We start from the raw sequence: 72,089 nt of genomic DNA on the forward strand, positions 1-72,089 counted from the left end.
TCACTGCTAGGCTACTAGGAGAAAAGGTAAGAGAGAGACTCCTGGTTTTAGGCTGATGTCACCCTTGCTTTGGCAGCCACTGCTGATGCCTGAGTTCCCATCAGCCTCCAGCTCACGGCCAGTGCACCGTATCCACCCCCTCGGGCCCCTGGGCCCTCTCTCTGGCACTCCCTACCTCTTGTGGAGTCATGGGAGGCTTTGGGTGCCCTCACCCAGAACTCCAGGGGCTGCTGGAGATTTGAGGAACTGGCCCCATGTGCTGAAAACACCCATGGTTATTTCTAGGACCCTAGTACTCCACCATACTGAAGCATACTGGAGCATACAGAAAAGCAAAGGTTGAGCACCCAGGCTCAACCTTTGCTTTTCTGACTCACCTCCATCTCCACAGCCCAAGGAAATTTTTAGCAAGACAAAGAGAGGAAAAGAGTCCTACAGAAAGTTCATCCAGCGCTCTTCCCAAGTGTTTAGTTTGGCTAATATAAATTTTGGCTCTCATACTCCAATGCCCAAACTCTTGAGCCTAATATTCCTTCCTCAACCAGTAGCCCTGATAAAACTTACAAAACTCTGTTTGAAGGGTTTATACTTTATTGCTCCTTTTCTCAAACCAAGGAAAGGGTCCTAAGGTAAAAGGAAATGTGTCTGGATTGTGTGAAGCTGACTCAGGGACATGTATTTTTAGAACTCATCCAACTCTGTATGTAACATATGTGTATTTTCTTATATGTAAATTATACCTCAATCAAGTTGACTGAAAATATTCAGATAAATGCGTACACACACACACACACACACAAGATGGTATTAAAATAGTACCCCTTTACACTTATTTGACCAGTTTTGTCTTCTTTCTTACTAAGCAAATCCTAACTATACTGTAGTATTAAAATATGACTTTTCCAACTTGATTTTTTTTCCTTATGACATTCTCTTGATTCCTGATTTTTTTCCTTTAGAGCTACATCAAAGTTACTCTCCTTATTCTCCATTTTTTCTTTTCTTAATTTTGATTTTATTGGTTTATGCTAGCTACTTTATTTCTGCTGTGCATATAAAATACATGTTGCTGTAGTTTGCTCCACAGACATTTGTGCTGAGCTAGGTAAATGATGGCATACTCTAGAGACTACTCAGATATTCCAAATGTAATTACTAAGATCCTTGGACTGAAGAAGAAAGGGATTAGACAACTATGTCTTTTCTGCTAACTCCACACAGGTATCAGAAATTTAGTTTTCTATGGCAATGGCTGCTTCTCTGTGTTGATGACTTTTTTCCAATAAAAATTTATTAATAACCCACATTTTTGCAAGAGTCATCAACAAAGTACATTAAAAAATCATTTTTGTCCTCAAACGACTTGACTGCTAGGAACATGGAACATAAAAAGGGTCCATGTTTCTGGTTTGTCATAGGAGAAGTGCTGAATATCTATTTGCATTCACAATTGAAATGATGGATTCTGAGGTCCTACTCTATTTTTTAATTCCAGGACTTTAAGTTAGGGATAAGTGTACCAAAGTATCACAGAAAAAATATTATATTTCCTTTTCACACATAAGTTTTCAAGTTCTCAATGCATCAGTATTTTGTAAATCACAGCATAGATGTTTACTTAAATAACTGAATCACTGCAAGGTCACTACATACCTTCTTTGTTGCTAGTTCTTTTGCAACGACACTGGTCACGAGTGAGTGCCAATCATTCTCCAGGGAGTTTGAGAGGATCCAGGGATCTGGAACTAATTGATAACATCAGAAAGTTGTTAGTAGGCAAATTGCATATGAAAGTGGACTTTTAAAATGATGACACACACATGTAACACCAATATCATTATCACAAAAATAATTTATTAAACAGCCAATTGAGCATGATTTCAGCTTCTGCCCTCCAAGAAAAACCTTTGCCAATAAACAACTTCTCACTTGATCATCCCTGGCAATCACAGTCACCCGGATATCACAGAGGGCTACCTGAATTTGGTGAAGTACATGTGGACTCCTGGCATTATATGTCATTGACACATGCAATACTGATCATTTTCTTTTGCCACTTCAAGTCTAAATTATTTTTAAGAGTCCAGAGATGAAGAATCAAATGATTTCTATTGACTTTGATCTATCACCTGGAAAAAGTTACTCTCAAAATACAAATATATTTGTTGTTTTATGTCATTATGGATAGTGATGAATATTACTGCTACTACCACTATTAACATTATACTGAGGTCTTAAGTCAGTCAGAATTAATTAAATCAATGGCATCACATGATCAGTATTTAGTTTCTTTATTAAATATAATTTTATGAAAATGCATAAGAGCCCAAGTAGCACTGGGACATAGGAGTGGGTGAGTGAGTCATGGGAGTGATAGTCCGTAGAGCTGCAGCCAAATTTCATTTCTCCACATAAAGTAAGCATTTTTCTCTACGATAACCACATTGTGATTTTGAAAACTTCTAAATTATCTCCTACGTAGCTTTAAAATATCATCAATGGGCTTCCCTGGTGGCGCAGTGGTTGAGAGTCTGCCTGCCGATGCAGGGGACACGGGTTCGTGCCCCGGTCCGGGAAGATCCCACATGCCATGGAGCGGCTGGGCCCGTGAGCCATGGCCGCTGAGCCTGCGCATCCGGAGCCTGTGCTCCACAATGGGAGAGGCCACAACAGTGAGAGGCCCACGTACCGCAAAATAAATAAATAAATAAACAAAAATAAAATAAAATATCATCAAGTCAAGGTTGAAACAATAACAGGCTTAATTAGTAAGTTAGCATTCTAACTAATCTAAATATTCCATGTTCCAGAGAATCAAATATTATGATTGATTTTTACTTCATATTTGTAAAGATACAGGTAAAGCAAAAAGAATCATCATATCACAGAACATAATTCTCCCTCTTCTATAATATGCTAGATGTCTATCTCCCTAGAAAAACTTAAATTAAACTTATCTCCTTGGCAGGATGGACCCTAGAGGTTGCTTCCAGTCTTCAATTCTCATTACAGATAGAAAATTACCCAAAAAGATTTTAAAACAACTCAGTTCAGTAAATTTCAAATCATAGACTATAAACAAAATCAGGACTTCACTAGATTCAAATACATGGAGAATTATTAGATGTGGTTTCTATTGTAGAATCCATTATCCTAGTTGAATATTAAAATGTATATCCTCTACATGGGATTTCATATATTCTAATTTCTCTCATTCTTTGGAGTTTGATAGAAGTCTCCTGAGACTTTTTTTCAGGTAAATATTTTTGAAATAAAAAAAGGAAAAGGACTTCAAACATAACTTTGGCTTGAAACAAAAACTTTATGGTTTTCATAGTCAAACAAACTCTGAAAATGTGAGTCCTAAAAGAAAGAAGAAATTAAATTTGGCCAATTGGTTTAACAATGAGACCATAACATTACTTTTAAGGCTCACCGAAACCCTGGATGACTCTGTGGTATTCCCGAAGAAATGAAAAAGAGAAATTGATTGGGTTATGCATGGCCAGTGCACTCCCAAGTAGTTCACTGCAAAGTAATGCATATTGATAAAGACCGTTTAAAGTTGCCACACACTAATGGGTCCGATGGGCTCTGAATTAGCTGGCACTTTTCTTGAAAAAGATCTAGGCGTCATTATGAACAGCTCAATTAAGATGTCTGCTCAATGGGCTACATTGGGCCAAAAAGCAAATAGACTGCTTGGATGAATTAATAAAGGGAGAGAGAACATAAAAATATTATGATTGCCTTGCATAAACCTTGACGAGTAGGGGTAGTTCCAATGCCTCCTGCCTAAGTTTAGACGAGTAAATCAGCTTCTCCCATCATGGATCATTTGACTCATTTCCAGGGGAACTCTCTGGGTACCATTTTCCTGAATTTGGGAGGCAGTAGCCAGGTGCCTTGTAACATCAGAAACATCATTCTTACCATATCTGTTTGGCTGCTGATGCCTTTGGATGGGTTCTGCTCACCGTTTTTCTTCTGACTCAGCTTAGGCAAACTTCCCGCCTGTTTATGGAGTGCCATGAAAGTTGGGAAGAGGGAATGTGATGGCACACAGAAATCTAACACCCCAGGAGCAACATATCTATAAACGTTTCACGCATTTATAATCCTGTCTTGGAGATGAGTTCAAAACGTTTTCAGATGCTTTAGAGTTTCCCCCAACTTTGATAAAATGCTTCCCACTGCAAACTGTAATAAACCCATTTCATCCAAGCCATAGCTCTCCTTTCCAATGGTCCTTGCCTCAGAGTAAGGAGAAAAAATAGAGACCTGTCTAAAGTAAACGTAATCGGGATCTCTCAAGCCATTTCCTGTGTGAGAAAATTCACCTTCCTTTAAAAAAAAACCTACAAGAACTTAAAAGAAGACACACTCTCATGTCTTTTAGATCCATTCAGGTTTCTTGCACAATTGTCTCCAAAAGTCACACATGTCTATGATGGCTGTACTACTTGTGTCTGTGTGTGTGCATGTGTACGGTATGTCTGTATGTGTGTATTTTCAGTTTTGTGTTATTAATGGCTCCTTCCAGCAGCTCAGTCAAGAAATGAATTTCCACAGGAAATGTTGAGAACAGATACACTGAAGTTGCTCCCAGTTATCAAATGAGCTGGTAACAAATTCTCCCATCAGGTTGAAACTTTTTTTTTCTTTTTTTTTTTTTTTTTTTTGCGGTACACGGGCCTCTCACCGCCGTGGCCTCTCCCATTGTGGAGCACAGGCTCCGAACGCGCAGGCCCAGCGGCCATGGCTCACGGGCCCAGCCGCTCCGCGGCATGTGGGATCCCCCCAGACCGGGGCACGAACCCGTGTCCCCTGCACCGGCAGGCGGACTCCCAACCACTGCGCCACCAGGGAAGCCCAGGTTGAAACATTTTTAATCAAAGCTGTTTAGAATCTAACATCTCATGTGATCCTAAAACAACCTGAGAAACTTAAAACCTGAAAAAAACAGTCCTAAAAAAGTTAGATGATCCAACTGAATCCTTTGAACTGTGGGGCATCCAAATAGACATTCGTACCAGTCTCTCAACTTTCAAACTAATGCTCAGTTCACTAAACCAGTCCTCCTCTAACTGTTACTGGTACAGAAATTGAAAGCAAGTGTATAAAATTTTTATAGCAATTTGGCATTGCTATGGCAACCAAGAACATGACTTTGTATTTTACCAAAGTATCAGTCTGTAATAGGTTGGGGATTAAAAAACAGATAAATAAACTCTCCTCCACCACGGATGCTCTGCATGCTGAGTACTAGACTATGTTAAACCACAGCTGCTGAAAAAGTCATTCAGCATTTCAGTAAGGATCTTCTGCACTTTCAGGTTCAGCCTCTGAAGCTCCAGGTAAGAGAGAAAATAAGCAAATCGACATGAAATCAAAATACATCCACATGGGAAATGCTGAGACTCCCCTTTCCACACTTTGACATATTAATATGTTTCAACTTCCTATTTCCCTCTAGTGGCTCTTGGCTCAGAAAACCGAGGAGGGCCTGAGAGACTGAACACAAGCAAAGGCAGGATCGACTAAGTGCCTTTGCCTTCCTCTTAAACTGGGGGATAAAAACCTTGAATTCTTGTCTGATTTGGGGTTAGTTTCCGGTTTTATTTTTTTACTTGCAAGATGTCCTGTCTTCAAATTAGAGTATCATCAGTAAAGACCTGAGATTTTAAAAAGCTATACTGTGGAGATACCTATGTTTACATATTGATTTCTTAAGATTAACAATCATAACCTTCAGGTGCACAAAGAGAGGGCAGGGGACAGAGTACCAAATAAAATTATGAAAACAATTTTTGTTGATAGTTTATAATTCTCTGATTTTGAAGGAGAGATTTGCTGCTGGTTATTTCTATCAGATGACAAAGAGTTAATATCCACTTTTTGGAGAAATGTCTACCAAAACATGAATGCAGGGTTGGGTCTAAGTGTGGTTCTCCAGAGCCTATCGATAAAAGAAATGCAGAACAGTGTTGATCTCACTGCTGCCAAAGTGCCCAGCCTTCGATCTATGACCATATTGACCCCATTCCCAGAAAAAAATGTAACAAAATTTACACAACGGCAGCATCAAATGGCTTCACTCATGCCGTCTGTGATGATCAAAGAGAAGTTGATGTTCAAGTTGTGTCAATACTTTTGGTGAAAACACTACAGTTCCTGTCAAAACAGTACTGGGAGAGAATAGTAAGATACATTTGATAAACAACTTTTTTTCTCTCTCAAGTGACAATGTCATACATATCCCCCCAACACAGTTATAGTAAAAAGATTTTAAGAGTTCCTGGGGGTTGGGGGCAGATATAATGTTGAAACCAATTATAATTCTTAAATTAAAACTATATATTTCAATGTATATGTATAACTGAATTGCTTTGCTGTAAACCTGAAACTAGCACAATGTTGTAAATCAACTATACTCCAATAAAATTAAAATTTTAAAAAAGGAACGATCAAAAAAAGAAAGGAACAATCTATCTTAGATCCAAACCCAATCCTTGTTCATCTGTCCATGTTGTTATAGTCAGTATGCACTTCCTCATTATACAAAAGAAACTGCCTTTTTTCCTTTAAACAAAGTTCAGCAAAGTAAAAAAAAAAAAAGGCTATGTATTTCACATGTTTATATTTAGTCACAGAAGGATGTTTATAATACATTGTTAATATGAGACATGTTAAAAAATTGTACCCATAATGTGATTTGATTTTGCTACTGTATAGGCACTGGGGAAAAATATCTAAGAGATACATATTCCAAAAATTTAACAGTAGTGTCCTCTAAGTGACAGTATTATTACTGATCCTTTTTCTTTTGCTTGCCTATGTTTTCTAATATTCCTCTCATAAGCATGATTTCCCATTTTCCTTCAAAAAATAAAGAGGAAGGAAAGGAAATATTTTCATCCACTTCTGGGATGGTAAAATTATCTACATAATCTTCCCTTAACATTTCTGCAAGTAGGAGCTCATCCAAAATATTCAAAATTGTACTGAGGTGTTACAATGAGGGTCACAGGAAAGACAGGAAGCTTGCTGCCTTTCCTTTCCCAGGCAGAGAATCTTTACAAGTATCAGCACAAGCAGTGTAGGATTCAGTAATCAAATTACTGAAAGAATACAAAATAAATAATAATGTATGTGTAAAAGTATACAAGTGTCTCAAAAGTAAGTCAAAACCTCTATTCTTGAAGAGATAGAAAGTCTGGAGAGCTCGAAGGAGTGTTTCTGATCAGCTGGACAGCAGAGCTACAGGTTTTAGGATCTGAGGGACCTGGGTTTGATTTCTGTCACCACCACTTGTGAGCGGATTATTTAACATCTCTGAGTCTCAGTTTTCTCCTCTGTAAAATGAGGAAAATAATAACCATCTCATAGAGATTTAAAATAACTTTTCAGAATCTGTGCTGAAAGTTTATCACATTGCCTTACACATGTTAAGCCCTCAGTAAACAGTTGCCATAAAATTACTATTAATTGAGAAAAGCTTTCCTCTTATCCCCTCCAAATTCCCACCACGGCCAACGCTCTGCTCACCCCTCTGTCCTCTCCTCGGCCCCCCTCCCATTTTGGGTCATGTGACAGGTTCTATCCCTGCACCACAGCCTTTGGGCTTAGAGGACAAGCCATTTCTCCCCCTCTAACCTACATTTCCTTTGGAGAAAATTGAAGGCAAGTTATTCCACATCCATCATAACCAAAACATCACTGGTCTAGTACACGCAGAGGAAGGAAAGAGAATACAATATCTGAATTTTTAAAAATTAAAATAATAGCAATGTTAATTGGAGGTGGTAGAATGATCTATGTAATCTGCTCCAAACATTCCTGAACAAGTAGGATTTCCTCCAAAAGTCAAAAGAAGTAATAAAAGAAAAAAAAGGCCACAGCACAGAGCAAGCAAGAACGCTGTGAATTTCACTTAAGCCAGTTTGGTCATGCATAGCTTAGGCGCTTTCTGGTAGTCAGCAGTAGCCCCTGAAAAAATTCAAAGTCGGGGAGGATTCCACGGCCGCTCCTGCACACACAGCTTTGTCAAGGAAAACCACTCCAAGCCCAATTCTACCACACATTCAGACATTTATTAAGTAAGCATTCATTAGCAAGTAAGCCTCAACATACTTCATACAATCTGTTCTGGGAACTCAGTGTACCTTTGGGCAATCATGAGATGTGACTGAATTCTAGAAGCAAATTTCTATCATTCTTATCGTTGGTATCGGGCGAGCAGTAGTCCTGAACCAGTGGCTGAGCTCAGGGCCATTTGGGGCTCCATGCCCTGTGCCTAAAGGTCCAGGCTAAAAACATTGCTGGATTCTTAATCCACATTCATGAAAGAGAAAGAAAGTGTGGGAGGGATATCTTGTGAATATTTTAGCCATTTCACATGTTTTGCATACTTAACTTCACAGTAAGAGCCCATTAAACATAGTGAAGAACAAGCCACTAATTTAATCAGCAACAACCTATTTTTGACATTCACTGTCAATTAACATTACCTAAAGTGTCGGTTGGCAAATGGATAGTTTTCTACACACTTTCAGGTAGCCATTTATGGAGTGTGGCTCATCTGATAAAATGTTAGCCTATCATGTGTAGAGAATGAATTCTCGGTGAAAACAACTGGCTGTTCCTAAAATTAAACACTAAACTAGTTGATACATACATAATAATCTACTCCTTCTATACTGAAGTATTAGAACATTATATTAAAGACATGGTAATAAAATGAAATCTAATGCATTTATGTTAATTAGAAATGAGTAGCTCTTGAGTACGTGTATGAACTCTGCTAGGCACCAGGGGAGGATAAAAAGGATAAACAAGACACTTTGGTATCCCCCATTCATTACACCATCTTCAATAACCTTGATTCATTAATCCAGAGATAGATACCATTGAATTTCTTCATCAATTATTTCCAGCCTGTTGTTAAATAGTCTTTGTATCTGGATTTATTTTCTAAGATCTGACTTGTCATTTGGCCAGAATTCTCACTTTCCCAAGATAACAAGGGATCTTGGTATCAAAAACCTATTCGTAAATTTATTGTTAGCCGATATCACTAGATTACCTGTTCACTGTAAAAGAAAATCAACTGTCTTTCATCTCAGTCCGAGAAGCCTACAAGAACTAAGGCCTCTCCTAAAAAAAAAAAAAAAAAAAAAAAATCTGTTACAGTCTGCCCCAACCAAGGTCAATTTTCTGGCTGAAATGGGTTAAAAAATATCTCAGTAAAGTAGCGACTTACATTTTTCCTTCTATGTGAGAATGTAAGTTTGTGTGCATCTATTCTGCATCTTGTTTTTTTCCTTTGTGAACATTTTAAAACTTTAAAGGAATAGTTAATAGAATGTAGCCTCTTCATTTCATACAACATTAACCCATGGGTTAGAGATCAGATTCTCAGTCGGCTACAACTGTATCTACTATTTATTGACCACCTATTGTGAGGTAGACATTTTGCCAAGTACCTTATAGATATGTCATTTAATCCCCACACCCTCTGAGGAGACTTTTAGTATATCTCTATATTATAGATAAAATATGAGCTAGAAGAAGTCATTTGCCAAAGCTAAATAAACAGCTAGAGGACGATGGAAGTGGATTTGAGCTCATCTCTCTGACTCATAACCAGCCCTCCAACTATCTTATGCTACACTGTAACCAGTCCTTTCCCCATACACAGTCCTCTTAAGCACACACACCTACTGTTTACAACTTAAGGCAACCTTAAAGCAGGAGCCCTTTCTTTATTTTCAGCTCCTGGTTTATGGTTTATGATTTGGTAAATTATAAGTGAATAAGGTGACATTCCCTGAAAACATTACTTTTTTCCATTTTACAAAATGGTTCCATTTTGTTGATTTTTTTCCATGATCACTTCAATAATCTACCAAATGAAAATTCCAATTTCTTTGTGTCATCAAATAAATAATAAATTAACCTTTCAAAAATCCAAGAAGTAACTGTGCTTGCAGAGGCGGCATCTCTGTGACTCCATTCCGCAGGGGTCTTGGAGAGGATGTGCACACCCCCTGTAGAGATGCCAAAGCCTGACCTCTGGTATTTGCCCTTAATGGCTTCAATGGAGGAGGCAACTCCAATGAGAGACAAAGGGCATATTTGTAGAGAAACAGGGAAAGTTTTCAACATTTTTTTTGAGAACTTTAATAAGTATGATGTCATGACCTCTTGGAAAAAAAGGCAGAATACACATCTTGCAACTCAGGGCTAGGACCAGGCAAAAACATAATCCAGACAAGGTGCATCCCCAGACTCTCAAGCCCTTCTTCCCATCTGGATTTCCATTCTCACCAGTTCTCCTGCTTCTTTTCTTTTTACGTTACATATATTTATTTTTAACATCTTTATTAGAGTATAACTGCTTTACAGTGTGTGTTAGTTTCTGCTGTATAACAAAGTGAATCAGCTATACATATACATATATCCCCATATCCCCTTCCTCTTGCGTCTCCCTCCCACCCTCCCTGTCCCACCCCTCTAGGTGGTCACAAAGCACCGAGCTGATCTCCCTGTGCTGTGCAGCTGCTTCCCACCAGCTATGGATTTTACATTTGGTAGTGTATATATCTCAATGCTACTCTCTCACTTCATCCCAGCTTACCGTTCCCTGTCCCCATGTCCTTAAGTCCATTCCCTATGTCTGCGTCTTTATTCCTGTCCTACCCCTAGGTTCATCAGAACCTTTTTTTTCTTTAGATTCAACGTATATGGGTTAGCATATGGTATTTGTTTTTCTCTTTCTGACTTAATTCATTTTGCATGACAGACTCTAGGTCCATCCACCTCACTACAAATAACTCAAGTTCATTTCTTTTTATGGCTGAGTAATATTGCATTGTATATATGTGCCACATCTTCTTTATCCATTCATCTGTCAGTGGACACCTACGCTGCTTCCGTGTCCTGGCTATTGTAAATAGTGCTGCAATGAACATGGTGGTACATGACTCTTTTTGAATCATGGTTTTCTCAGGGTATATGCCCAGTAGTGGGATTGCTGGGTCATATGGTAGTTCTATTTTTAGATTTTAAGGAACCTCCATATTGTCCTCAATAGCGGTCATATCAATTTACATGCCCACCAACAGTGCAAGAGGGTTCCCTTTTCTCCACACCCTCTCCAGCATTTATTGTTTGTAGATTTTTTGATGATGGCCATCCTGGCCAGTGTGAGGTGATACCTCATTGTGGTTTTGATTTGCACTTTTCCAATGATTAGTGATGTTGAGCATCTTTTCACATGTTTGTTGGCAATCTGTATGCCTTCTCTGGAGAAATGTCTATTTAGGTCTCCTGCCCATTTTTGGATAAGGCTGTTTGCTTTTTTGATATTGAGCTGCATGAGCTGCTTGTATATTTTGGAGATTAATCCTTTCTCACTTGCTTCGTTTGTAAATATTTTCTCCCATTCCAAGGGTTATCTTTTCATCTGGTTTATGGTTTTCTTTGCTGTGCAAAAGGTTTTAAGTTTCATTAGGTCCCATTTGATTATTTTTGCTTTTATTTCCATTTCTCTAGGAGGTGGTCAAAAAGGATCTTGCTGTGATTTATGTCAAAAAGTGTTCTTCCTATGTTTTCCTCTAAGAGTTTTATACCGTCTGGCCCTACATTTAGGTCTTTAAACCATTTTGAGTTTATTTTTGTGTATGGTGTTAGGAAGTCTTCTAATTTCATTCTTTTTCATGTAGTTGTCCAGTTTTCCCAGCAACACTTTTTGAAGAGGCTGTCCTTTCTCCATTGTATATTCTTGCCTACTTTATCAAAGATAAGGTGACCATATTTGCATGGGTTTATCTCTGGGCTTTCTATCCTGTTCCATGGACCTATATTTCTGTTTTTGTGCCAGTACGATACTGTCTTGATGACTGTAGCTTTGTAGTATAGTCTGAAGTCCAGAGACACCTAATTCCTCCAGCTCTGTTTTTCTATCTCAAGATTGCTTTGGCTATTTGGGGTCTTTTGTGTTTCCAAACAAATTGTGAAATGTTTTGTTCTAGTTCTGTGAAAAATGCCATTGGTAGTTTGATACGGATTGCATTGAATCTGTAGATTGCTTTGGGTAGTATAGTCATTTTCACAATGTTGATTCTTCCAATCCAAGAACATGGTATATCTCTCCATCTGTTGGTATCATCTTTAATTTCTTTCATCAGTGTCTTATAGTTTTCTGCATACAGGTCTTTTCTCCTCTTAGGTAGGTTTATTCCTAGGTATTTTATTTTTTTTGTTGCAATGGTAAATGGGAGTGTTTCCTTAATTTCTGTTTCAGATTTTTCATCATTAGTGTATAGGAATGCAAGAGATTTCTGTGCATTAATTTTGTATCCTGCTACTTTACCAAATTCATTGATTAGCTCTAGTAGTTTTCTGGTAGCATCTTTAGGATTCTCTATGTATAGTATCATGTCACCTGCTAACAGTGACAGCTTTACTTCTTCTTTTCTGATTTGAATTCCCTTTATTTCTTTTTCTTCTCTGATTGCTGTGGCTAAAACTTCCAAAACTATGTTGAATAAGAGTGGTGAGAGTGGGCATCCTTGTCTTGTTCCTGATTTTAGAGGAAATGATTTCAGTTTGTCACCATTGAGAATGATGTTGGCTATGGGTCTGTCATATATGGCCTTTATTATGTTGAGGTAAGTTCCCTCTATGCCTACTTTCTGGAGGGTTTTTATCATAAATGGGTGTTGAATTTTGTTGAAAGCTTTTTCTGCATCTATTGAGATTGTCATAAGGTTTTTATCCTTCAGTTTGTTAATATGGTGTATCACACTGATTGATTTGTGTATACTGAAGAATCCTTGCATTTCTAGGTAAACCCCACTAGATCATAGTGTATGATCCTTTTAATGTGCTGTTGGATTCTGTTTGCTAGTATTTTGTTTAGGATTTTTGCGTCTATGTTCATCAGTGATACTGGCCTGTAGTTTCTTTTTTTTTGTGACATCTTTGTCTGGTTTTGGTATCAGGGTGATGGTGGCCTTGTAAAATGAGTTTGGGAGTGCTCCTCCCTCTGCTCTATTTTGGATGAGTTTGAGAAGGAAAGGTGTTAGCTCTTCTCTAAATGTTTGATAGAATTCACCTGTGAAGCCATCTGGTCCTGGGCTTTTTTTTATTGGAAGATTTTTAATCACAGTTTCAATTTCAGTGCTTGTGATTGATCTGTTTGTATTTTCTATTTTTTCCTGGTTCAGTCTCAGAAGGTTGTACTTTTCTAAGAATGTGTCCATTTCTTCCAAGTTGTCCATTTTATGGGCATATTGTAGTAATCCCTCAGGATACTTTGTATTTCTGCAGGGTCAGTTGTTACTTCTCCTTTTTCATTTCTAATTCTGTTGATTTGAGTCTTCTCCCTTTTTTTCTTGATGAGTCTGGCTAGTGGTTTATCTTCTCAAAGAACCAGCATTTAATTTTATTGACCTTTGCTATTGTTTCTTTCATTTCTTTATTTATTTCTGGTCTGATCTTTATGATTTCTTTCTGCTAACTTTGGGATTTCATTGTTCATTTTCTCTAATTGCTTTTGGTGTAAGGTTAGGTTTCTTATTTGAGATTTTTCTTGTTTCTTGAGGTAGGATTGTATTGCTATAAACTTCCCTCTTAGAACTGCTTTTGCTGCATCCCATAGGTTTTGGGTTGTCGTGCTTTCATTGTCATTTGTTTCTAGGTATTTTTTGATTTCCTCTTTGATTTCTTCAGTGATCTCTTGGTTATTTAGTAGCGTAGTATTTAGCCTCCACGTATTTGTATTTTTTACAGTTTTTTTTTCCTGTAATTGATATATAGTCTCATAGCGTTGTGATCAGAAAAGATACTTGATATGATTTCAATTTTCTTAAATTTACCAAGGCTTGATTTGTGACACAAGATATGATCTATCCTGGAGAATGATCCATGAGCACTTGAGTAGAAAGTGTATTCTGTTGTTTTTGGATGTAATGTCCTATAGATATCAATTAAGTCCATCTTATTTAATGTGTCACTTAAAGCTTGTGTTTCCCTAATTATTTTCTGACTGGATGATCTGCCCATTGGTGAAAGTGGGGTGTTAGAGTCCCCTACTATGATTGTGTTACTGTTGATTTCCCCTTTTATAGCTGTTAGCAGTTGTCTTATGTATTGAGGTGCTCCTATGTTGGGTGCATAGATATTTACAATTGTTATATCTTCTTCTTGGATTATCCCGTGATCATTATGTAGTGTCCTTCTTTGTCTCTTGTAATAGTCTTTATTTTAAAGTCTATTTTGTCTGATATGAAAATTGCTACTCCAGCTTTCTTTTGATTTCCATTTGCATGGAATATCTTCTTCCATCCCCTCACTTTCAGTCTGTATGTGTCCCTAGGTCTGAAGTGGGTCTCTTGTACACAGCATATATACGGGTCTTGTTTTTGTATCCACTCAACCAGTCTATGTCCTTTGGTTGGAGTATTTAATCCATTTACATTAAGGTAATTATCGGAATTCATGTTCCTATTACCATTTTCTTAATTGTTTGGGGTTTGTTATTGTAGGTCTTTTTCTCCTCTTGTGTTTCCTGCCCAGAGAAGTTCCTTTAGCATTTGTTGTAAAGGTGTTTTGGTGGTGCTGAATTCTCTTAGCTTTTGCTTGTCTGTAAAGGTTTTAATTTCTCCGTCGAAACTGAATGCGATCCTTGCTGGGTAGGGTAATCTTGGTTGTAGTTTATTCTCTTTCATCACTTTAAGTATGTCCTGCCACTCCCTTCTGGCTTGCAGAGTTTCTGCCAAAAGGTCAGCTGTTAACCTTATGGGGATTCCCTTGTATGTTATTTATTTCTTTTCCCTTGCTGCTGTTAATATTTTTTCTTTGTATTTAATTTGTGATAGTTTGATCAATATGTGTCTTGGTGTGTTTCTCCTTGGGTTTATCCTGTATGGGACTGTCTGCACTTCCTGGCCTTGATTGACTATTTCCTTTCCCATGTTAAGGAAGTTTTCAACTATAATCTCTTCAAATATTTTCTCAGTCCCTTTCTTTTTCTCTTCTTCTTCTGGGCCCCTATAATTCGAATGTTGGTGTGTTTAATGTTGTTCCAGAGGTCTCTGAGACTGTCCTTAATTCTTTTCATTCTTTTTTCTTTATTCTGCTCTGTGGTAGTTATTTCAACTACTTTATCTTCCAGGCCACTTATCTGTTCTTCTGCCTCAGTTATTCTGCTATTGATTCCTTCTAGAGAATTTTTAATTTCATTTATTGTGTTGTTCATCATTGTTTGCTCTTTAGTTCTTCTAGCTGTTTGTTAAACGTTTCTTGTATTTTCTCCATTCTACTTCCAAGATTTTGGATCCTCTTTACTATCACTACTCTGAATTCTTTTTCAGGTAGACTGCCTACTTCCTCTTCATTTGTTTGGTCTGGTGGGTTTTTACCTTGCTCTTTTATCTGCTGCATATTCCTCTGTCTTCCCATTTTGCTCAACTTTCTGAGTTTGGTGTCTTCTTTTCGCAGGTTGAGGTTTGTAGTTCCCGTTGTTTTTGGTGTCTGCTCCCAGTGGGTAAGGTTGGTTCAGTGGCTTGTGTAGGCTTCCTGGTGGAGGGGACTGGTGCCTGTATTCTGGTGGGTGGGGCTGGATCTTGTCTTTCTGGTGGGCAGGGCTGCGTCTGGTGGTGTGTTTTAGGGTGTCTGTGAACTTAGTATGATTTTAGGCAGCCTCTCTGTTAATGGGTGGGGTTCTGTTCCTCTCTTGCTAGTTGTTTGGCATGCGGCAGCCTGCACTGGAGCTTGCTGGTCGTTGAGTGGAGCTGGGTCTTAGCATTGAGATGGAGATCTCTGGGAGAGCTCTCAACGATTGATATTACGTGGGGCCGGGAGGTCTCTGGTGGACCAATGTCCTGAACTCAGCTCTCCCACCTCAGAGGCTCAGGCTGACACCCAGCCGGAGCACCAAGACCCTGTCAGCCACACAGCTCAGATGCTTGGTTTATTACCAAGGATATTAAAGCACAGGAACCAACAGCCAGATGAAGAGATTCATAGGGTGAGGTCAAGAACAAAGAAACTTCAGTCCTCTTGGAATTTGGCACACAGCATGGTGGAGGCATTCTGCTTCACCAACCTAGAGGCTCTCTGAAACCCCTCCTTTTGGATTTTAATGGTGGCTTCACTACACAGGCATGGTAGATTAAATTCTTAGGCATTGGTGATTAATTCAACCTTCAGAACCTTTCTCCTCCTCCTGGGTAATCAGGAGTTCTCCCTCTTCTAAAGCTCAAGTAGTCCCTCCCTATTGAAGCTTATTCTTAAAAAAAGATATTAAATAGGCAATTAAAAAATTGTAGGGTCTAGTGTTACTAAAAAATATAGAGACATAGACAGTTTCACAGAAGTTTGGTAAAATTTTACATCGGTACCTCCTCTGTAGTCAGCAACTTGTGAAACTTATCTACTGCCATTAAAATGTGTGTACCCTTAAACTGAAATATTCCACTTCTAGAACTTTATCTTAAGAAGTGTTAGCTTATGCAAATAACTCATAATATTACTCAAAATTATAAGAGTATAGCAGAAGTTTAAAACATAAGCTAAATGAACAAGAATATGAAATTGGTTAAAATAAATTACGACACAACCTTACATTTTGTTACTGCAGTCCAAACAGACTAATACTGCTGTTGAATACCAGAGCCAGCATTTAAATCCTGGCTTATTTTTTCGCTATAATACTCTGCTGCCTCTCAATGTGGACTGTTCATGATATGCCTTTATAACTCCAGTATTTATAACTCCAGTGACTGGAATATAGCAAAGCGAAATTTCACAGATGGATGTTGGATGTTGAATGAATGAATGAATAATTAAATGATTACAGGTAAAAAGATAAGCATTTACAGCTGAACTTTCACAATCTAGACACACACCAGTTTACAGATTTTTCGTTTGGGGCAAACCATTTCTGATTGCCATGCAGCAAATATGTACCACTCTCCTGGTTGCAGAGAACTTTCCAGTGTGTTCTGGACACTGTGAAGACTACCACTAGCATTTGTTGAGCTATTTTGCTTAAGGAGGTAAGTTTCTCCTTGGGGATCAGTCAGGAATTCTGGGAAGCTACATTAACCTTTTGAGATTACTATTTTTATTTTATTTTTTTTTCCTGCATATTTCTTTTCTTCCAGGTTTATTGAGATATGATTGGCATACAACACTGTATAAGTTTCAGGTGTACAGCATAACGATCTGACTTACGTACATCATGAAATGATTATGACAGTAAGTTTAGTGAGCATTCATAATCTCATATAAATACAAAGAAATATAAATATTTCTCCTATAAATATTAAAGAAATAGAAAAAAAATTTCTTCCTTGTGATGAGAACTCTTAGGATTTAGATTTACTCTCTACAGCTTTCATATATAACATACAGCAGTTTAATTATATTTATCATGTTGTACATCGTGTCCCTAGTACTTATTTATCCTATAGTAACTGGAAGTTTGTACCTTTGATCACCGTCATCAAATTTCCCCCCCTCCCACCCCCACCTCTGGTAACCACAAATCTCATCTCTTTTTCTATAAGTTTGTTTGCATATTTGTTTATTTTTGAAGTATAATTAATCTACAACACTATGCTACTTCCTGTTTCATAACATAGTGATTTGATATTCTATACATTTCAAAATCATCACCACAATGAGTCTAGTTACAATGTCACCATACAAAGATATTACATAGTTACTGACTATATTCTCCACACTGTACATATCATACCCGTGACTCATTTATTTTGCAACTGATTACTGCTTTTATTAAATAAATCATGCCTTGAGAGTGTAAATGCATGAGGGATAGGTTTTACAGAGAACTGGGCTCAATTAAGCAATTAATTTTATTTTTTTTTCTTTAAATGACATGTAATTTTATTTCCTAATAGTAACCACAGTTATCACAGGTTGTGCCTGGAGTTGGGTAGTTGGTTTAATTGTTCATGTGTCCCACTAGACTGTAAACTTCCAAGGATTAGAGCAATGACTATTAAAAGGTTTACGTAAAGAATCTCATTCAAAGAAGAACTTGAATCTTATTGAGGACACTTTCAGAAAGTAAATGCTCATATATACTAAATTCAGGTATTTTATGTGAGAGTAATGAGAAATACAAATTTCTTTCTATCGTTTTACAATTTTTTATTTGTATATAAAAACACAAATTGGGAATATTTTAAAATTTCTTATCATTTTTTGCATTAGTATTTACAAACTATTGGCCTATCACTTATTATACAAACAGGTCAGGAGAAGCAGTGCTTCCTACCATCCATAATTGGAGAGGTGAGCAGTAGCGATGGATCACTGAAGTCCTTTCCAACCTTGACATCAGTGATTCTACTTCTGTAGGTGTAGTAGTCACAGTGAGAAGAGAGGGCTCTCTCCCTCACCCTTCTCAGTCCGATGCAATTCTACCCCATCTTCAGTCTCAGTTGAAATATTTCCTTTTTCCCTGGCACTACCCCACATCTTCTGTGCCACGTCCCTCAACTCTATTCCCACAGGGAAGTATCAGAATCGTCTCCCCTTTGTACAAGCATCCAAAGTGCTCTGTTGATATCACTAATACAGAATGAATTGCAGTGCATTTTGGGAAGTGGCATGCTAGTTTATTTCTCCTTGCCTCGCCCTTTCGTTGGCTCCCTCGATGCTGGGAAGTTACCGGGAGGCTACTCATCAGTGACCCTGAGGCAGCAAATGAATGGGTCTCAGTCTGCTTTCTTAAATTTCAAAGCACAGAGTAGAATTTATTTCATGCTTTAAAAATAAAAACGGATACAGCTTGTTCTTAAAGAATATAAATTTGAATTTTAGCCCATTCTGATTATAAAATGCATAACTTTCTCTTCTTTCTTTAGAGCGATCATTCATACTGTGGTTTACTCTAATCACATCAAATCTTGTTTCATTTTAATAGTGCCTTTGACTCCGACACAGCATTCCAGTATGTAATCATTACGGAAACCAAATTTCATAATCTCCCTAATGCCATTTGTTCATTGGCCATAATATTTAAAATAACACCCTCAAAGAACAATCCAGAATAAGAATTTCAGAGGGTCCCAGGAGCTTTCCTGTCAGCTCATAACCTACAAGCTGAGCATCAGCAATCTTCAATTCACGCTTGGAGACCAGCGTTGTCAAGGAAGCGTTGGATGGCTGTGATGGTGGCAAGAAAGGAATCCAGATCTCATACATCCCTTGTTCTCTTCATTAAAACTTCACTTCCTTTCATGACTATTCATATAATTCTATCTTGCAAGAGTAATATTTATGCCTCCCTCCTAAAATACCTATGGCTTACATATCTCCATCTTGTTCCTAGCTCCAGAGATGTGCCAATGTGCGTGTGTACTGAAATCCTGATCTATTAGCCAATATTTTTTAAAAGATATAAATGTGAAAAAAGATGAAAAAATAAAGTAGATATGAATCTCATAAGAGAGCCATTAAGGGACATAGTTAAAAGATTAAAGGTAAATATATATTACGAGACATGGTAATAAGGTGGTCAGGCAATCCTGAAATTAAGTTGAAATGTAATATACGGAGATGAAAGGAAATTAAATATGAAACCCTGAGATACTTATTAAGCCGTCAGTGGGAATCTGGACCATGATGTCACAACTAGGAAAGGAAAGACGCCTCGTGCAAAGTTGGACGAGATCCAGTTTGCACTGTAGATTTATGCAGTTAATTTTGTCCCCTGACTGCATTCAGATGAGCATTTGTCCTCGACATACACCAAGAAAATTGCTGCATTATAGCTGTGTTAATGGTAATCAGCTTGCTAATGAGCACCAGAAGGTCGTTACAGCAAAGAGAGGTTCAAAGATGTATAACCTAGAGGAAACAAGAGTGTAATTCTTCAGGGAATGCAAGTGTCTTGTTTGTAGGTCATAGATTATTTGTTTTGGTCATTGCATTGCACAGGGAGTTTAATTTAAGCAGGAAAAAATAATGAAGCCTTTTGATTGTGAGATCAGCCCAGCTTAATTAAGAAAAGTAAGACTAGACAGCTTTGAATTTGTGGTAAAAATAGAATTCTTCAGTAGACCGAAGATAGTCCTAAATAGTGCTGTCCCGTGTGGAATGATAGCTGCGGTTAGGCAAAATGTGAGATTTTATTTGTATTTATTCATATACCAGATGTTGCTTCATGGATCTCTGGCAAGGACAGGGTCAAAATATCAGGGGTGAAAAAGTTAACGTTCAGAAATTAAGTCACAGTCTTGTGCAAACAATTTCAGAGTCTAAGCCTCCTTAGAGAATTAAGAGATATTTCAGGGTTTACTTCAGATGCACATTTTGGCTTCAAAAGGTTAAGTATTTATTGATACAAACAAAGGAGAGTACTCATCAAGACCACTACTGCTACAGCTTATTAGGACACTCAGGGACACGAAGGTGTGGGTGTGCGAATTCCAGGTCTAGCTGGGTGGGGCCTCCCAGGAACCTCCTCCCCACCGAGGAGTTAGGGAGCCACACTAGCTCATCAACTCATATCGTATCAATAGAAACAAAATCATAATATCACTTGCTTAAATCATTATATAGAGGTTCTGTGCTTTTGTTTAATGAGTACTTTTAAATAGACTGTTTTGCTAGTATGCTCTTTGGGCAGGTTTTATAACCAAAGAATGATGCCTTGGAAATGAACAATGGTAATAATTTGCATTTCCCCTGTCTGCTAGCACATGGAATTTGTCACCATATTCAAATGAATGTTTTTCTCATACCAAAACGGACAAATAAAATGGCTTCTGATGATAGATAGATAGATAGATAGATGGATAGATAGATGGATAGAAAGACACATAAATATATATGACTGATTATAGTATAATATAACAAATATAACATCATACTATACTACACTATACTATGGGCATTTTACAGTTTCCAACCTAATACCTCGCTGAATGAGAAGTTCATATTTTTTACATTAACCAGCTTCCTCAAATAAACACTTTCCTTTGTGAAGGAAAATTACTTTGTTCCAAATTCTCAAGGTTAAACACCAGAGGGCCCAGTCCTAAAACTTCCTCACTGCAAAGAAGAGCACACTTTGGATTAAACCAGTGTTTTAATTGTGGGTCCATGCTGTCATCTTTTTTCAGAACATCTGTGACATATATCCTCTCATAAATGTATTATCCCATCTATACAGAATAATTTGGATGGAGAATAGGTTTACATGCCAATTTGGAAAAAAAAGAAAAGATGAAAGACAGCTGAGGAGGGATGAAGGGAGGGAGAAAGGAGGAAGGAAGGAAGGAAGGAGGGCAGTGTGGAAGTATAGGATGAACAGGTAAGATAATTTAACAGTATAACAGTATGGTATCGGGAAAATATATTTAAAAAACAAAATCTTCTTCCAACACAGAAAACCTCTCCAGGAAAAGAGTAGAGAAAGAAAACACTCTTATTATTGAATAAGCATTGAACCAGAAAGTGAAGCAAATCACCGGTAATCCACAAAGAGATGCAAAGACAGAAAAAAAATCTCCCCCCTTTCCTTCTATAGCCAAGCAGACACAACCCAGTACACACATGTCCTCAAGTCAGAGGACCTGACAGCACCATTTGTCACCAGTAGGTCATCCTAATTTCACCTGCTGGTTGGGGTGACCATCCACGTTGGCTACTTGGCTTTTTCCAGAGGAAAAATGCACTACTCACCTCTTCATGAAAGGAAGTAGCTTTGCAATTTGGAGCAAGGCACCCACCAAAGTTAGGTTCCTGCCTGCCCCCAGAGACTGGAAGATGGGCGCTGTCTCCCTTGATGTTTACATTTTAAAGAGATGCCCCCTGGTCCTTGAGAAAGACATTCCCAGGCCAGAAAGCTGACAAAGGGCCTATAACTTTCAAAGAGAAAAGAAAGTATGTGCAATTACAAGTTTTCTAAAGTAAGTGCTCTGAGAAAAAGGAGGAGAGGGAAATCTCTTCCCTTATTTTCAACAGGAGGAATTAACCCTCTTATTTTGAATTTGTATTTGTCCTTACAGTGAGCCCCACTGATTTTAACCCGAAATAACACCCCTGGATTGTCTCTGAGGTTTGGGTTACTTGCCCTGACGGAAGGGTGGAAGGGCCGGCAGGAGTCTGAGCTGAAGCTTCTTTGGTTCTGAGAGCTCTGGGGTCTCCCAGGTCTAAGCGCTACTGTGCTCTGGGAGTTTGGTTCCGGGAGGTCCCCACGTATCCAGCTCAGCGCTTCTCCCACCTTCGTGCGCACGCAGACTTGGCCTCGGGCTTCCCAGGGTGGGCCAGGGTTCTGTGTTTCTAACCTGCTCCCAGGCAGTGCTGCAGCTGCTGGCCCAAGGCCCGCCCCCTGAATAACAAGCAACTGTGTTCACCTATCCTCATAGGTGCAAAAACCCACCACGTACCAAACACACGTTCTGGGGTAAATTGTTTCGCCTCATTAATTTCAGGGAGGAAAGACCCATAAATGAACTAAGAAAGGTAAGAAATCGTTTCCTAGAACAGCAGAGACTTAGAGCCTTAAAGTGGCCTTAGATACAAATCCATCCTGTCCCCGAATACTTTTCAGTTTCCATTTTTACGGTAGCACATTCCTCTGTCAGACAGCTTAAAATTTTACATATGGAGATGCAATCTACTTCCTTATACTTCTGACCCATTGGGTCTACTTCTGTCATCTGGAACTACAGAAAATAAAATAAGATAGAAAAAGCTAACATCTCCAAAACACTTTACAGCCTATAGCAAATTTATGTTGATTACCTGATTTTATCAACATAACCCTTTATATATTAGTAGCCAGTAGTTTTTTTCACCACTGTCTTATCTTCTGTAGGTGAAACTCCCCGGGGTTTCCAGATTCTTCACCACCTTGATTTCCTTCATTTATACTCACTGTAGTTGTTAGTGCCTCCTTTTAATTGGGTACACATTAATGGCAATTAAAGAATTAGACCTATCTCAAAAAATACTTCCTAGTAAGCACTTCCTTAGCACAAACACTACTTTTTGTTAAGTTAAAATGCTGTGTTGTCTTCTTTTCTTACAAATAGGAATAATCAAAATATTCTTATTAGGAAAGTATGATATAGGTTTGTTAAACATTTTTCTCCTCTTTTGCTAAGCAGATTTGTTGTAAACTTTTGCTTTCATCTCACATGTCATACTACATTAGAGGAACCAAGACCTCAGAGAAGAAGAAAGCCTGTTATGAAGCCCCTGACTGCCCCAGGGCTCTCTCCATGCTGCACACAGTGCGGGAGGGTTGCAGTGTCAACTCACACGTCATCTTGGTCAGTTCAGACTCTCAGATATGCTGCCGCTTCCCTTGCTTATCTCCCCAAAACCACCTCCACCGATGAAGAGGAAGGGGTATGTGGCCTCTCAGCAGTGGAGGAGGTCAGAGCCTGGCGCTGGCAGACACAGAGTCCTCGGTGTGCCCTGGCTGGCACTGCACACCCTGCTGGGTCCAGACTCCTGCTGCCGGCCGGGCGTCCTACAGATGGCGAACTTGTGCTTTATTCTTCCGGCCCCTGGGAAACTCTGGGTCTCCACCATGTCCGCTATCCAGTCCCCTGGCTTGTGAAGAGTTGCCTGCAGTGCTGTTCCCAAGACTGGCCGACTGTGCATCAACTCAGCTTCTATAGTGTTGAACTGAGAAAAACCTCAGGAGCACCAGGGAGACCTTGCTCTGTCTGACCACACTGCTCCCCTCTCCTCACGAGGCCCTGCACAGAGCAGGCTCCTCTCAGAATTCCAAATGGCGGGGTGGAGCGCGGGCCTCCCCCTCTCACTGCCCTCCACAGCCTGTGCCCCGACGCCTCCACACCGCATGCCACTGTCGCTTCCCCAACCAGCGCCAAGAAGGGAAAGCAGGATGACATCTCCCGTCTCACCTGCCTTCTCTCTCTCCTTCAACATCTCCTGGGATCAGAAAAGACTGTCTTCCCCTTCATCCTTGTCTGGTCTACACTTCCTTTACCTGAAACTATGACCAGACCCGCTAAACCTTTCTATTGGCACACTAAAAGAACCGATGAAAAAATTCAGATAATTTGTTCAAATAATGTGGAACACAAGGCTTGATTCTTGCTGCACAATCCTATTCTTTCAACGCAAGAAGCTGAACGTTATCTTTCTCTTTGCATTCTCAGCAGGCACTGTTAGTTGTCTCTTCAAATGCTTCCTTCCTTCTTCCTTGCAACAAGAACCCTGATTTTGTAGCATGCGTCCGTGCGTGTGAGGGGAGGCTGAACTCCTCCCTAATCTGTTTGCTGATATCGATTCCTAGGACTGTGGCAGCCATTTTGAGACCATGAGGACACCTAGACATAGGGGAGACTGGTGACACTGAGAAGGCGGAGCAGATAAATGGGAAAAAAATGATTCCTTGCTGTTGTCATTGAGCTGCTGAATTAACCAAACTTAAACGTGCCCTAACTCAAAACTTCCTATATGAAATAATACATTTTCCTCATTCTTTAAACCATTTCCACTTGGATTTTTCTTATTTGGAGCAGAAAGTAACCAAATTGATGTGTTATCTTTCTGTAACACTCTCCTCCAAGGCAGATGAATAACTTGGCCAACTTGGGCAAGATAGTAAAGGAAACTAATGATATTAATAGGATTAGCCCTAGGAATAGCAGGTATGAAAGTCCAGAGTTCTCTCTCTCACTTAAATTCTCACCACCATTGCCCTAGTTTACAAAGTCCCCATCATTTTTCATAACAAGTTGCACAGCTAGTCTGACTGCCATTCATCTCAACTGCCACCTCCAAACTGTCCTCTGAAGCTGTTCTGGAGTCTCTTCCTAAAACACAAATCTCATGTGACTCTCTTACTTAACCACCTTCCATGGTGCCTCATGGTCTCCATGATGAAATCCAACCTGCTGTGCACGGTCTACAAAGCCCAGCACGACCTGGCCCCTGCCTACTTTTTCAGCTTCTGTTTCTGCTTATCACTGCCTGGCATTCTGTACCACAGTCCCTCAAAATTGCAGAAACTCTGAATGAACTGTGTCATTTCTTGCCTCTGTGCTTCTTTGAAGCTATACCTGGTACTCCAGATCAGCTCCCTCAGGTGCTAAGGACTGACAAACCTTCACTTGTCCTTCTTGACTCAGTGGAAACCTCACTGCATCCAGGAATACCTCCCTGAGAGCCCTGGGAATGGTAGGTGTGCTAGGTGTTGTGTGTTAACTGTGCCTTGTCTGTACTTGTCCTGTGGCAATTGTCACACAGAACTGCACTTCGCCTATGTCTGTCTCCCACATAGACTCTGAATTTACTGAGAAAGAAACCTTGTTGAGTTTGGTCTCTTCATCACTTAGCACAGCTCCTAAGATCCAGAGAGACAGCACAGCATAGCCCAAGTGCTGGCTGGGTTCAGATTTTGGTTCCATTGTATCCTGGTTATAAGACTTTGAGCAAGTAATTAACCTCTCTGTGCTTTAATTCCCTTACCTACTAAGTGGGAAAGATAATAATAGCTGTAAGTACTATTACTGAATAGTAATAATAGCAATAGCATCGTTGTGAGGACTGAGTTAATTCATGTACAGATATTTAGAAGTGTCCAAGTAAGAGTAAGTACCAAATAAATACCATGTTTTGTAATTAGTATTGGTATGCAATAAATATCTGTGAACTGTACTGAAGGACTGCAGCTGCTCTCTAGTCCATGCTCTTCTCTAGGGAACTAAATGTTTTTGGAAGTCACAGACTATAAGGGCAGTGATTTCTGTTCCCGAACTTATTTATGCTACAGCCTATGATGCTCCAGTCATACAGAGAGGGTTTATCAAGTGCCCAGTGTTTGCAAGGACTGTGAAGGCTGTGTGCACTACTGCTTCTCACACAGATCCCACAGCAAACAAATGTATACATTTAATCTGAGCCCCTGACTCATCTCTCGCTTGGTGCTGAGGTCCCCACAGAGCCCAGAAGGACGAACAGGTGAGTTGACACAAGCACACTGGTGGAATCCTGGACTCTGCATCAGAAAACAGTACTAAGGCGCTTGCTTCGGCAGTACGTATACTAAAATTGGAACGACACAGAGAAGATCAGCATGGTCCCGTACAAGGATGACACGCAAATTCGTGCAACGTTCCGTATTTTCTGTAAATCAACTATAGGTAAAGAAATAAACAGGTAAATAAATAAGAAAACCATACTAAGAGCTGTGTGGTCTTGGGAAGTCACTTAACCTGACTAAACCTCAGCTTCCGTATGGAAAATGGGGGTGATAAAGCCTGCTCTACCTACCATATAGAGCATATATAGAAATAGATGAATTAAATGTGAAATGTTAAGCACTTAATGTACCAAAGCAAGAGATTTGCTAATTACCCCCATCAAAACCTCTTCTGGGCTCTGCAGAGTCAGTTTGTCTGACCCATAGAAACTTCCTGTAATATCCTCAAGGGACAACCTCCCAGCAGGAGACCTTGCCTAGGTCCTGACTTTAACGTATCGTGTGTGCCTGTGTGTGCGTGTGTGTGTGTGTGTGTGTGTGTGTGTGTGTGTGTGTGTGTGTGTGTATGAATGCCTCACACGTCTATCTACTCTCCTTATTATACCTTACATCCTAAGAAATCCAATTACTTACTATATTCCTATCAGGAATAAAATAAAAGATTTTATTCTAATGACTACCAGACAGTAGAGTAAAATTAGCTTCAGATGAGTATGAAAGCGCATAATGTTCTAGTTTACCAGAAAACAAGGAAACCTAGTATATCCGGCAGCAATTTTTCTTGCTTCTTATTCTTGCTTTGTGGTGAAGCTGAGAATAATGCCCTTAGGTTTTTCTCACTATATATGTAGATGGAGAGAAGAAGGGAGCTGCAATAGTACAGACTCAGAGAAGGTGCAATTAAAAAGGCTAAAATAATTTGTTGCTCTTTTTAACACAGTGTTTCCTTACTATCAAAGTCACCTCAAATCAACAATTCTAACATAATGTAATTCAACAAAAATATTATTTTAGGCATAAGAAAATTTCATAGGAGGAAATATATTGGATGAAGTATCGCTTGTGGTGTAATTTTAATTCTGAAAGATCTTGCTAAGAGGGCTTATTTAAATAGGTTCTCCCTGAGATGAATATTTAGGGGGAAAAAATTCCTACAGGATGATTTATAGCAAAATTATATGAACAGAATGAAGGACAGAAGAATTTTATTAGAAAAGGGTCTCATTTCCACAAAATATAAATTATACCTTTTAGAAAATATATTGAATTTTATTAATATTCTGTAGACAGCCTGAAGTGTTAATCTCCACTCCTACCTATAAGACTTTCATTATGATGTACAAGGTGTATCTACCCTTTAACCAAATAATTTTTGAGCAACTCATTGGAGCCTCCAGTTTACATATCCTACAAAATATTTTCACTGCAGTTACAAAATCTTATACTTCGTATTGTTGGCAACTTTCAATGATACATATGTGGGGATGTATACTTTATACACACATATGTGTGCTTTTCGTAGTACCATGCAAGAAAGCATATTAATGATGAACTCGTATTTGATATCTGAAAAGAATGTTTCTCCAACACCCACTGTTTCTGTTATTTTTGTTTTAACCATTATTTTTAAGTAGAGGTACAATCGGTTTGAGTTTTTCAGTGCTATGATTAAAATTCTGCTTTGCTTCATCTTTAAATTTATAGTTAGAGGAATTACTTAGGATAGACCACTGAGTACTGTATTTCTGCCTGGCATTTGCAAGTGACCTCATTTAGACCTTGGTAACTAATATTTTTGACGAAGAAGTTAACTTATTAGGATTCAGAGAACTTGGTTATAAATCCTTTTCCGGTCTCTATGAGTCTTGAAAATTGAGTCGTTCTGGGGATGGTGACTTTGTCGTTGCAAACAAGAGTAAAGTGACCAAAAATGCAGTGTGAATTTCAGCAAGGACAAGACAGAATTTAGGGTTTATACTATTTGAAAGTGAAGATTGAGAATAAGAACGAGGACAAATCCAGGAGATTAAAAGACTAGACTGCCTTTGACTTGTAAATAAATATTATTAAATACTTTTCTCTTACCTAAGTATACATCAAATGTAGCAATCGATATATTTTACCCTCCTAGGGCATGCAGAATAGAACACAGATTCCCTGTCCTATTCAAAATATCTGTAAAATATGCTACTGCAAAAATTCTTATTCTCTATTTATAAAATGGAACAAACCTGGTTTTAACAGCTGGGCCTAAGTTTAAACTAGAAGCCAAGCCTTTCTTTATGCCTTAAAAAAATATTCCAGGGGCTTCCCTGGTGGCGCAGTGGTTGGGAGTCCGCCTGCCAATGCAGGGGACACGGGTTTGTGCCCCGGTCCAGGAAGATCCCACGTGTCGCGGAGCGGATGGGCCCATGAGCCATGGCTGCTGGGCCTGTGCTCCGCAGCGGGAGGGGCCGCATCAGTGAGAGGCCCGCATACCACAAAATATATATATATATATTCCAATGATTCTTCACTGGGCAGTAATTAAGGCTGGCTTCTATTTCCATCTCCATGAAGAGGAGAACACTGAAGACATCTCTCTTCAAAGTAGCTGGGTATTTGAAAGCATAACATCTTGGCATTTTACCCAGGCCCTTATCTAAATCTAAAGCCCTGGGGAACTGCACAGGAGGGAAATCTCTAGTATTTATTATTGGTCAAAATGCCAAACATCTCCAGGTAGTAAAACTGAAGTACGAAGATACATTTTAGCACAAATATTTCTGGCTTGCCCTCAGAATAAATGCTCAAATTCAAGAATCCATAGCTTCTTCGTTTGGATAAAAAATATAAAACAAAACATTAAACCTAAAGGCCTATCAATATATGTCCCTAAAAGAATAAATGAGATGGAAAAAAAGAAAAAAAGATTTTAGAATTGCCTCTATTAATCTATAAGGAAACACAAGCATCATTCTCTATCCATGGAATTTTAGAGTTGTAGGAATTCTGACAGGATTCTCTAATCTACCACACACGTTTTCCCATTTGAGGAAACCAACTCAGAGTTGTTGTGACATGTCTAAGGCCACACAGCCAACCAATGACAAACCATGACTTGAACCAGCGTCTACCCAAATCTGCATATATCTTCACCTGCGTTGTTTTTCAGGAGCACAGGGCTCAGGCAAAGTTCAACACTGTCAAAAGATATCAAATGTAACCTTTGCTTTTAAGGGGAAACAAACCAAATTAAATCTATCTCCAATCAACAAAACTTGATTCCCTCTTTACAACCTCCCCAGTGGTTCCCTCTGGTTTTCATAACTTATCATTACAGATGAAAAAACTGAAGTGTGGTGATATTAGAACTGGTGACTACAGATAAATCTTCAATAAATTTCAAATCCTATGTGGGTAGTCTGGGCCTCTTATTTTTTGTTGTAAATTTATTTTAGTTTTTTCATTTATGTATTTACTTAACCCTCACCATCTTCCAAACAGAACTTAAGATGGCAGAGAAGTTACCTATGCATGGGTTCTTTACCCCTTCTCAAGCCTCAACATGTATCAGTCGGAAATTAATGTAGTAAGAAGTGACCAGGCCATTTTCCTTCTTGGTTCCATCTGATGACTTCTCCTGGTGTCCCATCGCTACTATGAATATTCCCAGAACCACCCAAGACAACATGGAAAGGTGAAGCGCAGTTACCCCAAGATACAATTATTTAATAAAGCAAACACAGTCTGCTGGTTTCATTCACATTGCTTATATCTCTACAGAACTGACCCAAATTTTAAAATATAGGTTATTCATTTCTAGGGCTTATTCCTAGGTGTTAGCTAAGAATTTTAGGCCTTTATTTAAGTAACATGGTTTTCCCAAAGTCTCTGTAAGCAATCCTAAGCCCTAAAATAACCAGTCCTGGGGAAACTTCTTTGTCTACTTATCATTCAGCTGCATGCTTTGGTCCCTCAAGCTATTGTCAATAAACATTTTGCATACCAAAAGAAAAAAGAGAAGATGTGAAATATTCCCTTTGACAGCATTTGATGCTTTTAAAATAAAAAGTCAGCATCCCCTCTGCTATATATAAGCTCAGAGCATCACATTCAGTGGCATCTTTTCAAATGGCCTGAATTGTATTCTTCGCTTCCCTTGATTTATCCCCCCGTTGGCCCCTTCAGGAGAGCATCATTTATTTTCTCCTGCCCTCTGTCTTCTATATTTCATTTCAGGTGTCTATCGAGGCAATGAAAGATAAAGCTCTTTGCTTTCCCATGTACTAAAGTTCTATATGGAATCAGTTCACCTGTCTGTCACTCTTCATTAAATTCTTACCCTCTTCACTCACATCCTGATCTTTGCAAATGAACATTTGCTTAATAAATGTTCCCAAGACTAACAGTGCAGAGAGAAAATCCCACACAGCAGTAAATTATTAACTCAGTCACAGAGGGAGTGCCATATATGACTTTTCAGAATGAGTTATTATGTGGATCATCATGTAATTATGAATTTTTCAAGCCATGATAGAGGAAAATTGAATATTTAATATTTTATGGACATATTCTACACTGAGGACATCTTTCAAACTTTTATGATAATTTTTAGAGTGAGTGAAGAGCAGAACAAAAGTTACAAAATAATTGCAAACTGGAATATTTAATCAGCAGGGACATTGTTGATTATTTCTCAAATTATGTAATGTAACCAAGGCTGTGAACTGTTAATCATAGTGTATTCAAATGGAGAAAAGAAAGGGCATTAAAATCAATCTATAAATATATTTTGGTTGTTTAAGAAATAAGAATACAGAGCTTAATGTTGTCGAATTGAGACCTTAGGGTATAAATATTCATGTGAGAGGCAATCTTGAGTGATTTGTTCTAAATGAGCTACTGTTGAACAAAAACTTTTTAAAATGAGCCAATTTAAAATGTTCAATATCAACACCAAGGAGTAAACAGTAAAATATCTTAAAATGACTGACCAAAAATAAAATGGAAAACTGAAATTGGCTTTTGCCCGAAAAATTAAAAATTGTAAGAAGTATTTTATAGCTTTGATGAAATAAAAATAAAGGAAAAATTTAAAGATAGACAATTCCATGCCAAATAACAGACAATAAAATTTTGTTGAGTTGCCCTGTGTCCTTTACACAGATTCATGCATTCATATCGTAGCATAATATTTAGCACTTCAATTATTATTCATGTTTTAACTTTGAAACTTAGAATATTTAGTGATTTCAAAGTATTTCTTAATAGGTTCACCTTATTGCTGCAGAGCATCATTTCCCAGTGCTAATACTAATAAGCTTTGGGGCCATTTGAACTCAGAGCTTCTCACATTGGCTACACATCAGCATTGTCCAGTCCTACCTCCCGGAGACTCTGAATTGGCCTAAAGTGAGCTGGACACTGATTTTTTTTTAAGTCTTACAAATTATTTTAATTTTCAGCCACAGTTTAGAATCACTGATACTGATTGGGCTGTCATCCACTTTCCAGAAGTCAAAACTTCATATATAATTTTAAAATCCCAAAGAATCAACCTTTTGGGTGCATTGAGCACATGAGCATTAAGGATACAGAGATAATGAGTAAACAGTCCTGGCTCTCAAACTGCACATAATTTAATGAATCATACACATAAATAACTACAACTCAGTGCAACTGCTGCTATTAGAGAGGTATGTGTGAGGTGATACAGCAATAGAGAAGAAAACCAACATTCCAGGTACCAAAACAGACTTTTTTTGAACCTGAAATTTGACTAAGAAAAAATATTACTCTACTGTTTCTTGCATTCATTCATTCACTCATTTGTTCACTCATTCAAGTATTTATTCAACAAACATTTATTAAATGACTATTAGTTTCTAAGTACTGTCTTATTCCTCTTTTCATAGATTATGGAATGTGATTGAAAATTGAAAATATGGAGAGTGTATCAGTTAGCTATTGCTGCATAAGAAACTATAACAAATTCAAATCACTTAAAACTACAACTATTTATTTGCTTATGGTTCTGAGATTGGACATTTAGGCTGGGTTAAGCAATTTCATCAGAAAAGCATGCCTAAGTTATATCATAACTTCTTAAGACCTTTAAAGAAAGTGAGATTTGACAACAATGCCTGCACTTCCCTGAGAAACTGAATCTATTTAGGGGAGTGTATCCTTCCTTTAAAAAAAATCAGATCTATCTATACACAGTAGAAAGTTTTAGGGGAAAAATATAAACTATCAAAAGGAGACACAAGTTTTCTGCTCCTTCTTTATCCATTATTGTTTTCCAGCCATGTATATAAGGGACGGGGATCAGTTGTTCCTTTTCCCATGAGACTCTCCCATTTGTAAACCCCTTCCTTGCTCTTCAGGACAAGCCAGAAGCAGGGTAAAAGAGTCTCAGGCACTGATACTGGTCTCCAACCTATATTAAACAGAGTGGTGATGAAAGAACAGGAACCCAACAAGGTGTGAATTCTCACAGCTTTCCCACTGTCCTTTGGAGTCCTGGCACTTCCAAAAGGAGACTGGAGATTGAGGAGAAGAAGGAGCGGCATAAAACGTACTTCAATAGCTTGACTGGCAGAAACAGAGAGCTGATCATTTACAGCTGTGATTTTCTTTCTTTCTTTCTTTTTAGTATTGTTTTAGTATTCTTCTTGTTTATTTGCTTGCTTACCTGTATGTTTGTTTTACAGATAAGGACACTGAACTTAGAAACTCTACTATGTCATAGACTCACTGGTATGTTAGGAAGCTATGCAGCATTAATCAGGATAAGTACTGAATACATACTAGCAACCCTCCTGAACTTGGCCTTCTGATTTGTTTTGTTTTATGGTAAGAACATTTACCATGAGATCTGTCCTCTTAACAAAATTTTAAGTGTACAATATAGTACTGTAACTACAGGCACAATGTTGTACAACAGATCCCTAGAACTCATTCATTTTTCATAACTAAAGCTGTATACCCCTCAAATCGCAGCTCCCTATTTCTCCCTCCCCCAGCCCCTGGCAACCACTATTCCACTCTCTGCTTCTATGAATTTGACCATTTTAGATACCTCATATAAACAGAATCACACAGTATTTGTCCTTCTATGACTGGCCTATTTCACTTAGCACAATGTCCTTAAGGTTCATCCATGCTTTTGCATATGGCAGGATTTCCTTCTTCTTAAGGCTGATTAATATTCTATTATATGTATTTACCACATTTTCTTTATTCATTCATCTGTCAATGGACATTTAGGTTGTTTCCACAGCTTGGCTATTATGACTAACGCTTCAATGAACATGGGAGTGCAGATGTCTCTTCAAGATCCAGATTTCAATTCTTTTGAATAAATACCCAGAAGTGGGATTGCTGGATCACACAGTAGTTCTGGTTTTAATTCTTTGAGGAACCTCTGAACAGTTTTCCATAGTGGCTAAACCATTTTACATTCGCAACAACAGTGTACAAGGGTTTCCTTTTCTCCACATTCCACATTCTTGCCATCACTATGATATTTTTAATCAGAACTCAAACTATGAAAAACAATAATCTTAGGAAGACTAAAAATGGTAAACATGACAGTACTTCCCGAATATATTCTATATTTAAAACATTTCCAGTCCCAATGGTATTTTTAGAAAGCAAATTTGACAAACTATCCTAAAATACTGTTGGTAAAGAACTTAAAATAAGGTTCAAAGAAGAATAAAACTAGGAATATGGGTGATTTTTCTTTTCTCTATTTTACAAAAGCTTTTGTGCTTTAAAAAAATGACAAAAACTGTATTTTAATTTCTGAATACTTGATCCTGAGATGTCCAAAATATTATTAAAGTCTTAACATATGTAAATCTGTTGTTGAACTAAAAATAATAATATTCGTTAATCTTTTTAAAATGGATTCACTCAGTGCTAACCTTGAAGCAAGGACTGTGCTAGTTTCTGAGGATTAAAACATAAATAAGATACATTCCCTGCTCTCAAGAGAGTTCACAGTCCACAGTCTTTACTCCACAGTAAAGACAGGGAAGTAAATATACAATTGCAATATGGCGTTCTCAGTGCATGGAGTACTCACAGGGTCCCATGGGACCGTGTAAGGAGGGACTCCAAGGGAGAGGGCGTTAAGCTGAGACTTAACAGATAAGAAGGTGGGTTCAAGAAGGGGAACACTGACCGATAAGGTTGAAGAAGTGGGCAACTGCCACAACTACCAAGGACTCTACACCTTTTCTCCACTTAAGCATCAGGACTGACTGAGGATTCTGAAAGCCCATCAAACTCTAATTCTCAATATCTCTATTCCTGTAATTACCATCTACCTCTAATAGAGACACGTACAGTTATGTATTCCTCAAGTGCAGTTTCATCAGTACAGGTAGAGTTTGATCCAAAATAACACTTTGAACTAAGACTATCAATCATACTTTTAAAAAAACTCAGTATTCACTGGTGAAATCTTATTTTATAAAATAGAAGTGCTGACTCATTCCTTTTTCTTTTAACCATTCAGTCATCAAGTTGAAGACACCTAACAACCATCACTTGACCTGAACTGAGAAAGTGCCATAAGATGTCGAAACACTGCAAGTGCCAGTTCAAGCATCGCTTTCGAGTTGTCACAAAGGATCCCTTTCTCACCTTGCCCAGGGCATGAAGCGTTTCAGCTAGACCTGGAGAACTGTAAGCAAGCCAGCCTATACCTAACAGGAGAGAACCGACCATGGCACTTGAAATAGTTCTTTCTCAGCAGGGACGGCCAATCTGTGGTACACAGAGCAGCTATTTTTCAATGTGATGACTGAAGATCACCAGAGTCTAAGGGAAGAGAAGAATGGCAGACAGGGGTAAGTGTTACAGAAGTGGGCGTGCTGAGGATGACAAGAAAGGAACAAAAAGAGCAAAGGAAAGAGTGCTGTAGGCAGCTGAACTCCATTCTACCAACAGAATCCAGGCCAGTGGGCATGGTCCACATGGGGCATGATGGTCAACACTGGCTCAGAGACCAGCCAAGTAAAGCATCAAGGCCTGAAAACAGATCTCACTATTCCAGTGAAATGGGTCTCTTTATCAGGTACCTACCATACTGATTAACCTGCCTGGTCCCAAACTATGCCCTCTACATACGTTTTCTAGGTGCTCTCAGGGTCCCTATGGTCAACAAAGAATCCATCTGTCCTCTTCCTTGCCCCTTGCCTGGATCTAGAAAAATCCATAGCTAGTACTTTTCTGATTTCTGGGAGTATGAGAAAGCTTGCTAAAACTTAGCCAAAGTCAAGAAAGTCTGTGGAGATCGTCACCCTTATTGTTACTGCTGCTGCGTTTGATACTAATTTTGCATATCATGCGCTAGCACTAGAAGCAGAGCCACCTTTCTCTTCAGTTTGTAAACTCAGCTTGAATTCTTGACAGTGCACATGTAAGTTACTTCAGAAAATATTATCTAGTACTTCTGGGTCAGGCTACTCTCCTGCAGATACAAAAGATATTCAAGGCAGAACCCTTGCACTAGCAAAGCCTACAGATGAATAAAAAGGTAATAACAATACGTTTTAAAGTCTCATGTCATGGGGATATGAATGGAATGCTTTGAGGGCACCAAGAAGGGGATCCTATCCCCATCCTATGAGATGAAGGGAGACTTCCAAGAGACTGAGCAAGGTCAGTCAAGTGAAGAACAGTGGAAGAGTCTTTAAGACAGAGGGAACAGCACATGCAGTCATGGAGGCAGAGCACATGGCCTGTCCAGAGAATTTGAGACGAGTCAAAATGGTTGATGCATGGGAAGGGGAGTGGTAAGATAGAAGGATGGAGAGATAGAGACAAGAGCATGAAGCCATTTAAAGAGGCTGAATGACATCCTTAAGTCAAAGGAAACCATTAAAGGGGTCTACGGAAAAGAGTGATGTGACCCTCCAAACATGTTCATTTCAGAAAACAGACTGCTGGTTGCCTGAGGTGGGCGTAGCGGGTGGGTGAAATGGTTGAAGGTGGCCAAAATGTACAAAGTTCCAGTCATAAGATACATGAAGTCCTGGGGATATAATGTACAGCACGGTGACGATAGTTAAGAGTACTGAAATATATATTTGCAGGTTGCCGAAGAGTAGATCTTAAAAGTCTTCATCACAAGAAAAAACCTGGAACTATGTGAAATGGTGGATGTAAACTAAACTTATTGTGGTGATCATTTCTCAATATATACATATGTCAAATCATTATGATGTACTCGTAAAAATAATATAATGTTATATGTCAACTATAATTCAATAAAAAACTTGTTATTTCAGCAAGAGGTTGGATCTGAATAACATAATAAAAACGAATTAGTAAAATTCATTATCTAACTACTTTCTAGAATTCCCTGATCTCAACTGGGTAAAGACACCCAAACTTCCCTGGCTTCAGTGTCAGCTCAGACAATCTGAGTCTCAATTACTTAACTCTTATACAGCAGCATGCTTTTTAAAAATCAACATATTAGTTGAGCAGCATTGATTCTTCAGCAGCTGTCCTCCCCATGCTGGTGCTTCAGCTCAAGGCCTGTCACCATTATATTCAATGGGAATGAAAACCAAGCAATCCACACCCTATTCATAATTGATCATGAACTTCAGCATTAGAAGGCTCTGGGCATTATGAGACCTGTCTGATTGATTGTGGTGGGTATCATGCCCACTTGAGTGATAGCCAGGAAATTCACAGGGTGAGTCTTCACCTCCCCCCTTTAATTCATGAAATTATAATAAAAAATTGTACCAGACACTTGTTATAAATGGCAAGGATGACTTTATTCAAGACTATTGCAATAGGAGAGAGATTGAACTCAACTCCACTGAAATAAAAGGTGGGAGGACTTTTTGAACCCTCAACTGGGCTAATAGAAAAGTATTAGAGGACTTTTAATGGGGAGGTTGGTCAGTGTGATTAGGCCATCTGTGTTTGCTAATTGACCCTTACTGAAGTTAGGCACCTACCTTTCCACAGAAACTGGGAGATAGGGGGTGCTATCTCTCTCTATGATTACATTTCAAAGGGACAGGTCCCAGGTCCTTGAGAAAGACTTTTCTGGGTTGTAGAAGATTTACATCTCAAAGGGACAGAGAAAGAATTTACAAGCTTTCTAAGGTAAATGCTGTAAGAAAAAGGAGAGCAGGAACCTAGTGTCAGGAGGAAGCCTGTCCAAAATTTAGTCAAGCTGAGCAGAACCTTAGGTCCTCTTGGTCAAAAAGCACTTCAAATTTTATAAGCAGTGTTATTCTTGAGGCAGCATATTTAGAGGAAATTATTGCATTTCTCAGGTGAGTCAAATAATTCAGCCTCTCAGACTCTGGAATTATAACACCGTGTGAGCTGTGTTATAATTGCCAAGTCCTGTATTGCCCCGAGTACTTTTTGCTTATGAGGAGCCTTACCCTGTCCTGGTTTCATCAGAGATACCTCTGGCAATGCAAAAAGCAAAGGTGATACTGGCTGATATATGTGTTGACAGCCTATCACCCTTTAAAAGGAGGGTGACCATTGATTTTTGCCTTGGCAAACATAAGCTATCTTGACTATAAAGCTTATTAAAGCATATATGCCAAAATGTCTTCAAATTGTGCAAAATCAGCTCACTTCACTTCTGAAGTTTATCCATTCATCCATTTATTCAGCAACTGTTTAGTGCCAGACCCTGTGCTGGGCGATATATAAACCATGCCTTCTCTCCCAAAACAGGCATGAAACTGTGCACTGTATCTATAAAACCCACTAACTTCCAGTGATCATAACTAGCATGATATTAATATGACAATAAATATTTATTAAATATTTCTGACAAACCCTGTACAAAGTACTTTGCATCGTTTATATTACCTAGTGTTCACAACAGCCCAGAAGTTCAGTACTATTATGATCAGATTGCCACTTTACACAAGAGGAACCTGAGACTCAGAGTAGTTAAGTGAAATATCCAAGATTAAGTGCCTGTTCACAGGTGGACCAGGGACTTGAACTCAGGTCTGTGTGACTCTGAACATGTGTTCCTAATCATTTCTTATACTTCCCTGCTGAATAGCATCCAGAGCATCACGTGCCTCCTTCATGAATTCAATGTATGCTCAGCAAGTACATACGAAGCATTCTAAGAGTTTAGAATTCACGTTGTTAGCAGAAATCCCCCTGTTTCAGGGCATAGAGAGCATGAGATAATCTCAAAGATGACAGGAGAACACAAGGCTTGATGCTAAAACTCAATCCAAATGCTCCCAGAGCACCAGCAGGGCATATAGTTTGGTAAAAAAAAAACAGGTGCCCACCCTGGAGAAGGCCATGTCCGTTAGTGCCACATGTCCCCAACTTCAGAGCATATTCACAATTTCTGCTATATCCACAGAGCACTTGCATTCTTATTCACTTAATATTTATCTTTTAATAGATCCACTTTATACCATCACAGTGAATGGAGGAAAAAAGGCAGATTTCATTACTACCATTAAAATACATGTAACACTATTAAAATGTAACTATTCATCTGGGCACTAAGTTCATCTCAAGTGCCCCTTTGGGAAGGACTACTTGCCCTCAGGCTTCCTTTGGTTTCCTCTTTCCTATCCCACTCTGGGCATCATTGTACAGATTCCACGCCCAGCTCTCACTCTGGGAAAATGCTCTAGACTTTTCCATTCTACCTGCCACCGCATTGCCCCCATCAATGAGTATTCAAAGCCCCATTTCCTCAGGGCTTTCATGGGTAACTCATGGAATAGTCTGATAAAGTAACTCTCCTTGGAGGGTGTTCACAGAGTAACAGTCATCTGTAGTCAGGAATTTGCAATGAGCCAAGCACTGGGCAAATGTATCACCTGGATTATTGTCTTATTTCATCTTTGCAACAGTCTGATGCAGAAGATACTATTATCCTCTTTTTATATATGAGGAGACTGAAGCCTGCATTGTCACTATGTGAAGGGAGGTTAAATAATTTGCCTAAGGTCCTGCAGCTGGTAAGCTGCAGGTCTGTGCACCTCCAAAGTCTAAATACTGAGTCAGTCAACTTTTCTACTGCTGTTAATGGAAGGCCTACATTTAGGCCTATGTTACATCTCACAGATGGACTGCACTCCCAACCCTCCCATACTCCAGCACTACCTTCCTCTGCAGTTCACCTGCCACGTGGTCACCACACACACACACACACACACACGCCCCCCCCCCCAAACCTCCAATGACTGGCTTTTCACTGCCTACAGGATACGGGATTAAGTTCAAACGTCTTGCAGTATTCAAGGCTCATCACAATCCAGCCACAACCTGACTTCCCTGAGCCCCTTCCCTCCAACCTCACAGCCATGTTAGATCTCACCCTTTCTCCCAGACAGGTCATGTTCCCTTATGGCTGTGCAACAAGGCAGTCGAGAACACTACAAGGTCAAAGCAAGGGCATGGGCTTGGGAGCAGATAGACCTGTTTGAATCACAAATCGGGCAAGTTGTTTAACCTCTCAGAGCCACCTCTGTTTTCCCACACACAAAAAAAAAACCAAAACAGTGATAACGCATATGTCTTATAAGAAGTGGGCTGGACGGCATGTCTAACACATGCCACATAGTGTGAGTCACTGTGCACGGTAATGGCATCTGGCAGGCCTTCAACTACAAGTCATTATTACACCTGTGTCCATGTTGTTCCCTTGAAAATTACCCTGGAATTGTTTTTTCTTCTCATCCTGAAAAATGCTTATCCATTCTGCAAGCTCAAATATCACTTCCTCTATGAAAGTTTTCCTGATTTCTTCAGGCAATACTAATTCCTCCTTCCTCTGCATTTCCTTAGCACTCAGCACCCACCTCAACCGTAATACTTCAAGCTGCCTTTTAATTTTCTGTCACTTATCTCCCTCTTCCACTAGACCATGAGCTCTTAGGAGACTGTGTATCTACCAAATGCAATACTCAGCACATAGTAAACTGACAACTGTTTGTTGAATGACTTAATGTGTGCTCCCCACCACCAGACATCACTTGTATTTGAATAATGCTGTAAAATTAGACTGAAATCTTAGGCACTGAAGCAGGAACAACAAAGTAGGTGGGTGGAAGGTGAGATCTTTCTCCAAAATCCCCAAACACTTATGTCCACTCTCTATGCGTAAAGCCATTTTGGTTCCAGAATCTTTGTCTGCAGGTTATACTGGGCTTCCCTTAGGAGCATGAGGGAATTTCTGTGACAGGAAAAGATAATGCTTACAAAACCTTTTCATCATCAACATTGATTATTTATGAACTCTTACAGGAAAGGGACCCTCTGGATGCTGGCACTTGGGAGAAGCCACCCCCTCCCTCAATTTATACTAAATGAATGTTGGAGTAAATCTCTTCATTAACCAGAGAAAGGACTTTACACTCCAAAGTAATCACTCATCTCTTCAGCCACAAAAGCCCCAAAGACACCTCCTCCTGAACATTCTAATGGGACAGACCTTTGCTGACCGGCTGAGCGCGAGGCAAACTTTGGCAGGTAGACTCCATATAGCTTGCAGCCCAAAGCAAACACACAGCAACACTGCTTCGAAGCCAGTGGGTGGCCCTGGATGGTGAAAGCCTGTCCTTCAAGCAACTGAGGCAGGAGTCCATCAAAGGTGTTAATTTTACATGATGTGGCACAGCAAGTTTATAAATAAATAACACATGAACATTCCCCACGGTTCCTCTCCTCTGGATTTCTGTGTACCTGCTACAGGCTTGGCAACACCAGGTGCCAGATCGGAATTGCTCTGCAAAAAGTGAGGGGGGAGGCATCTCTGTCACCAGGACCTGGTAACTCTTGACGCCTACATCACTGGATCCAGCCACCTTAAAAAAAATCACCAACAAATCTGCCCTCTGCCATTGGATGTGCTCAATTTAAGATTATCATCATGAGCGGCAAGAACAAAACACAGATGTTAGAGTTTCAGAAAAATGTACTGTGGGGGACCATTAGTAAAAAATACTGTTTAAAATATATAACATATGTAACTATTAAATACATAAAAATACCACGTACCAAGAGGTAAAACATGATGAACCTTGTTGAATGTTTTAAGTACCTATATTGTTGCATAAAATGGTTCTGTGCGGTAGAATTTTCTATTGCAGGAGATTTATGAAATTTTGTCAAAGTGGTAGATCATGCTGAAGTCAGGGGAAATACCAGCACACTTTAGGTTGCTTTCTATTTTTAATTAAGTTTGAAACTGTATCTTTGCACTTGTGAGTGTGCATATAAATATATGTAAGGGCAGATGTGATTAACAATAATGCTGATCTATGCAGACACTCAAATTCACTCACAAGATGACCCCTTCCCACTGCAGAAAAAATTACTTAATTGAGGCTGGGTCTGTGCAATCATAGTGAACTCAGTGTAGAGTGGCAAAACTCGACCAGCATGATTCACCCTCCCTCATTTTAACAGTGTCGGTGGCAGGAATTAAACAAGCCTTATAGGGTCTTGACCTGGATTTGCAACTGGAGATGAGCCATGATAACTGAATGTTATTGCATTTGTCATGTTTACCTATGTCAATAAAGATGGAGACTGACTGAACTTAGGTAGTTGACTAAAGTCCATCTAATCTTTATTCCAAGGGACTCAGGATGGAGAAAATGTTTAAAGGCACCCTTGAGACTTAACTGGGGTCCAAGTTACTCAGAGCTCAAAATACTAAGCAGGTATTAACAATGATGAAGTCAAAGGCAAAGAAAGAGGTCAGACAGACAGCAGTGAAAGTCTAAGATGAATAAAGGCAGAGAAAAAAGAGAAACAAAAAGAACACAAGCAGTGGACTCTGTCTAGACACAGCCTGTGTCCCTTTTCACCATAAGCTCCCCTCCACCCGCTCCCCACCAACTCCATTCTTCTGGATCAACCTCTCCTCAGAATTACCATTGCACCTGGAGCCCGTACCATATAACCTAGCATGTAATTACATACTCTTCTGTTTCATGTTGTTTTATATGTGTTCATTTTCATCCTAACTAGATTCAAATGTATTTGGAGGTCAGTATCTACATCTCATATATCCGTATTTTCCCCAGGGCCTAGCACAGCTTTAAGCACATTAAAAGTTTCAGTGGTTTCTCATTGATTGAGTTAATATCAAGTCATTTTTGGCCTCTCGCAAAGATTGATAGCAAGTGTCATTCTTTCTTCCTCCATCATCTCACGTCTACACCTGTTCCAATGTTCCTGCAAAACATATAAACACATACTCTAAAATAAATGAGGGTAGGCTTCCCTGGTGACGCAGTGGTTAAGAATCCGCCTGCAGGGGACACGGGTTCGAGTCCCGGTCTGGGAAGATCCCACATGCCGTGGAGCAACTAAGCCCGTGCACCACAGCTGCTGAGCCTGCACTCTAGAGCCCGCAAGCCACAACTACGGAGCCCGCGTGCCACAACTACTGAAGCCCACGCACCTAGAGCCCATGCTCTGCAACAAGAGAAGCCACTGCAATGAGAAGCCTGCGCACCGCAACGAAGAGTAGGCCCCACTCACTGCAACTACAGAAAGCCCGCGCACGGCAACAAAGACCCAACGCAGCCAAAAATAAATAAATAAATAAAAATTTCAAAAGACAAAAGAAAATGGTCAGACATCATTTAAAAACAAAAAAAGATACATGAGGGTGTTTTTCTATTTATTATACACTTTATTCTGTAAATTATTTTACACAACCACACATACAGATTCAACTCATTCTTGCTAATAGTTGCATAAAATTCTATTGTGTGGTTGTACCATAATTTATCAGTCATTTCCCTTGCTGCCATTTATTCCAACATGATAACCAATATTATAATAAATAAATGTCTATATCATCTCGTATGTATGCTTTTATTTCTTCATAGATTCCCAGAGTAGGACTGCAGAGTTAAAAGTTATTTTGCAAAATTGAATAGTTAAAGATACTTCCGGTTTACTTCTCCAAAATATTTAATTAGTCATCCTCCCACCATTAATATATTTAAATGTTTGTTCCCTCATACTCTTGACAGCACTGGATCTTATCAACCTTTCAAGGGTTAGGAACAGGATTAGAGAAAAAATGTTTACTCGCCGTTTGGCTGTGCATTTCTCTGACTGATAGTGAGGTTAAGTTTCCTCATGGTCCATTTGCGTTTCTCCGTGTGAGAAGTGACTTTCATACTTCTACCCATTTTTTACATTTACTATATAGGAGTTCTCTGTATACCAGGGATGTTTTTCATTCATATTGTTCTCCCAGATAAATCTTATGTGTTTATATCTTGTAAACTCCTAAAGCACAATGATGCATCTTAGAGCCTAGCTCCTAATCCCTTTTTGCTAGCAGCCCTGGCATAGTATGTTATAATGTGTTCATTCAGGGAGTTCAGTAAATATATTCAACAACTTCAAACTAACATCAATCAAAAGTGATTAGGTTATACAGTTAGATTGACCAGGCAAATATTCATTGCAAAGTAGAGGACTTCTCTGGTGGTGCAGTGGTCAAGAATCTGCCTGCCAATGCAGGGGACACGGGTTCGAGCCCTGGTCCAGGAAGATCCCACATGCCGCAGAGCAACTAAGCCTGTGCACCACCACTACTGAGCCTGCGCTCTAGAGCCCACGAGCCACAAGTACTGAGCCCATGTGCCACAACTACTGAGGCCCGCGTGCCTGAAGCCCGTGCTCCACAACAAGAGAAGCCATGGCAATGAGAAAGCCACACACCGCAAGGAAGAGTAGCTCCCATTCACCCCAATTAGAGAAAGCTCGCGTGCAGCAACGAAGACCCAACACAGCCATAAATAAATAAATTAATTTTAAAAAAAAAGTAGCGCACTCAGTATCCTAAAATGTCTGCTTGATCAAGTAAGGCATTTCCATTGTAGTTAAAACTTGGCCCCCAGGTTAATGCCTACCCTTAGCTCCAGCCTCACCCCTGCTTAGTTACAACACAGAGAAGACTTCAGAGAAAGCATTTGACTCCAAAGGTAATATGTGAAAATACAACTGTTAAAGGATATTTGAGAAAAAATTGAAGAAAGGAATTAAAAGGGAGCTTTTGATACGCACACATATGTGCATGTGCCCGCATGTGTGTGCACATGCACACACACATCCCAATGCAGAGCAGTGTTTTAATTCTAGCACAAAGCTACCCACTGTATGGTATGTAGGCCGTCTTTGCTGAGGCAAAGAAGGCAGAACATTTAGATGCATACAAATGAAGACATATTAGAGAAAGATATAAATATAGCAAATATTTATACTATAAATATTAAGAGGAAACTGATTTTGTGCAGTAGCAAGGAAAGTCACAAAATCTTCATTCCAGCAAAATTCACAACTATTTCAGGGATTTGAGATCTAGATTGAGGTAGGATGTGGGGAGTTTGTTTGAACAAGCTAAGAAAGTAAACCAGGAAATAGGATGTGGGTGTAGGGGATATTTAATCATTGTTTGAAAAGGAAAAGAACTGGTAGATAATCCAGGGTGCTCTCAAGAAAGATTCTGAAGTTTGAGATGGGGCAGATAAGGCATATACATTCCACCTGAGAGAACTATGGTTTGAGCCACCAGGCTTAGTTATTTTCATCCCCAGCCGATGGAGCCACCAGCATCTCTACCACCAAATGCCCCCCTGAATGGGTCTGTAAGGACCCCATGAGCCCTGCTACAGAAAACCAATACTTCAATGAAGTAACTCTGTTAATTAGATACCACTGACTAGCCAAGGTATTCCAAGTGAAAGACTCCCTTAAATTGATGTGATATGTATAGAAAAAGGTTGAATTATAGAATTCCATAGAAGACAATAAAATATAGCAAATAAAATTTATGTTTTCAAGAAATGTTAAATGACACAGGGAAAATTCTCATGTGTAGTGAAAAAAGCATATAAAACTGTATATAGACACTGACTGCATTTCAGTAAAGGACACACACATATATTTTGTATATAAAAGTGAAGAAAAAAGATTAAAAGAAAATACCACAAAATGTCAACAGTAGTTATCTCAATGGACCCTGCCAATGATTTTATTTTCCTCTTTATACTTCTCTGTATTTTACAAATAATTTTAAGATACTCATTTGTATTTTTTTAAATCAGCAAAAGCTATTTTAAAATAAATATTCATTTATGATGTTACATATTCAACTGATCCTTGGCTAACAGGATTCCCAGTCATGTTTTGCTCTTTATTTTCTCTCAGCTGATTAATCTGAAGTCAAACTTCTCACCCCACTTCCCACTCCTCCAGCTCCCATTCCCTCACAGCCTTGACTGCCCCAGCAGCCCTGACTTGCTCCCAGCATTTCTGTACCACCTCACACGTGGCAAAGACAAAACAAAAGAAGAGAGAAAAAAATATGAAGGTTGTTTTTAGATTCAAGCTTAACCACTATATAGCTGTCTTTACCCATGAGAAAATTTTATACGAGAAAGAAAGTTTAGGAAGATTTCTAAGCAATAACTCATAAACTTGGTTCTGACAGTTTGGGCTTTTTTTTGAGAGAAAGAGAAAGAGTGCTACAAACTCAGGCATATTTCAAAATGCCCTTGTATGCCTTAATATAGTATTAAATTAAAAAGTTAACAAAGCTTTATTTTTTTAACATCTTTATTGGAGTATAACTGCTTTACAATGGTGTGTTAGTTTCTGCTGTATAATAAAGTGAATCAGCTATATGTATACATATATCCCCATATCTCCTCCCTCTTGCATCTCCCTCCCACCTCCCTATATGGAGGGATTTCACCACATGGAAAATTCATACTGTGTTGATCTTCTCTGTGTGATTTTGTGGCACTTAATTAATTATTATTATTAATTTAGATTATGGGAGACATGGTGAAATTTGTCTCCTTATAAAACTGAGGTACATGTAATGGTGTTTCTGCTTATTTGTCATACTTGCAACATGACACAGAAAAAATGGACAGATTATTGACTGTAGCTTCACCAGAAGGAATATTAAATTTTACACATATAGTTATAACTAAAAGTCACTAGCAGGAAGGAAAGGAAGGTGGGATAAAATCATGTTTTTTTCCTCGTCTACAACAACAAAAAACTGTGTTTTGCTGACATCAATTTTGCTTATGTGGGGGAATTTTCAGATACACAAGAACAAATCCAGATCTTCTTGGCTTTCTTAAAGGGTCATCAGGATGTTTGTGTTTGAACTAATGAAATAGATTGTAAATGGTAGAACCAGAATGTGAGCTGAGCATTCTGGCTCCAGAGCTCACACACTTAATTCCTACACCACAAGGATGAGATAACCTCCAGTACTGTGTGACACTCTCTACCAGTATTTGCATATAACAGCATCCTGCCCTAACCACTAAGAGATGACTTTCTAATGGTGAAATTTCTGGCACCATTAGAAGTGTTGATCTCCAAACTGGAGAAAGTCAAAAATAAATTCTTGCTTGCTTTTCTTCGCATTTGACTTTTTACCTTTGGTGTAAATCCGGTTTGAATGAGAAGTGGCAGAGAAAACTAAAACTTATCTGGGAATCAGGATACTTGGGTCTGGTTTTAGTTCGGCCCCCAGATAACTAACTGCTCTTACACAATTGAGACTTCGGATTTCTCAACCAAATGACCGTCAGAACAAATGATCTCTTGCTTGATAAGTCTACAAATAGACGATGATTTCCACTACCTTGTCCTGTCTCCACAGCAAGTGGTAAGAATAAATAAATGTGTGTGTGTGTGTGTGTGTGTGTGTGTGTATGCATGAGTGTGTATCTGCATCACCCATGATTTATACATGTGGAGTAAGATCTCCTCAGAAGGACAGGAAAAGTTGAAAATACTTTAGGTATGTATCTATTAAACTATGTTTCAGCTTCTTGAAAAGGTAAAAGAGCTTTTTTTCCTGCAAATGCTAAAATCACAGATAGAGATTCACTTAAAATCTACTTTCGTCAATTTTATATTTTTAACTTCTGACACCTAGGACTTTACATTTTATGTGACAACACTAATTTGAGCAACTATAAACTGTCCACTAAAATAAATGCACAACCTAAAAGCTGAAAATTATGTTTTGGGCTTCCCTGGTGGCGCAGTGACTAAGAACCGCCAGCCAATGCAGGGAACATGGGTTCGAGCCCTGGTCCAGGAAGATCCCACGTCACAGAGCAACTAAGCCCGTGCGCCACAGCTACTGAGCCTGCACTCTAGAGTCCACAAGCCACAACTACTGAGCCCACGTGCCACAGCTACTGAAGCCCGTGCGCCTAGAGTTTGTGCTCCGCAACAAGAGAAGCCACCACCATGAGAAGCCCATGCAACAAAGAGTAGCCCCCGCTTGCCGCAACTAGAGAAAGCCCGCACACAGCAACAAAGACCCAACGCAGCCAAGAATAAAAATAAGTTAAATAAATAAATAAATTTTAAAAGAAAATTGTTTTATTTAGGGCATTACTGAGGACTATACCCCTGAAATGGCCTCTCAGATGGCTCTGAGGAACTGCTCCAAAGAGGTAACCGAGGAGCCAGGATGTATAGGCATTTCTGCTGGAAAAAAAATATGTAGTTGAACATCAAAAGATTACTGCTAATCACAAAACAGACATCTCAGGTAAATGATTTTAGTGCTTTTCTATGTATGGGAAGATGCAAGAATTGGGGCTTATTGAAATCCTTCCTTTGATATGCATCTTAACTATCTAGGGCCAGCATCCTATTCTTCTCCATCCTGAATTCCCCTCAGTAGTTGATGTCTCGATGGTGGGCAACATTCATTGCTTACTGAAAAGTCAAGTGACATTCTTTGTCCACAAGAGGACAAAGTTTTTCTGAATTATCTCATTTCGTAAGTAAGAAAAGGCATTACTTGTGACACTCTAGAGGTGCAAGTATAAACACCTGATCACTGGTCTGACCCAACCCAGTGAAAACTAGCTTGTGAAAACTTTGTCCAATTTGCCTCTAATTACGGAAAGACCTATCTTTCTTTTACCAAGCCTTGGGAAGTACAGAATTAGACTTTGAGTTAGAGAAACGAGGTCACAAAACACACTATTGCTCTGTACATAGTTTGTGCTTGATAAATATTTACTAATTAGTTATTTGATAGCAGTGGATCCTTTGGCCTACCTAATCCTGATATTGCTTTAAATCTCTACGCTTTCCATGTAGCTGTTAGAATGTTAGCACTACCATGAATATATATAGCAACACTTCAGAAAGGCAGGGTTGGCCTATGGCCAGGAGTTAAGCTGTATGTGAAAAATGCAGAATAAAACCCTTGAAATCCAGCTGTTAAGAAGACATGTTTGCTTTTTAAATGACATAATCCACCTCCAATTCAACCGTATTTCCCCCCATCATGACAACCAATAGTTTTAAATCCTTCTTTCACTATGAATTGCTTATATGTGTCTGTTTAAGGCCTCTTGACTTCATAGTCCTGTCAAAATGCAGTTCAAAGACACTCACCTAATCCATTTCTTCTAAACAATGAGCCTAGTTTGACTGTAGAAAAAGAAATATTGAAAAATCTTCTAGGGAGGCTTTGAACACTCCCAGGGAAAGGGTGCTTTCAAGGAATGGTTAAGTATTTTGAAAAGCCTAAGGAGCTTTGTAGCTAGAGATGATGACCTTATAACCTCTCAACAACTTTTTGCAAACAGTATCTTTCAAGCTTCATCTAAAAGACTGGTGAGCAACAATTTGAAGAATGAGGTTTTCCTTTGTGTCAGATTACAGAGCTCAGCAGTTCTAACCTTTTTGTTCTATTATGTTTCTGATCTAAACAAGGAATTATTTATTACCAGAAAATGGTGGTATTCAGATCACAAGCCTCCTCAGAGCACTGACTTTGATCCTCAACCATATGTAGAGATTTAGGAGGAGAAGCCTACTTATTTGGAGAGTATCCTAAGAGTCACTCAGAAGCTGCCTTTCCAGGCAGAAAGCACTGGAGGTTCTGGTCACCGAGAATGAACCTGACAACTTCTTGATTTCAATTGGTTATTGTAATGCACATTTTCTCAGGACCTTGAAGTTTCATTTTCCCATGTGGATGGAATTTCTTCTCCATGCCAAGAAACAAATGGATTTATTAGTATTTTAATTCAATGTGAATTTTTTGACAAAATTACTGAGGGATTAGTTTATATTCCTCCATTAATGTTTCCTGGTAATAGTCTAGGGAATTTCACAACACAACAGAAGACAGACTCCTGGGAATGTATATGCTACATAATGTTTTGCTCTTCCCCATGCAGAATTGAGATGCCATTTCGAAAACTGAGCCCTAAAGATGTTTACAATCTTAAGGTAGCTGGGAAACTGTCATTTAAAAGCAATATTTAATATTCTTTGCATACTGTTTTGGGGACAGACTATTCCTTGAGTTCTGGAAAAATCATCCAAACAGTCCTTTCAGCTTTCAAATGTACAGCAAAGACACTCTTCTGAAATAGAGATATTTGAGACTAATGGCTACAAAGAGCTAAACTGGCCTGGCTGGTCATATAAAGTTGCCTCTAGTATAGATAGCACTGGATCTCTGCAAGTTATGTTTCCTTCAGAGAAATGTTCTTTTCCTTAGTATGGACTGAGTTTCTCTGTGCTTGTTCTGGGAGTCTGGGAGACGCAGAAGTAAGATGGCAGGGGGAGGGGGAGGGGAATAGGAAGTGGCACGGAGAGGATGGGAGTGGATCAGTTGCTGCCCGGAAATCTGCACCTGTGGGCCCAAGGCTGAAGGAGGAAGTGTTTTCAGAGGAAACTGTGAGACATGGGGAAATGTGGAAATGTTGTATCTGTATGGGGAAGTGGGGACCCCAAATCATTAGTCTCAGTATTAATGTAAATGTGACTTCATTTAAATATGCCCGTACTTTATTATCACAAGTTGACGCAATTTAAACATACATGTTACACAACCGAAAGAATAAAAGATTCCCATGTTACAGATCTTTTTACCAAATTAATATTTGACCTGTTTTAGTGGAGGAGAAAGTATGATAGTTTTGCACGAACATGCTGTAGGTTATACTTAGTCCAACAGATTAGTTGATTATATTAAGCAGATTTTTAAGTTTTAAGATATCTAAAAAAAAACTGCTTGGGTTAAGGCTTTCATAATCTAAGAATTATTCCATAATTTGACATTTATTTATACATATAAAAAGGACAGACTCTTACGTGGTTACTCCAGCAGTTGAATAAGTATATTGATTCCCTGCTGTGTGTCAGGAAACATGCTGGGTGAGTCCCGCCATTTAGGAGTTCACACTTTCTTTGGCAGTAGAAGTGTGCAAAGATAATGACAGGACAGTACGAAAAGGATCATAACTGAGATAATCATGTATGTTCAGGGAGTCCTGAGGAGGGTGGCACTACAGGGTCCTGGTGTCATTGGGAGCTTACAGTGGGGGGCAGAGGGAGGTCGGGCAGGTCTTGCAGAGGTGAAAATGGTGCAGCAGCATTCGCAAGGCCATGCAGCGGGAGTAAAGTGTTTTAAGATGGAAAATCATGATTGATGCAAGAGGTCATGAAAATGCAAGTGCCTGTGTAAACAAAAAGTGACATGGCTTGATTAGAGCACAGGCCAACATGTCTGAGAACTTGCAAATAAAGATAAAATCCCTGCATAGCTAAGTAGATGCCATATAACACAAAGCTGAATCTATGATGGTCAATTTGCTGCTGGTATAAAAAACATCTAACACGTTTTTGTTACTCATTCTAAACCCATAGTAGTTTAAATCAACAAGTAAGTTGTTATACGTAGGAACCCTGAGAGCAAGGAAGAGAAAACTTCTCGCTAACAACAGAGTAAGAAGAATGATAAACAGCAGACATAAGAACCTAAACAGTTTCCAGTTTGGGTCATTAGTGTAGTCTACTCCACAGATTGACAAACTTCTTCCATAAAGGCCAGATAGTAAGTATTTCAGGCTTTGCAGGTTGTACAGTATCTATCACAACTACTCCACTCTGCCATTGTAGCACAAAAGCAGGCACAGACTACATACAAGTGAATGGGCATGGCTCTGTTCCAATGAGGTTTTATTTAAAGAGTAGACAGAGGGCCACATCTGGCCTCCACCTGTAGGTTACCCACCCCTGGCCTAATGACCCCTGAAGGCAGTGCTGTATTAAAACACAATAATATAACTGATGTTTATAATTGTGGCCTTAGCTCGGCAAGTAATGTTTTGATCATGTTCAGTGTTCTCCATTTAAGAAGTCAGGAAAATTTGTAAAGTGTGTTAGAAAAAGTCTATAGAATTAGAAAGAATTTTGGTGGTTAGGGGATAAATACTAAGCTATATGGGAGAAAATACTTGAAAAAAATTAGCATATTCCATATATGTTTGCATGGCTGAAGGTTTTGCTCCTGTAGATTTCTGTGCCAGCATGTATACAGCATTTATACCTGTGGTCTAGACCTGCACCATCCAACACAGTAGCCACCAGTCATATGTGACCACTGAGCACCTGAAATGTGGTTATTGTAACTGAGGAACTGAATTTTTGGCTTTATTTATTTCTGCGTTAAATTTAAATTTAAAAGCAAATACTCATTTCAGTGATTGGAAAATTTTAAAATATATTTGCTACAACTTGGGTAAACTTTTTCAACCTAATTTTTGGAACTCTAGATACAGATCAAGTATTTCTTATTAAAATGTAGCATTCAACTTGAGGTGTGTATTGCATTATATTTCTCTTGGACAAAATCTCCAATATATATTCTATTGTCTACAATATCATAGTAAGGGAAGTCAACATGTTTCCTGTTGCATTTGAAGAGTTGAGAAAGATTAGACAGTAAAGAGTGTGCCACGGTGAGTTAATGGGAGAGAGGCAATTTCATCCACAGCCCTGTTACTCCAGCTCTTTGGCTCATCCTATTGAACTGTAATGCCTTAATAACTCTTAATGGAATCAAAGCTGAGATACCTTTAAATCCACAATATTTGGCTAATGTGAATTCTGATAGTTGTGAAGAGACCAGTAGCTAGAGTGATCAAATGTAATCCCCAAGAGACAGGGTCCCACATCGTCCTCAGGCCATGAGATTGAAGGGGTGGCCCAGCACCAGTAGTTCAATCAAACATGCACATCCTGGTAACCCTTTGAGAAAGAGCAGACAAGATCCATATCTACTCCTTGTTCGTCTGAAAATTCTTCCACGTAAGCTAAGTATGTCAGCAGAACTAAAACCACATCCACGTGTCCTGACTCCCAGGTAAGTTTTATTTTGTTTTGTTTTGTTTCTCTGCCACTTCTCATTCAAATGCAATTCACACAAAAGGTAAATTTGAAGGCAAAGAAAAGCAAGAATCTTTTTTTAACTTTCTCCAATTTGAGATCTCAGCAATAACATTTTGGACAGATTTACAACAAAAGTTATAATTGCACCTACATGTCTTCCCTGCCTGAAGCCAAAAAAGTGACAATCAAAATATTATCACCAACCAATCAGAATGAATGCTGGCAGAGCAGGAGGGAGTCTGGGCATCCACTTCATCTCCAGGTCCCATAGTTCCTTACCTCCTGCCATGTTTGCATTATGTTCCTAGCCTAGAGTTCCAGACAACCTCCAGAGAGCTGCACTGAGCCTGCAGCCACTTTGACAAGGGCCCTAGAATCCTTTCTCGCTCTCCCAGATCCTCCTGCCCCTGGTTTGGAAGCTGGCAGTCATTGCGTCAGGCCTGCAGTTTCTGGTATGGGTCTTACACTTGACTGTTCATCACGCAGAAGCACAACACTGCCTGACTACAGTACCACCCATCACCAGGACTTTGCTGAAGGCTCTCTCCCATCTGTCCCATCCAACTCCATCTTCCTCCTTCCCCATGGCTGCAAAGCTACCCTTGGATGCAGGACTTGAACTACCCAGCTGCCCTTAAGGAGGCTGGCCCCATCCTTCCCCCTCTCTACCCTTCCTGCCCCCCACACCCCTGCCAGACTAGATCACAACCTCCCTCCAGTCTGAGTCTGCCCAAGTTCTAACAGATGCTGGTGGCATGTGAAGGTTTCCCCTATGCTCACGTACCTTTATTCTCATTTGCCTGTGGAGGCTAAATGGATGGCATTATATTTCATTTGGTAGTTATTCCCCACATGTTATATCCCTTCTGTATTTGTAGCCTGACAAGAAAGAACTATAGTTAATAATACTGTATTGTATATTTGAAAATTGTTAAGAGAGAAGATCTTAAAATTTCTCATCACAAGAAAAAAAATTACTATGTGTGGTGATGATGTTAGCTAGACTTACTGTGGTGATCATTTTGTAATATATGCATATACTGAATTATTATGCTGTACACCTGAAACTAATAAATGTCAATTATATCTTCATTTTAAAGTAAATTTAAAAATAAAATCTAATAAAAAAAGAAAGAAAGGGGCTTCCCTGGTGGCGCAGTGGTTGACAGCCCGCCTGCCGATGCAGGGGACGCGGGTTCGTGCCCCGGTCTGGGAAGATCCCACATGCCACGGAGTGGCTGGGCCCGTGAGCCATGGCCGCTGAGCCTGCGCGTCCAGAGACTTGCTCCGCAACGGGAGAGGCCACAATAGTGAGAGGCCCACATACCGCAAAAAAAAAAGAAAAAAGAAAGAAAAACACTTTAAATACTACAGTGTCTTTTCTAACCTAAGTATCTGTCACAAATAGGCTCAGTAAACAAAGGCTGACTTGTGAAATGTTCATTCTGCAGAGTGCTATTAACATACACACTAACAATAAATGAACTACACTACCTTCACCAATGCAGGTTAGTTTCACAAACATAATATTGAATGAAAGAAGCTAGACTCAAAACAACACCATTTGTACGATTCTATTTGTGTATGATTCAAAAGCAGCCAAGACTAATCTACAACATTAGAAGTCAGAGTAGTGGTTACCCTGGAAGAGGAGGAAGAGAAAAGGGACTTATGAGGTGGGTCAAGGGGGGATTCTGGAAGTTGACGGCATTCTATTTGTTGCCCTGGTAGTGACTACATGGAGAGTCCACTTCATGACAACACACTGAACCACACATTTATGGTTTGTGCACTTTTCTTTTTTTTTAAGATGTTGGGGGTAGGAGTTTATTAATTAATTTATTTATATTTTTGCTGTGTTGAGTCTTCGTTGCTGTGCGAGGGCTTTCTCTAGTTGTGGCGAGTGGGGGCCACTCTTCATCGCGGTGCGCGGGCCTCTCACTGTCACGGCCTCTCTCATTGTGGAGCACAGGCTCCAGACGCGCAGGCTCAGTAGTTGTGGCTCACAGGCCCAGTTGCTCCGCGGCATGTGGGATCCTCCCAGACCAGGGCTCGAACCCGTGTCCCCTGCATTGGCAGGCAGATTCTCAACCACTGCACCACCAGGGAAGCCCTGTGCATTTTTCTATACATGCGTAACACTCTCCAAAAAGTCAAGAAACTTGTTTTCTAATAAATAAGAAATTAAAAAATAAATTATATTCAGTGTTCAGTGACAAAGGCTAATGTTTCTCCAGTGTAAAATAGGTAACGATTACCTCGATTTGATTTGAGGAAGCCAATTAGCATTTCTGGTGGTGCCAGAAATTTCACCATTAGAAATTCAGTCTTTTCTGTTAAGGAAGATCCTACTATATGCAAATACTGGTAGAAAGTGTGTCACAGGTTATTGGTGATTAGCTCACCATTACAGTGTAGGGATTAAGTGCAAGAGTTCTGGCATCAGAATAGCCAGCTCACCTGCTGCTTCTACCACTGTCTAGCTGTTCCAGTTACTTCTCTTATATAACAAACCACCCAAAACTTAACTTTAAACAACAACCATTTCATTTTTCTCAGATTCTGTGGGTTAGGGATTTTCAGAAGTGCTCATCTCAGTGATTTTTTTGCTCCTTGTAGCATTGACTAAAATCACTCAGTGATGCTCAGCTGGCCAATAAGCTAGCTGGTCTGGAGGGTCCTAGATGGTTTCTCTCACAAGTTCGGTACTGGAGCTAAAACGATTCAAAGGCTATAACTGCCAACCAGAGAATCTGCATGTGACCTCTCCGTGCAATTTGGCTTCTTTACAATATGGCAGCCTCAGGGTAATCAGACTTCATACATGGCAGCTAGGGGCTCCAAGCACAAGTGTTCCAGTGATCAAGGCCAAAGTTACATTGCCTTTCATGTTCTAGAAGCAGAAGCCAAGTAGTGTCACATCAGCCACACTCTTTTAGGTGAAGGTCGTAAATCCACCCAGATTCAAAGGGAAGAGACACAGGACCTGACCCCTTAATGGGAAGAGTCACAAGGTCACATTGTCAAAGAACACGCAGGATGAGAGCTCTTGTTGCAGCCATCTGTGGAAATTACCATCTACTACACTTGCTGTGTGACCTTAGGCAAATCTTTTAAAATCACCAAGACTCAGTTACTTCATTTGTAAAATGATGGTAATAATAATAGCCACTTCATGGCATTACTTTGAGGACTGAGGAGATAATACACGTTAAGGCTTAGCAGTGCCAGGGTCACAGGGAGAGATCAGGAAATATTATTTATTTACCTTCCTGTGAAGATAGCAGGAGCTGAGGAAAGTGGAGAAGGTCAGAGAGATGGCAACGCCAGGATAAAAGTCAGAGGGCAGGTCTGGGAAGAAGGGCACAGGGGGGAGGAAGAGGCACATTGCACAATAAGGGATGCTTCCCAAGAAAGCAAAATGGCTCAGAAAACAATGTGGGCAAGAACAAAAAAAAAACTTTCTCAGCTTCCCAATTTTCCCTAGAATTGGCCTCAGTATTTTGTCAAGCAAGCTGTGGGAGATGACTTGTTTATAAAAGTCACTTTCATTAGAAACATCAGATTGTCTTCATTCTTAGGGTTGCCAAGTAAAAATAAAAGAGGGACCCTGCTTTTGACACATCCTGACACTGACAGCAAAGAGTAATCTTTCTTAAGTCTCTAAACAAATGAACAACAACCTTTCTAGGCCATAGTGGTGCTCTGGGATTTGCTACGGAAATGGAAGGATGTAACAAACTTAAAGTGAAATAAATGGATCTCTTCCAAACAAGTCCCAGATGAGCCAGGTGAAGGGGATCTATATTATGGGATGTTTTATTAATACTTAATAGAAAGAGCCAAAATCCCTTTGCCACTTGGCAGTTGTGAAATAAACCTTTTTAGCAAATGATGAAAACAGGAGGCTATGTAAATTAACACTTTGCAGGGAACTAATATAAGATTTTCAACCACAGAACTGACATGATGCTTCAGTTGACAAGGCAAATGATGTTTTACGCCATTTTTAATTGCAAAATACAGAACTATATGAAAGACAAAGTAGATAACATTACTGCAGGTTCTCTGCATATGTTTAATGCTCTTTCAGCTTGTTAATCAAGAATACTTATTGATGACTCCCCTGGTTGTGCAGTGGTTAAGAATCCGCCTGCCAGTGCAGGGGACACGGGTTTGAGCCCTGGTCTGGGAATATCCCAAACGCTGCGGAGCAACTAAGCCTGTGCGCCACAACTACTGAGCCTGCGCTCTAGAGCCTGCGAGCCACAACTACTGAAGCCCGTGCGCCTAGAGCCCGTGCTCCATAACAAGAGAAGCCACCACAGCGAGAAGCCCGCGCACCGCAACAAAGAGTAGCCCTGCTCGCCGCAGCTAGAGAAAGCCCGTGCACAGCAATGAAGACCCAACGCAGACAAAAATAATAAATAAATAAATAAATATTTATTGAGCACCTACTGGATACTAAATTTGAGTTGTCTGGGAGCCATATTTTCTAAAGTTATGCAATGAATATACAAATTTGAGAATTCTAAAGTCATGCTAATTGTGATTCTACACTGGAGAAGCTGATTGTAATCTGGGACTTTGAAGTTTCAATCAAATGAACAGAAAAAAAAACCCTGCAAATATTTACTTAGTACCTACACAGGCACAGACCTTGCTATGTACAGTGAAATATACAAAGTCGAATAAGATCCAAACACTATTGTTATGAGTGTCATAATCTAGCACAGGAGACAGAGGCATAACATCAATAACTCTATTATGAAGCTCATAAAGATCAAATACCATAGTAGAGATAAAAAACATCATTCTTTGGGGATGTTTGGAACAGAGTGATTCATTCCAACAGGGGTGTGGTGAACAGAGAAGGCTTATTAAAGAAAGTGAAATTTCAAAGGGAGTCTTAAAGAATAGGTAGTGCTTTGAAGGAATATCCAAGGTCTAAGAATATCCAAATAGCATGAGCAAATTAAGCAGGCTCCAGAAGCAGGAGAATACAGGGAATATCCCAGGAAGAGGAAGTTGACTGCACTGTGAGGTTCTTAAGAGTCAGGGAATGCTTTCGTTTACTTCCAACACCTTGCTGGCACACAGTAGAAGCTCAATAAATGTTAAGTAAATAAATAAGACATTGGACTATGGATACAGAATGAAACTGACAGAGAGGAAAAAAGAAGATATTGGAAGTCCGGTGTAAAAGCTCAGACCTCATTTTGCATGTGAAGACATGACGGATTGATGCTGTAAGACAACTCACCCACATGGTACATAATGAATGAGAATAAGAGGAAAGACAGTGGCAGGGATGAACTTCTCCTCTGTTTATTTCCCACCAATTGGATTTATTCTCATGACGGGTATTCAGGAGGGGTGCTCGTCCAATACAGTAAAAGATAAGACTAAGAGGTAAGGTATCATGATTTTATTTCCATCTCTGTGGTTAGGCTTTCTCCACTGTATTTTCAAACTATATGCCAGTTCTTCATAGAGATTGGACTGGCTAAGGATGACCAGCTGAAGGTTCATGGGTTTTAAGTGCTTTTGGCATACTGAAGCTTAAGTGAGGATTTCCTTGCAATGAATAGAATTTCCCTTCTGTCCCTTGTCACAAGTTTAAAAACCTCACAGCTTGTATAATGTAACCATTTGGGGTCAGCTTTTAACTTGGACTAGTGTAACTCCTTCATGCAATAAACTGAAAAGAGCCATTAAAAAAAAAAAGAACTTGATCTAATCCATCTTGAAAGAGAGAACTGTGATAATGTGTGAAGCCTTTAACACACAGAGGGAAAAAAAACACTACAAAAAGATCAACTCATTTGACTACATAAGAAATAAAAACTTTGATACAAGTTTTTTAAAAAGCCTAAAAGAAAAATGCAAACAACAGACAGTAAAAAAAAGGTTGCAGTAAGACAGATAAATATATAATGCGTTTATTACATAAAAAGATTATTCAATTTGGTAAGAAAAATAGTAAGAAATCAATCAATAAATGATCAAAGGACTCAGATAACTGAGAAATGTAAATCAAAATGGCAAGTTTTCAACCTGGACAGTAAGGAAAAAAATGCACGTTGAAACAGTGAGATGCCATTTTCTAGGTTAACAAAAACAATGTTTTAACATTAATAACCAATTCTGCCAAGGTTGCAATAAAAGTGTTACATTTACACATTGTTATGACATTATTAATTGGTGCAAATCTTAGAAATCTGCTTGACAAAATATGCCAAGAGCCATCAAAACTGTGAATCCCACTCATGGGACTTTACCTAAGAAAAATTCAAAAGAAGAAAACTTTATAGGTTTGAAGAAATTAATTTCAGTATAACAGTGAAAATCTGAGAAAGGCAAAGTAAAGTTAACAAGCAGTTATTAAGTGACTCCCTACATTGTGCACTGTGATAACAGTGAAGAAAGCCAAGAAGATATAATTGCTGCCATCGTGAGCTCACCCAAGGCAGAGCTATACTGTCCACATTCAAAAATGAGAGAGTCGTTCAAAACACAAAAAAGGGAGGCTTTGAGCCTGCCATGAGCCACATGCTCCTCTAACCTCTTAAAGCCAAGGTTCTGATCATAAGAAGCCCCTCAGAATTACTTGCAGCACTCTTAACATATACACACATCTAAGCTCCATCATCAGGAGATCCTGACTTGGAATCTATGGATTTAAGGGGTTTTTTTTGGTCCAGTTTACTACACTGAAAAGGTGTAAAGAAAATACACTTGCATCCAGATGTGTTTGACATTGCTAATCAGATCATTATGCTTGTCAAATGCTCTATAAAGGGATAGTAATGCACAATGATGAAGAATTAAGTTGTTATAAAATTTGGCCTCCCTTCTTAAGGGGCTGGAGACTATAAATTAACATCTTGTTTGCGTGAATGTTGAAAGTTACTGAGAAAGTATCATCATAAATACAAGTGGTAAATTTTGTATTGGCTGCAATAGAAATGAATGACTAAAATCTAAATTGATTTTTATGGTTGTTATTTGCTTTTACTGCTCTAAAAAACTTAGTGTCTATTATTAAAGTTATTTATAAAAATAAATAATTAATCTGAAACTCAATAGCATCCCTTCCTTCCCTCTCTCTCTCTGCCCCTTACATATTGTTCCCAAACAGAAATTCCATTTTCTCTATATCGTGTAAGAGTACCCTCTTAACTGTTTCCTTTCTCCATGCTGTAATTCTCAAGTTGTTTCCGATGTGTGCGATATTAACAAATCCTAATTGGTTGTATAATAGGAGCAGACAGCCTATACAGTATTAAGCCACTTCTACACCACCTATTTTCTGTATGCAAATCAGACAGAAACAAATGTTTGGTCCCAGCTGGGCAGAATGTCCCATTTAGAATTCTTTTCCCTTCTTTGTTCTTTGATGTTCTGCAAATGAGCTTTAGAACTCCACTCTTCACACAATTCAATTTTACAGACCCATTATCTGAGATATAATGTGGAGGTTAAATATATCAGGGCAGCCATTATGTGAAAATAATTAACAGTAATGAATAATGCACTAATTCCACTGATGAGAGATGGTTATATGTGTAATGAAGTGTTGGGGCAGCCCTGACAAATGAAATTAAAATATTTAAACACTGTTTTATGATATTACTTTGCTCATATAATTTCCTTTACCTACAATGAGCCACTTGGATTATCATCATTATCTTGACAGCTCTGAAGGATGAAATAGTGCAGGTTAATGTGACAGCGATTAGTCAGAGTGAAAATCCATCACCCAGGGCAGAACAGGCTGAGGCAGAAAGGGCCTCTACACTGTCCTGTTTCCAACACGAGAAGAATGATACTATCAACATCACTTCAATATTAAATGGATAGAATTATCTTGTCATTCAGTTACAGCCTCTGAAGAACTATCTATTTGTACCTGCAAAGGAAAGGTCAGCCTTTCTTAATCACCCATAAAAATATGTTGATGGATCCTTTATATCAATAATAGTGACAGGAACAGAGACAGGAAAGAAGCATGACAATTTAAAAGCAGGAAGTTTCTCCCTCAAGTCCTTACAGTTTTTTCCCTGTAATTTCTACTTAAATTAAAATTGAATTTCAGAGTCCAGCCTGTTGAGAAGGACACTGTTGCCTGCTTACTCTCTTACTCTGAGATTATTACATCAGACTTCTTCTTTGAAATCAGATTCTACCTCTATTGAACTTTATTCCATGAATATTCCTTGGAACAATTATTCCTAAGACTGTGTGGAACAGCCTTTGAAGACACAGCAAGTTTGAATTTTCAAAAACTGGTGATGTGATAATCTATCTTCTCTTTATTAAACTTGATGCTAAACTTTACTTTAAAATAGATGAAGGGACAGGAAGTCATTGGTAACTTAAGTGGGAACTATTCCATCACCAATATCCACTCGTACTGTCATAATTTTAGCTTATAAACTGACAAGAGAAGAGGGGTATCGTTTCCAGGAATCTTTTACCTACACAAAACATATAAAGCCTTAAAATCCTATTTTTTACTTTCCTTTTGCTTCAGAACGACTGTGAAGAAGTGGAGAAGATGCTGCAATTAGCCAAGGGCTTTCATTCGGTTTTCTCTTTGCCTTTGGTTACAAGATGACTTGCTTTGAATTCTGCTCCCGTGAGAGGATAGACAGGGCATGCTCACTAAAGAGTAAGGCTTAAGCTCTGCTCCACTTTCCCTTAACTAGTTTCCATGTAACGAGGCACCATTATTTAGAGTGTGAAAACAGCATGTTTCATTTGCTTATATTTAAAGTTGAGTTTGAAAGTCCATTTCCTTTATTTCAAGCCAGAATTCACTGGAGAGCCAAAAGCACAATATGATAAAACCCTTGTTAACATCCATACTGGGGGAATAAGACACTATTTGTCTAAAGGGTAAGATTAACTATGCAACACTAGTCCATTCACAATTGAACCTGCAGTTAAAATAGCAAGGCCCGTTATGTAACGGGTGAAGTTATAGTCACTTGATAGATTTATGTAGATATCTAATCTAATTGGCAACATCACTTTTGAATGCTAATTCATTACCAGCTCCTATTGCTACCTCAGCTAGTCTTAAGGAAAAGCCAAAAAGCAGAAAAAATATGCACCACTCAAAAATAATCTATGTGTGCAAATTTGAAAAGTGTACGACATCGTATATATGTTTCTATCTTAATGAGAAATAACCCTTGAAAACAATATATTCCTTTCCTGTACTTCTTGCATTTGGTTTGAAAAAAATTACAATTCACTTCAATTATCTGACAATGAAGTGCCTCAGTAATAAATCTAACATTAAAAAATCATTTCCAGCAAATTACTCCAATAAAATCAATGAAGGTCAGGCTCAGCTGTAGCAACAAATAAATGACATTCTATTGACAGGCTAGATGGACTTAATTGTCATTTATAAAGGTTAAGGGGATAAAACAATCTAATAGAAAGCAGATGTTTACTAAACAAAAAACAAACAAACAAATGGAGACAACTGAGATAAACTGAGTTAAGTCAGGCATGAACAACTTCAACATTCATCTGGCCTGGTCCCAGAGCAAAAGTCTAGTTAGATTCTAAGTCTCAGCAGCATGCATGTTTGAGTCGGTCAATATTTATCTGCTTCGGGGCTGCTTTGTGATCTTTCTACCTTTTATATATTGAAGTCATGAAACAGATCTTCTGCTAATAGAAAATGAAGAATTGACAGAATTGAATAACAGTAGTTAGGTTAAAAGCAGTTGACCCATTTCAAAATTCTAGTAACTGCATCTTTGAGAACAGCAAACAGAGAAGACAGCTTGCCGTTTCTCTGATATGAGAGCAGCTTGTTAATTGTGACCGTTCTTTACCAGACATAAACCTAGATTCTAAACATTAATATCTTGTTTAAAATTCATGTTTGCAAACATCATGAAACATAACCAAATAAATCTGGAAGGATCTTTTTAGCTAATAATTGCAAATGTTAGCAATGCTTACAAATGGCATGTGTCAAACTGCTTTGTCTGTGAAGATTTCTCAGAATAGACTCTAAAACTTGCCTTACCTGGAACTGTCCATATCTTCCCTCTGTATTCTAAGTGGCTCTCAGCCATTGCTTTAATGGAAAAGGGAACATTTTGAAGAGATCCGACTCTCCTGAAACCACAGCTTCACAGAATCTCTAAAAGAGAAAAGGACCATAGATCACTGAATCCAACCCTTTCATCATTTTTCAGAGAAAGAAACACAGAAGCAGAGAGAACTAGCCCACCAGGTCACTTGACTCCCACGGCAATGTTTTTACTAAAATGCTAACAGGGCAGAGGATGTACTGTCTGGTTCCTACGGGCAACTGTTTTATCAAAATATGTGATCTAGTGTTCTCAAGTGTGCCCACAATTATGTTCTTCATTGGTTAAAAGAGCAAGAACCAAGTTTCTCAAATGAAAAACTTTTCCTCTCCTCCAGAAGCGCCTGGTCCTTCTCACATGTAAACCTCAACCACTCCCAAGCCCTTAAAACATAAAGGAATAGAGAGACAGACAGACAGACAAGAGAAGAAGAGAAAGACAGAAATGAGGGAAGGAGGGAGGGAGGGAGAAAGAAAACTTCAATTAAATTTAGTCTCTGAAATTAGCCTAGCTATCTCTAATTCCTCACAGAAAAGAAATAAGCAAATAAAAACCCTCCCACAAGAAAAGAAGATAAATGTGAATTTTATGTGTATTTTTATAATACCTGAAAATTATTTATTATCTTTTAGGCCATTTCTTAGAGAAAAACACAAGATGGAATTTTCTCCTTTTTTTAATTGAAGTATAGTTGACATACAATACCATACTAGCTTCAGATGTACAGCATAGTGATCTGACATTTATACACATTATGAACTGATCACCACAGTAAGCCTACTAAACATCTGTCACCATATAAAGTCATTACAATATTATTGACTGCATTCCCTATGCTGTACATTACATCCCCATGACGTATTTATTTTATAACTGGAAGTGTGTACCTCTTAATCCCCTTCACCTATTTTGCCCACACTCCCTCCATCCTCCCCTCAGACGACCACCAGTTTGTTCTCTGTATCTACGAATGTTTCTGTTTTGTTTGTTCATTTGTTTTTCAGATTTCACATATAAGTGAGACCATGCAGCATCTGTCTTGCTCTGACTTGTTTCACTTAGCATAATACTCTCTAGGTACATCCATGCCCTCACGAATGGCAATATTTCATTCTTTTCATGGCTGAGTAATATTCCATTGTGTATGTGTGTGTGTGTGTGTGTGTGTATATATATATATATATATATACACACACACACCATGTCTCTATCCATTCATCTATGCATGGAACCATGGTTTCTTCCATATCTTGGCCATTGTAAATAATGCTGCAATGAACATAGGGGTTCAGATATCTTTTCCAGCTAGCGTTTTCATTTTCTTCAGATAAAAACCCAGAAGTGAAATTGCTGGACCATATGATAGTTCTACTTTTAACTTTTGAGGAAACTCCATACTCATTTCCATAGTGGCTGTACCAATTTATATTCCCACCAACAGTGCACATCCTACCCAATGGATGTTGTCTTTTTGGTGATAGCCATTCTGACAGGTATGTGGTGATATCTCATTGTGGGTTTGACCTGCATTTTCCCAGTGATTAGTGATGTTCAGAATCTTTTCATGTGTCTGTCTATTCAAGTCCTCTGCCCACTTTTCAATCAGATTTTTTTTTGATATTGAGTTATGTGAGTTATATATTTTGGATATTAATCCCTTATCAGATATATACTATTTGCAAATATCTTCTCTCATTCAGTAGGCCGGCTTTTTGTTTTGTTGATGGTTTCCTTAATTGTAAGACCTGAAACCATAAAACTCCTAGAAGAAAACACAGTATGCTCGTTGACATCAGTCTTGGCAATATTTTTTGGGATAAGTCTCCTTAGGTAAGGGCAACAAAAACAAAAATAAACAAAAGGTTTTGCACAGGGTCAGATGAAAATTTCTGAACTGTATTTTAAAAAATAAAAAGAGGAAAATGACATAATAACTTAATTGGCACATGGATTCGATATTTTATTTTCTTCTTAATCAGTTTCCCCAGTATTAAGAAGCTGAAATCCCTAAGCTTTCCCTCAATTATTAATAAAAGAATGTTCAAAATTCAAGCATTACTTCCTACATTTTTTTGCTAATAGACCTTATTTCATAAATTTCATTTATAATAACAACGTTAAAATAAAATCACCAAAAATAGTTGTATGCACCAAAGGCACAATTTGTAACAGTCAGTGGGGACTATTAAATATTAGAGTAGGGGATCACTTAGGCAAATTTCTGGTGAAGCAACTACTCGTTAAGAGAACTTCATCTTACACCTATGCCTAAGGAGTATTTTCTTGCAGACAACTAAGAGAGCAAAAGGAAATTTGTCCTTAAAATGAAAGCTATATTATAAATGTTTAATACCCCAAAGTAATACATCTTCCTCATATGTGGGAAAATTGAATTCTGGAGGCTAAGGCTCAAGGGAGTTGAGGATAATTTCTAACTCTCAGTAGCCTTGTTAGTCCCATCTATAAAGTGGAAATCAAATTATTTTTTCATCTTCTTATGCCAGCTGGACTTCTAAAGATGGGTAAGTCCAGTTTGGCACTCGCAGCACATAGGGGCTAAAGACATAAAAAAAAGGGTTGCACGAGATCCAGGCTTTAGCTGCTCCCACTTTACACCTCAGCTCCTCAGCTTTACCACTTTACATGACCCACTCCCAGACAAAACCGCCCTGAGAAGCCAGTGTACGAATAGAAAGCATTTATTTAGCTGTCTGCATTCCAACTATGATGCCAATATAAAAGATTTTCAAAGCTACAACTCAAGCAATGATTTCTCTTCCTAGATTACCATCTCCTTTTTGATTTCTACCTAAATGGCTTTAAAATCAACCTTGGGATCAGAAATCACTTTCCACCAAACAGATGTCTACTGATCAACTGCCTGTTTCTCTTGCTGGCACTACCATCCTGACTTCTACTTCTCCATCGTTTTCTCTTCACCCCAGCAGTCACATACCACCAATTCCTATTAAATGTTGCATGATGATGAGCATGTTTCCTTTTCTTTTTATTTCCACCACACCAATGTGGCTCAGCCCTCTTTACTTAATAGAGAAGCAATGTCCCAAGAGACTAGTCTCCAATTTTTTCTCCAGTGCCCCCAACACTGTTTACCCTGCACATGCCTGCAAGATTCGATCCCGACTACAGAATCCAAACACTTCAGTCTCCATTCCAAAGCACTGCAATCTGACCCCCATCTTTTCTAATATAAAATGCTGTCCTCCCGTTTTAGCCACAAGATCCCTGTCCCTCATCACGCATCACTCCCCACACACCTTACAAGTTCCCTCCTGCATGCTTGGTGATCCCTTTAACTGCGCATGTTAAATGTGCATGTTCTGAAAGGGCCTCTCTCTTTCTCTCCTCACTCAAATCTTACCCACTTCAGAACCAGCTGCAATGTCTCCCCCTCTTGCACCTTTCCACTCAAAAATGATTATTTATTCTTGCATCCATTCATATTTGTTTAATCAGTGTGTACTATGCAAATGATACTACTTTAGGCACCAAGAGAAGATGAAACAGAAGGGCTTGGAAAAGCCTCTTACGGTCACAGAGTTGTGAGGCAGACAAGGCTAGTTCTTAACTCTCTCTCTAGTATAAGACAGAAAGTGAGAAGCACCACAAGAAAGAGCTGCTGAATGCTCAGAGGCTCAGAGGAGGGATAGAGCCCTTTAGCTGGACAAAGCAGTGGTGATATTTGCATTTAGAAATGAAAGACAGGCAGCATTTGGGCAGGAGGAGATGGAGGGAAAAGGTCTTTTCTGTGGAGGACACTGGACACAAGGGTGCTCTAGTGAACAGCAAAATATATGTGAAGGGCAGTTGCTTTCCTATAAGTACCCTAACACTCGTGGAGTTTCCATATTTAGAGCCATGTTAGAATTATGTTTGTGCATATTGTGTTTTCCTAAACAAATTGTAAGTTTCTGGGAACAATCATTGCTTTATGTGATAAAACCTATTTATGTGCCCTGTATTTTACACTATTGTCCTGACTCTGCAAAAGTATTATCCCCATTTAACAAATGAGAAGATAAAATGACTTAGCTGAATGAGTTCCTCATGGATGTGTACCTAGGAGGGAAATGTCTCAACCACAGAACACGTTTGTAGCTTACAAAATCATGTCAACTGTTTTTCAAAATAGATGTAGCAACTGACACTTTTTCTAGCATTCCTGTCACTGTACATCTTCTCTAACACTTGGTATTATCAGACTTCATTTTTGCATTCAGAGTAAGTGTTAAATATTATTATGTAATGGTCTTGATTGCAAAAAGATTGGAAATTATTTTTTAAAGTGACTAAGCTGAGACCACACATTTACTAAGTTCTATAACTATATATTTTAAGTTCTATAACATCTCTATAAGTGAAATTTGAACTTGAGCCTAATTCAAAAAAGCTGGATCATGGATCATACATTACTGATCATACAAAGGTGAATAACATACAACTCTTACATCTAAGGAAATCTTGGTTCAGTGGAGGAGAGAGCAATGCTCAGTATGTACTACCTGCTGCCTAGTATGCTGGGTGATGGCAGCTAGGAAAGCTTTACTTCCATTGTCTTACTTTAAGCCCTTGTCTTGTCTAGGTGAGTCTAAAACCATCCTAACTTGTCTGCTTGCTATAGCTACAATTCTGCACACTGCCATCAGAGACAGCTTTCTAAAACACAAATAAAAATATACCTCTTCCCTGCTCGAATGCCTTCAGGGACTCCCCTTAACCTGTAAGATAAAAGTCCAAATCCCACAACCTCACCTACAAGTCAAGTATCATGAGACTAGTCAAACCTTCCTTTCCAGCACTATACCCTCCACAGGCAGTCCACAGCTCAGCCAATGCCCCGTCTGTGTCATCAATACCGTTCTCCCTTCCTCAGTGTCCTTTCTCCTCTTGTTCCCCCTAAGAACTTACCATCCCTCAGTGTGAAGTTTAAATGCTATTACCTTGAGAAGCTTCTCTGACTCTGCTCACACATTCATCAGCATATGTGATCCTGTCACATAATTATTTGTGGATTTTTCTCTCCTATATTGGACCATGCAGTCCTTTGGACATACAACATGTAGTTGAATACCAGACCCATCATAGGTCCTCAAAAAGTGTTAGCTGAATTAATTAATGATAAAATGAATGGCACACTAATCAACAGATATTAAAGTTGAAGAGGGAAAAGTTTAACTGTGTAAATACAAGACAGGGAATATGCTGCTTTTCACGACTGTACTGTTGCTAACAGCTAGAGATATGGTGAGGCTAACAGAAATAGACTTAAAGTCTTAAGAGTTCTGTGAAACTCAATATTCCATTCCCCACTAAAGCAGCACTAGACAACCCAGGGAACTCTCTAAACCATACCTCGGGGGTCTTTTTACTTGGTACTCTGTGAAGATGATGAGATGATGGAACATGCACTCTGCTGTGATAATTACATTCCTAAAAGTGAACCCATACTCTCTGATGACAGTAGTACTTCACTTATCACGTATATACAAAGCACAAAGAATGGGGTCTCATGCCAGTTTCCTGTTCCTCCTCACGAAGAACAGCTGATGATGCTTAGCCAGTGTGAGTTCCATGTGGATGCTCTCCTGTGGGTGCCAAACTGCTTCTTGCCTCTCACGGGTCTACACTGGGACATCTGCTTCTGGCCTCCATACTAATGACTGCAGAAGTTTCTTAGGCTTTGCTAATGCACTTGTTCAAAGGACTGTCACTAGGTACTTAGTCTATATCAATCAGGTTCCAAGAAAAGATTTCGTCTCTCCAATAGGTTTTCATTTTCTACAATATGCTTTACAAAATGCTGGCATCTGCTTTACCAAGTCTAAGGAGCAGCTCTGTGATGCCACAGCTATCTGCCTATCTCTCCAACCCAAGCACTCATTAGCTGAGCATGCAGCCCAGCCTGTGTTCTCCTAGTCACTGACAAGATTCCTTCATACAGAACCAGGAAGGGATTTAACACCTCATCTGATGAAAAGAATAATTTCCTGCTTGGGATCTGAGCTGAAATCACCTTGGCTCTGGACCTCTGATGTTGGTTCTTTCATAAAAGCAGCAGCTACTAAAAGCTTCTGTTGTAGAGTCATTTCATGATTAATATTGGTAGGCTATGCAATCACAACTTAGAAAGATTTGATAATGAACTATAAGCCCTCAAATATCACCATCCTTGCAGAACGGTACAATATTTAAACCTGATTGATTGGAGCAATTTTAAAGTAAATACTGTGTTCAAATTTCAGGCTCCTTCAATATGAAAGAGTAGGAAATGTGATGTGATTTTTAAGGAAGATGCTATACCCTGTACCTGAATATGCTTTGCTTGATGCAGGTAAGGCGAGTGTAATGATGATAACTTGCCTGGAAAAGGGAAGACTAAGTCACCACTTGATAACTGTCATGCAAAATGACATGTCATGGAGCATGTGGCATAGGGTGATACAAATAAGCTAAGATATAACCCTGAATCCCATTCAAGCCACAAACTTTTAAAATACTAATTATATAGGCACAGGGAACATGTCAGCTGTAAGTCTAGTGCAGGTTATACAAAGATCATTCCGGTTCCCACTGTTCTCAAGTCCAGTCTTCTGCAGCACAGCCTGACCTGGTGATTGGCAATTTGAGCCAACTGAAGGAGATAGTTGTCAGATAAACACAATTGCTCATCTCCATAATCAGGTTTCTTAGAGAGAGAGATCTGGTCCATATAGATTTAAATGACCAGGCAGAGTGCCTCAATCACCGGTGAGCTGGTATTGACTGCATCCTCCCCGCATCACAACTCGATTGGATATCGTGGCTCTGGCACATTCTCTGCGTATTTCAACAATTTTTCTACTTAAAATATAAATAAATAGTAGCGGGATTTGAGGCGGAAATTCATATTCAACCGAGACTGAAAAATTTTTTTCAGTTTATTCTGTATCAAATAAGGTCCTCAATGCACACTAAATATGATTATGCTATTTGATAAAAAAGACTATGGTCCAAAGAGAGTACCTTTCACTCTACCCAGTACCATGTAAACAGAGGAGTCAGAATTGCTCATCAATTTTTTTCTAATGCCTACACCAATTCACTAACAAATAAGAAAGTGAATTTACAGGCTTCCCTGGTGGCGCAGTGGTTGAGAGTCCGCCTGCCAACGGAGGGGACACGGGTTCGTGCCCCGGTCTGGGAAGATCCCACATGCCGCGGAGCGGCTGGGCCCGTGAGCCATGGCCGCTGAGCCTGCGCGTCCGGAGCCTGTGCTCCGCAACGGCAGAGACCACAACAGTGAGAGGCCCGCGTACCGCAAAAAAAAAAAAAAAAAGCTCAAACTAGTAGACATATACATTGGGTTGGCCAAAAATTCATTTTTGGTTTTTTCCGTAAGATGGCTCCAGTAGCACTTAGTGGTCTGTAACTTCATTTGAAACAATTTTGTTAGATTGTATTGTGACAGCCGTCATATCAGCGTGAATTTTAAAAAAACTTATCAAAATTGGTGAATTTTTGTGTAGCCATTTTAATATTGAAGATGGAAGAAAAAAGTAACATTTTCAGCATATTATGCTTTATTATTTCAAGAAAGGTAAAAACACAACTGAAACGCAGAAATAGATTTGTGCAGTGTATGATGAAGGTGCTATGACTGATCGAACATGTCAAAAGTGGTCTGCAAAGTTTCGTGCTGGAGATTTCTCACTGGATGATGCTCCAGGGTCAGCTAGACTAGTTGAAGTTGACAGCGATCAAACTGAGATATTGAGAACAATCAATATTATACCATGCGGGAAATAGCCGACATACTCAAAATATCCAAATCAAGCGCTGAAAATCATTTGCACCAGTTTGGTTACGTTAATCACTTTGGTGTTTGGGTTCCACATAAGTTAAGCAAAAACAACCTTTTTGACCGAATTTCTGCATAGGATTCTCTACTTATACGTAATGACAATGTTTTTTAAAAAACTGTGCTGGGTGATGAAAAGTGGACACTGTACAATAATGTGGAACGGAAGAGATCGTGGGGCAAGCGAAATGAACCACCACCAACCACACCAAAGGCCAGGCTTCATCCAAAGAAGGTGATGTTGTGTATATGACAGGATTGGAAGGGAGTCCCCAATTATGAGCTTTTTCTGTAAAACCAAACAATTAAGTCCAATAAGTACTGCTCCCAATTAGATCAACTGAAAGCAGCATTCGACAAAAAGTGTCCAGAATGAGTCATCAGAAAACGCATAATCTTCCATCTGGATAATGCAAGACTGCATGTTTCTTTGATTAAAAGGCAAAAACTGTTACAGCTTGGCTGGGAAGTTCTCATTCATCCACCGTATTCACTAGACATTGCACCTTCCGATTTCCATATATTTTGGTCTTTACAAAATTCTCTTGGTAGGAACCAAGATGGCGGAGTAGAAGGATGTGCTCTCACACCCTCTTGTGAGAACACCAGAATCACAACTAGCTGCTGGACAATCATCGACAGGAAGACACTGGAACTCACCAAAAAAGATATCCCACATCCAAAGACAAAGGAGAAGCCACAATGAGATGGTAGGAGGGGCACAATCACAGTAAAATCAAATCCCATAACTGCTGAGTGGGTGACTCACAGACTGGAGAACACTTATACCACAGAAGTCCACCCACTGGAGCGAAGGTTCTGAGCCCCACGTCAGGTTTCCCAACCTAGGGGTCCGGCAACGGGAGGAGGAATTCCTAGAGAATCAGACTTTGAAGCCTAATGGGATTCGACTTCAGGACTTCGACAGGACTGGGGAAAACAGAGACTCCACTCTTGGAGGGCACACAAAAAGTAGTGTGCACATCGGAACCCAGGGGAAGGAGCAGTGACCCTAGGGGAGACTGAACCAGACCTACCTTATAGTGTTGGAGGGTCTCCTGCAGAGGCAGGGGGTGGCTGTGGCTCACCATGGGGACAAGGACACTGGCAGCAGAAGTTCTGGGAAGTACTCCTTGGCATGAGCCCTCCCAGAGTCTGCCATTAGCCCCACCAAAGAGCCCAGGTAGGCTCCAGTGCTGGGTTGCCTCAGGCCAAACAACCAACAGGGGGAGAACCCAGCCCCACCCATTAGCAGTTAAGCAGATTAAAGTTTTCCTGAGCTCTGCCCACCAGAGCAACAGTCAGCTCTACCCACCACCACTCCCTCCCATCAGGGAACTTGAACAAGCCTCTTAGATAGCCTCATCCACCAGAGGGCATAGCAGAAGCAAGAAGAACTACAATCCTGCAGCCTATGGAACAAAAACCACATTCACAGAAAGACAGACAAGATGAAAAGGCAGAGAGCTATATACCAGATGAAGGAACAAGATAAAACCCCAGAAAGACAACTAAATGAAGTGGAGATAGGCAACCTTCCAGAAAAAGAATTCAGAATAATGACAGTAAAGATGATTCAGGACCTTGGAAAAAGAATGGAGGGAGAGATCAATAAGATACAAAAAATGTTTAACAAAGACCTAGAAGAATTAAAGAACAAACAAACAGACATGAACAATACAATAACTGAAATGAAGAATACACTAGACGGAATCAATAGCAGAATAACTGAGGCAGAAGAACAGATAAGTGACCTGGAAGACAGAAAGATGGAATTCACTGCTGCAGAACAGAATAAAGAGAAAAGAATGAAAAGAAATGAAGACAGCCTAAGAGACCTCTGGGACAACATTAA

The sequence above is a fragment of the Stenella coeruleoalba genome, assembly GCF_951394435.1.
Source record: "Stenella coeruleoalba genome assembly, chromosome: 18".
NCBI classification, from domain to species: Eukaryota; Metazoa; Chordata; class Mammalia; order Artiodactyla; family Delphinidae; genus Stenella; species Stenella coeruleoalba.